This window comes from Arachis hypogaea, chromosome 19, assembly GCF_003086295.3.
Source record: "Arachis hypogaea cultivar Tifrunner chromosome 19, arahy.Tifrunner.gnm2.J5K5, whole genome shotgun sequence".
Lineage (NCBI taxonomy): Eukaryota > Viridiplantae > Streptophyta > Magnoliopsida > Fabales > Fabaceae > Arachis > Arachis hypogaea.
This window is the reverse complement of record NC_092054.1, coordinates 26971342-27043430: the sequence shown is the minus strand read 5'-3', so window position 1 is coordinate 27043430 and position 72089 is coordinate 26971342. Positions and strand designations below refer to the sequence as shown.

The 72089-nt window shown below is 30.5% G+C and overlaps 4 protein-coding genes across 7 annotated transcripts; 1 reads left to right on the top strand and 3 right to left on the bottom strand.

The window, feature by feature from the left end:
• The first annotated feature begins 27484 nt into the window (after positions 1 to 27484).
• Positions 27485 to 29872, top strand: LOC112780132 (putative expansin-A17). The gene is made up of 3 exons (XM_025824472.3): positions 27485 to 27688; positions 28297 to 28618; positions 29279 to 29872. The coding sequence occupies exons 1-3, from the start codon at positions 27553 to 27555 to the stop codon at positions 29586 to 29588; spliced, it is 768 nt and encodes a 255-aa protein (XP_025680257.1). The 5' UTR covers positions 27485 to 27552; the 3' UTR covers positions 29589 to 29872.
• Positions 29873 to 31731: 1859 nt separating this feature from the next.
• LOC112776369 (protein COP1 SUPPRESSOR 2) lies at positions 31732 to 36539 on the bottom strand. Of its 3 annotated transcripts, none has more exons than XM_025820512.3 (7): positions 35956 to 36539; positions 34417 to 34565; positions 34052 to 34267; positions 33651 to 33774; positions 33420 to 33493; positions 32534 to 32691; positions 31732 to 32368 (listed from the first exon to the last, which is right to left on the bottom strand). In XM_025820512.3, exons 2-7 carry the CDS (start codon positions 34533 to 34535, stop codon positions 32199 to 32201), a joined length of 861 nt encoding a protein of 286 aa, XP_025676297.1. In that variant the 5' UTR covers positions 34536 to 34565; positions 35956 to 36539; the 3' UTR covers positions 31732 to 32198. The 3 variants fall into 3 exon arrangements, with proteins under 3 accessions (XP_025676297.1, XP_072083044.1, XP_072083045.1); XM_072226943.1 differs by having other exon boundaries at positions 34417 to 34925; positions 35864 to 36376; XM_072226944.1 differs by having other exon boundaries at positions 34417 to 34925; positions 35848 to 36362.
• A 4276-nt stretch (positions 36540 to 40815) lies between these two features.
• On the bottom strand, positions 40816 to 43593 carry LOC112779523 (germin-like protein subfamily 2 member 4). Its single transcript, XM_025823821.3, has 2 exons — positions 43233 to 43593; positions 40816 to 41531 (listed from the first exon to the last, which is right to left on the bottom strand). Exons 1-2 carry the CDS (start codon positions 43348 to 43350, stop codon positions 40984 to 40986), a joined length of 666 nt encoding a protein of 221 aa, XP_025679606.1. The 5' UTR covers positions 43351 to 43593; the 3' UTR covers positions 40816 to 40983.
• A 6361-nt stretch (positions 43594 to 49954) lies between these two features.
• Positions 49955 to 55919, bottom strand: LOC112779696 (uncharacterized). 2 transcript variants are annotated; one of them, XR_003190825.3, is made up of 3 exons: positions 55454 to 55891; positions 51111 to 53529; positions 49955 to 50315 (listed from the first exon to the last, which is right to left on the bottom strand). XR_003190825.3 is itself a non-coding variant. In XM_025824031.3 (2 exons), the coding sequence occupies exon 2, from the start codon at positions 53487 to 53489 to the stop codon at positions 51177 to 51179; it is 2313 nt and encodes a 770-aa protein (XP_025679816.1). In that variant the 5' UTR covers positions 53490 to 53529; positions 55454 to 55919; the 3' UTR covers positions 50956 to 51176. The 2 variants fall into 2 exon arrangements, 1 of the variants encoding a protein (XP_025679816.1); XM_025824031.3 differs by lacking the exon at positions 49955 to 50315 and having other exon boundaries at positions 50956 to 53529; positions 55454 to 55919.
• Between the last annotated feature and the right edge of the window lie 16170 nt (positions 55920 to 72089).

Here is a 72089-nt window from a genome sequence, read left to right as displayed (position 1 = left end):
CTACCAGTCTCATACTTCTTCTTTTCCGGACAACTATTGGCCATATTCTCGGGCTATCCACAATAATAGCATACCCCAAGTCCTAACCTGCACGGAATTCTAGGATGATACTTTCTGCACCTCTGACAATTCGAATCCTGCTGTGGCTGCTTCCCAAACCTTCTTCCCTGATTAACATTAGCATTCGGCCTTCTATAATTACCCTGGCCCTGAGTCTGCTGCGGAACAAAACCTCCACATTTGAAATTCCTACCTCTCAAAGCAAAGTTCCTCCCTGAAGGCCTCTGAAAAGGCACCCTCAAACTTCCTTTCTCTGCTGCTGCATTTCTCACACAATCTTCAGCCACCCTACTCTTATTCACCAATTCAGAAAACACTCTGATCTCCCTTGGGATAATGAAGCTCAGAATATCACTCTGAAGACCTTCCTCATATTTAATACACTTCCATTTAGCAAAATCTTCAGGCGCACCTTGACAGAAACGAGAAAAGTGACATAACTCCTCAAATTTACTAGTATACTCAGCAAAAGTCATCTGTCCCTACTTTAACTGCATTAACTCAAGTTCCTTGGCATTTCTGGCTGAATTAGGAAAGTATTTCTTATAGAATTCTGTCTGAAAAACCTCCCAAGGAATCGCAGCACCATCAGGCTGCAAGATACGTCGGGTCCCCTGCCACCAATACTGAGCCTCACCTTGCAGCTCATATGTTCCAAACTCAACCCATTGCTCTTCAGGAACCTGTTGGGTCTGCAATGCCCGTTCCATAGCCTGAATCCAATTGTCTGCATAAGTGGGATTTGAGGTTCCCCTGTAGGTCGGAGGGTGAACTTTTAGAAATATAGCAAGTGTCATTGGACCATCCTCATCATTATTGTTCCCGTGATTACCCTGGTTTATCTGATTATCCAGTGCCTCGGCTGTCGCCTGCATAGCTGCAGCCATATTTCCCAGGACAGCCATAAAGTCTACTGGATCAGTCTCTGCGGGGGCAGGAGTAACGGTGCCTATCCTACCTATACCTCGCCTGTGACTGCGTCTGCGAGTCGACATCTGGTCCCTATACACACCAAACAAGTGATATTAAGTTGATCAGTCTCAATATCGCAGGTCTAATGCTTTAAGTTCCAAATGCATGCTCACAAACGTTTATGCCATATATATCATTCATATATCCTAATAGCACATAAACACATATACAGAGAATGCACAGAAGCACAATCAGTCCTTTTTTCAGGCTCTATAGGAGCGAACTGCTCTGATACCATAATGTAACACTGTACCACACTGAGCTTTATGCTTAAGTCGTAAAACAGAGGTGGTGTGGTATTACGACCTCTAAAATAAAATGTGTACATATAATAGCAGAAGGATTATAATATGCTAGGAGCCTTGAAGAATAAAGGAAATAAAAATCGCGAAATAAAAGCGCAACGCTCAAGAAACGAGTTAACTTGCATGATAAGAAGACTATAGCTGTTAAACATAAGATAATAAAAGTAGGAATAGAGTGCCAAAGATATAAACTAACAAGCTCCTAGCTCAGCCCGCGAAGTCAAGACCGGCCGGAGAATATTTACACATATATACATACATATCCAAAATCCAAAGGTACATAAACGCAATCCTGCTTCTCCAAAAACCTCTAAGAGGATAAAAAAGAATAAGTTATGCGGAGAGAAGGCTAAGTACATATATATATATATATAAGTTAGCATACCATCCTTTAGAAATATTACTATGTACAAATCAACACTCCGGGCCCTGGTTCATATAGAAAACCCCTAAGCTGGTGCCCGAACTAGCCTAGTCAACTATGTACACCCTACTCTCTCAGTGAGTCTAACCAAAAGTGAGAGACTAACACAAAAGCTAGGCTATCGCAAAAAACTATCAAAAGGCACAACCGCAGCTCTCAGGCCTCAGCTATCATCGTCAAAGGAGATCACAACCACATCAGAACACTCCTCAGGATCCTCGTCCTCGTCGTCAGAAATCTCTATAACCTCAGGAGGGGCACTGGCACTCGTGCTATTGGTCTGACCAGCACTCGCCGGTCCACTAATAGAGGCGGTGAGCGGCTCCTTAGAAGATGGCTCGGATGAAGATACTGAGATCTGCTCCACTGGGATATCCTCCTCCAGTACAGGCTCTGGAATATGCTCCTCCATGGGCTCAGGCTCAGGGTCCGCCTGATCCGCAGGCTGAGCAGGATGCTGGTGAGGCACCGGCCCGTCATGAAACGGGTGAAATGGAGCATCTGGGTGAAGCCACTGCAGCGGGAACTCATAGGGCATGTCGAGGTTAAACTCTGGAGTGTCAATTGGGTGGCTGAAAGGATGATCACGCACAATGTATATACGAGTCCTAATCTTCGCAGCTACTACATAAAACCTATGATGTACTATATCCTCGTATATATAGGGAGGGTCCATCTCGTAAAATATAACTCCGGTCTCCATCTGAAGGGGAGGAAGAAAAGGGGTAAGAACTGGGGAGTTCTTAGTAGGGTCGAGGGTAGTTAGTTTAATAAGGGTTACCACAGTTCAAGTAATTCTCAATAAAATATACAAGATTCACAGAGAAGTATCTAATTACCACAATTAAGAGTAACAGTAAGGAATGCATAAATACAAGAAGACAATCGCAAATAATTTCACCATATCAAGCAAAATGCAAATGCACAACAAGGATGATGCATGTCTAGTCCTGTCGCAGGTAATGAGCTCATTTTTCGGTTTCGACCCGCACCCGACGCAATCCGACTCGCAAGTCAGATAAGGCATTCCAGCGGCATAACCTCTGCAAGATCTCCACCTTTTGCAGGCGCTGATTCTCCAGCTGAAGTATGCCAAACATGACCTCTGTAAGTACTTGCAGGCGCTGGTTCTCCAGCTGAAGCATGTGCCACTTTCTCCTGGAAGCCATTCCATATACACGGGCATTCCCATATAATTACTCATACATAAAGCCCGCGGCTTAACATGTTCACATCAACACTATAATTATTTACTTTCTGTCACCCTCTTGTGACCTTTTAATTATTTCATAATCACACGTGCCGGTTTGTCTTCTCTTTCCCTTTTAAAACCAAAACTAATCCCCTTTTGATTTTTAACACAAATTCTTTAACATTTTCCAAGATGTTGCCAAACGGAATCATTCAATAAAAACTCAATTACTTTTGAAGTTTCCTAAAACTCCTCCAAATAAAATCCTTGAGTCAAATTCAGAACATCAGCCCCTTTTCATTTTCAAATCAAACTCAAACATAGTACTTTTCTTAAATAATTTAAATCCGACATATAACTATTTTCTGAATAAATAGAAAATCAAATAATACAATTTTTCAAATCCAATCTTTTTCTTCTAAACAAAATTTTAAATAAATTCTTAAGGTTTATAACATAATTTTGGCGGCACCTCCCCTAAAATCCGGACTCTGCCACCCTTCTCGGGTTCCATCCAAACCATTTTCCACACTCTTTTCAAATCATTTTCAATAAATCAAACCGGAAACTTTTAACATTTTCAAATTATCCTACTGTAATCCAGAAATCACAATCATCAGAATAACTCAGTTTCTGGCTGCACTTAAATCCTCCAAACCTCAAACTTATCACAATTATCAATATAAATTTAATCGAAAAGTAATCACGACATCAATTCACTTATCAAATACCAATTTAACCGGTGAAAATTTACCAAAACCCTACCTTCGTATGAAATCAAAATATGCGAAGCTCCGGAGGAACCTTCTGACCGAGCTGCTGAAGGAAAAACGTCTGAAATCCTCTGTGCTTCCTAAAACTCCAGTTGGCCAAACTCAAGAGGTAGGGGAGCTACGTCACTGTCGACTTCTACCGGACAAAAGTAACGCCAACACGTAGAAGAGGAGGATACAAACACTTTATTGGAGTTACGGATTAGGAGAAATCGGGAAGGGAGAATGGTTGAGGGTTACGGTTCTTCGATGGGGGATTTTGGTCTCTCTCTTTTCTTTCTTACATGCAATTCGGTTATGAGTTAAAGAAAGGAGATTAGAGGGTGTTAGCAATATTGAACAAGGATATGTGTCAAGAAGAGGGTTATGTGTCATGTTTTCTTTCTTTCTTAATACATTCGGTCATAATAAAAGGGCATTAATCAAAGGATAAAGGCATTAGATGATAACTCATTATTAAGTTTCTTTGGTCAATAAAAGAAGGAGACGTGTTATGTTTTATATATGTATACATATGTATATAAGCCATGCTAATAAAATCCTAGGTGGATGAATCATGAATTAAAGTACATGGATCCTGTTTATATTTTTTTTTCTTCTATTATCTTAATGGCTCGGCCAAGAGAAAAATAAAATGAACATTGTTAGGTAATGATGCTAATTAAAGACATATGATGAATTAAATAAATAATATATAAGGTTGAATAATATACCATAATAATAATAATATTATACAAGGTCAAATATATATGAGTTACTAACATAAATGACATTAGTAACTTGAAAAATGAAAGATATTTGATGAAGCATTAGCAATTCTAAACTCATCAAGAAATACCAATAATTAGTTTTATCGGTAAAACTCGGACTTGATAATAATAATATTAATATTATTATCTAGGCTTCATGATAATTAGAACAAGTAAAATAAATAAATAACATAATAATAAAATTATATTACTATTTATTTTACTTCGGGTTCGAAGTCGACTCGTCAAGATAAAACTAATCGCTTTAAAATATTATTTTAAGAAAAACTCGCATTAGTGCAAAAATTAGAGTTATTACAGAAAAAGAAAATTAATATAAAATAAAGAAAATAATGTATAGTTTGTTCACATTACATGGTATTCAGATTTGTTATTCAATATCAATCTGTTATCTAGGTTACAATGTAGGAAGCTCATGTTTAATAACTCCGTATAAAAAATTCTATAGGAATATAGAAGAAAAGAAATAACTAAGAAAAATATTATTTTAAATATTATGATACTTTGGATATTATAGCTTCCAAACTGTAGCTTAGGGATAATTATTGTCTAATTACCTTATGTCAGAAAGTAAAGATAGGAAAACAGATGTCGTGTTTTTATCAAAAATGTAAAAAGTACTAAATATAAAAGACAAATATATGAAAATTAACTCTTACTCAATTGATCAGTATTGGTGGAACTATGTGAGTAACGAGTACATGACAGGGTGTAACTTGTGGAAGGTAATAGCTTAGAAAAGCATTAGTCACAAAAAACCAGAGCAAATAATGAAGGAAGCAAAAGGCCAATTACAGTTCTTCAGGTTGGAAAGTGAAGTTGCAAACACGGCTAGTAGGTGTACATGATAACCAATTCATAAAAAGAAGAAAAATTTGTAAAAAAAAAAAAGTCAAGTTAAGATGGACAATTTTTCTGAACTAAATGAAAAATTCATGATACATAATATTCAGCAAATTTATTAACATATCATTCAAATTAAATAAAAATTCAGCAGCAAGATAAGTAAAGATATACATGTAAATTTATAAGACATACTTATAATTTTTTTTCTTTTCAAATTCTAGACAGGTAATGTTTAGAGTACTAAATATCTGTGTTAAAAAAATGTAAGTAATGAAAAATTAGCTATTACATGTGTACAATGTAATATTAGAAAAATTATTAAATGAATCACATAATTAGCAACGTGTATATAAAGATTCAACATTACTGTAATTATAGGTGAACATTCTAAAATGTCGTGATTTTGGTTCATATATCCTACATTTATGAAAATAAAATGATACAGGTGGTAAGGTAATAAAAAGGAAGGAAAAAATTCCAATGAAAGATAACTAAACTTTCTTATATATTGTTGAATGAGTTCATTTGATAAGTCCATTCATGGAAATTAAACTGAAATGAAAAAATGACAATTAGTGATATTGAGAGACTAAAAATTAAATTAGTTGCCTTGATTTTATTTGGACAATTTTAATTTAAAAAATTGAGAAAAAATAGCTAATAGTACATCACACGATAGAAAGATATGATCTGTAGAAGAATTCAAGCAATTAAGAAAGAAAAGCGTTTTAGTGAAAGAAAAAAGTAAAATACATTGCTAAAAAGGGAATTAAATAAACACGCATAACAATACATGATCGCGGTTCAAGAAAATACATAACTTAGAGATAGAAGTGATCATGAGAATGAACTGATCGAGAATATGATGAAAGAAAATTAAAACATAAGTAATTAACTAAATGCATGTCAATATAGTTTATATTGACAATATCTCTATAAACTAAGGACCTTGAGATGCATGTTAGATTCATTATTGGGGTATACAGAAAATCTCAATAAAGTGCCATGTCTGAATCCATTAGACTTTGCAAGATGCTTCAAACCTCTAGTCAGATATAGCTGAATCTTCCTTTTCTTATTCCAGCGTAATCCCAGTTGGTATGAACATCTATTATCGAGAACAACATTCACATTGTCAGGCTTGCTTGGAAAAGCATTCTGTGTGAATCTGGTGGACAGAGACCTGTTAAAAAAAATGTTACTACTAAATTGTGAACCAATTTAAGAAAAAAGATATAAACTCTGAATAAATATAAACTCACCACACCACTATTTTGAATCTGGTTGTATGAAACTTGTTTAATGCACCAAAAAGCATTATTAATTAAGTAGCAGGTGTCTTTTGGTATTAAAATCTAAAGTTTTAGCACGGCGAACATAACCTGACTTTAAGGAGGTGGAAGAACCTAAATCTATGTTGAATGTAGTTCCATTTTTAATAGAGCCAAAGTTAAAACCCAATGCATTACCATAAAGAACAGGTAAAGGATAATCCGTAGAGTTGTTGACATTATTATTAACTGAACCATAACGAAATGAATCCTCATAGTGTTGGAATTGATAAGAGCTGTTTGCATTTGGATTTGTTGTCATTAGCTGGTTGTGAACATTATATTGAGAAAAAGCAGAAAAGCTAGCACCAATATCAACCTTCTGTGTAGGAAAAGAACCATTAGTGTTACTATGTCGAGTTGAAATAATGTGAGAAATGTGAGTATAAGAGTAAGCAGGGTTTGTATTTTGAGGTAACGAATATGGTATATCTTGAAGGATATTTGCAACTGACTCAGTGTTTAAATCTCCAGTAGGGTGGTCTACAATCATCTTACACATATTATTGTCTTTGACCTTTAGCAAGACAAATACATCTTCACCAACATACATTAACTTCAACCAACCACCTTTCTTAAGAGAGTAGCTAGAACTTCAGTAAATTTTCCAAACCAGATAGAATATAACCAGAAGTTTTGCCTTTCCCCAAACGCAGTTCTATTTGATTATCATTGAGATCAACAAATAACATCATCTCCTTGAGATGATCTTTGTAGGTGCGATAAAAAATTGAAGACAACTCATGCATTATCTAATACATAAAAAAGTGTTTAGATACTAATATACAAAATAATTATTGAAAAAGTACAAAATATTGATCAATAGATAAGTTGATGAGCAATCATTTAAGAATATTACCCCAAGAAGATCCACTTGCATGTAGAAAATTCTATCATGGTTAAATTTGGGAGGCATGAAATGAGTAGTATCCATTTCTGATATTGGTAACTAACAAAAATAAGAAGCAAATTTAAACGTATAATGGTATAAAAAACTGACTTTGTGTAAAAGATATGATATTGAAGAGACAGTATTGAATTCGAAGAAGAAAGAAACTATAAACTTAAGAAGGAGGAAGAACCTATTAGTTGTTGAAATATCTCTGGAAAAAAGGCAATGAATTGCAAATGGTGGATGTACTTTATATAGATGTAATAGTCTTTTTGAAAATGGTAATGGCTATAGTAAGTAGTGCATTTTGTAAAATATCAATGTGTCAGGGTAATGTCTTAAAGAATCAAGTCTAGTGAGAATAGTTGTATGTGTATTCATTGCATAATAAATTAGTACGGGAATAAAAAAATAAATAAAAAAGATTAAATTTTTAGTCATTAAATTAGAAGGAGGTATGGTATAAAGAACTGTTTGGTAGATAAGAAAAAAGAGAATATAAATATAATATGAATATAAATATAGATTAATAAGAGGTTATACATTAAGAAGAATATATAGAACTTAGGGGTTTTTAATACACAATTTTAACTGTGATATGTTAGTCCATGTACGAATTGGTTGACATCAGCTGTGAAATAAGTGTAATTAGATTTTATTAATTAATAAAAAAAAGGTATTTACATGACATTTTGTCAAAAAGATGTCAAATAAAAGTACTCATTGTATTAAGATTTAAAAAAGGAGTGAATACAAATTGTAAATAAAGGAATAATGAAATCAATAAAGATAATAAACCTAATTTAAATATATAAAATTGAGTTAATACATAAGAACCAAGCATGAGTTACATATGACATAGAAATTTGTCTACAACTTACTATAATAGAAGGACTATGAATTGTGTGCATAGCACTAACATTCTTATTGGAATAAAAGACACACTCAGACTAACTTAAAACATAACCTTGATGTGATTAAATCACAACAGACATTATTTAGGAATCAAAACGAAACTACAAAAATATAAGCAAGGTTCTTGAAAAGCTATTCTTCATGAAGCTTTGCAACATTATGAACTTCTTCAACGGTAATCTTTCGAGACTTAGTAGAGGACTGGTTCTCAGTATCTGGATAAACATCAATAAGACTTTTGGTACATGAAGTAGCCTCGATGAGTCCCCTTTTTGGAGTCGAAAATGAATCAGTATTATCATCACCAATTATCTCAATGGAAGGCGAACCTGTTTGCTGTATAGAATGCAAAATTGCAGTTAAATTATATAGTTAATTATAGTAGCCTAAAATGGTAAGGAAAAATGAGGAATTAAGAATTTGTAACCTTGGGAGTTTCAGTAGAGTCGGAGAGAATAGTAATAAGTTCAGAATTTTCATGGACCAAATTTTCCTGAAATAAAATTCAAAAATATATATAGAATGAACCAATAATATAGATTTAAAGAAACTTGAAATCTTCGTAAACATGCATTATATATCTTGTGTTTATCAAGAAATTTTGAGATGATTGAATTATCAGCACAAAGTTTAAGAACAACAATTCTGCATGGTTGGAAAGCATTGATATCTTCCATCTTAACTGAAATCTTAAATATGAAATTCTTGTCAACGAAAGCATTGAGCTCCTGAGGATAATGATATTCATCCTTCAAACTTCCCTGATTAAAATGTAACATATGAATTGAATTAATGAGGCAGAAATTGGCATATTAATAACAAAAAAATAAATTAGAAAATAGAGAAAGATTTAAAAAATCAGATACAACCTTGTTGACATGAGACATGCGCATATCAGAAGCAGATACACCAAGGTATTTGCTAGCTTCTTTGTCATATAGTATAAAGGAGGCGGTATCTAATTCATCAGCAACTCTTAAATTTATACTGAAACTGAACATGTTTGAGTTAATAAACAAAAGATTTGGCATTGATGAAGGTTAACAAAAAATAATTATAAATGTAGAACTATATACCTAGGAACATGAGAATTTGGGAATGTGTCACAGGTAACACAATGGAATGAATTCTCAGATTCCTTTAGAGCATGGAAACAATGCTTGCAACTCTTGTACCACCAGCCACTCTTGTAGTCAATAGCAACAACAGTCCCATATGTGACAGGTACCATTCTAGAAAAAAAATGGATTTAAGATCATTTGAAATATATATATATATAAGAGAAATAGAAAAATTAAATCTCAGAGGATTCCTTAACATCACATATGTTCTTGAAACTTGTTTGGTTAATAAGATCATCCTCAAGAGAGTATGATGATCCATCAGATAATTGAGACAACTGGTTTGCAGGTGGAACCCCAACCATTATAACACTGTAACAATTATAAAACAACAAAAAAATCAGCTTTGAATAAATAATAATGATTGAAAAAATATAAATTAATCAACGTTGCCTCTTTCTAAAATCCTTCACCTCTGGAAAGTCAGTGTTGATGTACAAAATGGAATTGCAATTTGTATTAGATACACCCATTGAGCCTAAAATTTGATATAAAAAATATAATAATGTAAATAAGAAAGTAAAAATTTTACATGTTGATTAGCAGATTTGGATAGAACATTTATACTAACCCTTGAAGAGATTGAACTTTGCAAATTGAATTATTATTATATACTCAGAAGTGGGTTGATCCTCAATATGCTTAACTAACATCTTTGCATACTCTTCCCACAGAGTACACCTAGTTTTACCATTACCCCTATTTAAAAAGCATATAACAAAAATTTAATGACGGTGAAAAAGAGTAATGAAATTATAAAATATAAATAACAGAGTTTAACAACATATATAATGGTCGGGAATACTTCATATCATCAAGTTCAACCACAATGTATACACAACTCTTGTCATTCCTTGTAAACTCAATTGTGTCACCCTTCCCAGTAATCAAGCCAATAACATCTAACAAAAAATAGAAAATTACATGTACAAAAGCTGGATAATATAAAAAAAATTGATCTTAAAAGTTCAAATAATTTATACCAATTAAGTGGGACTGAGGGTTGGAATGCTTGAGTATCAGTTCATTAGATACGAAATGGAAACTATGATCAATGAAGCCAGGCTCATGAACAATCCTAAGCTGAGTTTCTCTCTTGAAATATATACGATGAGAATGAGTTGTTGGTTTGTACTTCTGATCATTCAGTGACAATGAGAAGTTGGATATTGTGTATACTTTGCCATCAGATAAGTCACCCTCAAATAGTCTCCTGAGAGGATTCCTTATAGTACGTTAAATACGATCTCCCTAAAAAAGCATAAAGATATAAAGTTAATAACAAATTCTTTGTGATCTACTAAAATATCTTATATGAAAATTAGGAAACTATACAAACCATTTCATCCATCACGGCCAGTTCTATCATCGATTTCTGATACTTAAGCTCAGAATAAGTTAGCAACCAAGACTTAATGAGCCTTACTTTGATTTTATAGACCTGATTTTCAGTTGAGGGGTCTATATCCTTCAAGAGAGTAAACTATGATGCCATTTCAAGTGAGAAAATAATTAAAGAACAGGAAAAAAGAGAGTTAGAAAACTAATCAAGAGTGGGATATAAGTTGGATGTGAGGTATAGGGAGTGCCTAGAAAGCAAAATATATAGAGGTTGGAACGTGACTGCTTAGAAATTGGCAAGAGGACACCATAAATGGACAGTAGTAATCAGACAGGAAGAAGTGATGAACATGTTAGAAAATAGTAGTGCATGAATCAGACAAAGACAAAAATCTGTAGAAGTGGATGAAGAGTAATTGTAAACTATGTTCAATGAAGTCATAATGCATGAGAAAAGTGTATGTTATCTTATATAAAAAAAATAGATCATGTACATTATTAATTAATTTTGAAGTTTAGAAACATCGAAAAAGACAGCGATAGTGAACGAAAGATAGAAAACTGTACTTGTATGCTTATGAAGTACAACTGAAAAATTAAATGTATAAAGTTAAGTTTTGTTGACTACATGACAACATTATAAAAAGAAATTCATGACTTAATAATTTTTTTATTTTTTGTTCAAGTGTACCTGAAATACTTAAAACAAAATTATACTTTGGATGAATACCTGGTCAGAATAAAAAGAACGTTGAAGTATGATACATGATCAATAATTAATTAAGCATTTCATTTGAAAGACCAATATACTGAGTACATAATAAGACTAAATATTAGCTAAGATAAGACTTTTCTGAAAATCATATTTCATATGGGATTCATTGTCTAGAAAGTATGATCAAGTAAGAAAGAAAATTGTTAAATGTCTGAATTATATGAAATGAACCAATAAAAAAATATTAGATGTAACAAAGAAATTTAACAACATCTTTTCTGATACAAATTGTGTGATTTTCAAATAATTAAAACAACTGCTATGAGAAATACATGGGCTTGAATAGGATTGATTACATTAGCTTAAGTAGAATAATAATATTATTCGAAATGGAATGGGAAATTAAAGAAATAGAGCAAAATTTAGTATTCATATACTTCAGATGAAATAAGGATTAATAAAGTCAATCTTGAGGTATGATACAAATATACAATGAGTGTAAAGAATGTTGTCATAAAATTAAAGTAAGTCAAAAGGAAATTTGGCATTAATATAATGAAGATGAAATTACAATATAGCCATAGTTGACATAATAAAACATTACAATTAAGAGAAAATCATAACATAAACTCAGACGGCAACAACTAAACTATGATATTGGCAACAAAATTAAATACTAATAGTTGAAATTGACATGGTGATCTCATCATCAGAAGAAACAGTAAAACAAAGAAGACTTCCAGCCTCAAGTCCATGTTTCAAGGAAAATCTACGCCAGCCTTTTGTAAGAAAAGACTCAGAGGATGTTGAGCTTCTCTAGCGTAATTTCATCACAACATTTGGTCTATCAGGTTGGATGACATTAACATGATCAAATCGAGATGGGAATGCCTGAAATCTTGAAGTCAAAGCTGAATAAAAAATTTATTCAAAAAAATAAAAACTAGAAAAAAATGAATACAATCATAATGATGATAAACAAACAGCAACTTGAATAGAGTAATATGCAATGTTATTATCATAGAGTAGTTTGAAGAATAAGAAGCAGATACAGGCTTCTTCAAAGTGTACACAACAGGAAAAACAGGAGAAGGTGGTTCAACAGTAATATTAACTGATGGTAAAGAGAAAACTACAGAGTAGAAATAGGTTGCTGGATATCAGGCAATAAGTGAGAATATATGGAGAGGGAATGTTGATCATTAGATACATGATAGCAACTGGAAAAACTAACATTCAAAGGATTAGGACAAATTGAAGAAGAAGAAACTTCCTCCAATGACAAAACTTGTTTAAAAGGATCAGAAATATTTGCAGGACCAATAACCATTTCACATGAAATATGGTTGTCCGTAACACTGTCTTGGATGTGATCTGCAATGCAATCAGAATAAACAGGGAGTTCTTTATGTAAAAAATAATGAACAACATGAACAGAAAATGGTGATTCAAGAGGTGATGAGTTATGAAAAGAACTTTGATTAGATTCATTAAGGGAGACATTTATATTTGGAAAGTTTACAGAGTGTAAAACAGAATTAAGAACATCAGTAGACTCGGAAAGATCTATGACATCCTTAACAGAAATAGATGGCTTAATATCACCAGAAAGCTTAATTGGGGAAAATAGGGCTCTTTAAAACGCATATTGTGGTCCTTAACTTCAAGAATAAGAAACTTGTCCTTCCCGGCATAACAAATGCTCAACCAACCACCTTGTTTAAGCCCATACAACATGTAAAAATTGCTGTAACCAGCAACAATTATTGCGGTACGGTGACCCTTCTCAATGATAACTTGGAGCTCATTGCCAGAGAAATCATAAAAGGATAAGTTGGTGGATAATTCATCGTTGAATCTCTTGTAAAAATAGATGGCAATTCACCCATCTCCTGTTGTAAAACAAAAATTATGATTTATTATGTCAGCGTAAACAAACCAAAGATGAAGATGACTTAACAAATAAAAGTTAAAAAAGAACTAAAATAAAGAGATTATTCAATTGATACAGGATTAACTTCCATGAAAAAATAATGGGCCTTGATCATGAAACTTCATTCTGGATAGAAGAGCTAAACGTAAATAATAAGAAAAGGATGTGATGGTGGAGTGAAAAGGAACTAAAATTAACTAAAAATACGCTGATCAGTAAAGAACTATGAGAGGGTATGGTAGTATAAATAGAAAAAATGGCTAAATGGAAATACTTACTCTGTATTGAAAATAAAAATCAAACCAAATATTTAAAAAATTAAAAAATTAAATTACAATAACAAACCAATGAAAGTGTCATACAATCTAGAAAATTAATTATGTTAACAATATAAAGCAAGCAACGATGATTGGACATTGATCAACATGAGCAATCATGACAAACAGAAAATTAATTGCAATGTAAGTGAAAAAACAGTAGCCAATTGGCAAAGCAAAAGTGAGAATATGACAAAAGTTTAAAAATGATAACACTGAGACGTGTATGAAATTTTAAAATTATATGGTTCAGTGTACATGAAGTACTTGGAATGAATATAATGACCGGATAAAAAGTTTATTCACGTGTGATTGGGATCAATACATGAAATAAGTAAATGGTTCATATAACTGTAATAAAATTTATACTCAGACATTCTCCTTACTTTGCAAATATACTCAAGCTTGCATAATTCTCAGCAAAGAAGAAATTGTATCTACTATAAATATCCTTTTAACTAAGATAAATTATGTAGCTACTCTTGTTAGTATTCACCTAATATAGTTATTTATTTTTTATTAAACATGACATTTAAAATCTGGTAGAATTTAAAAGTGAATTATAGTTAATGATAAAGGGATATTTGTAAATACAAAAAAATATAAAAGCAACATATTTAATAAAAAAGTTACATATTTAATAAAAAAAAATTTACAATCTAATAGAAATAAAAAAGGCAAGAGAAAAAAAATAAAAGAGTAAATACAAAAGGAAGGTATATGAATCAACTGAAACATGGCATGTAATGGATGGTATAAGCCAATAAGCCAATGAGAATATATGTATGAATCATTGCATGACATGAGTTGGATGATATACATATCATGAATAGTACATTCATAGTTGAGAGCATTGACACGCTGAAATTCCACTAACTTCAAAACCTTGCTTTATAAGAATGTTACAGGATTAAGCATTATTAACTGTTATTTAATATATGAGCTTGATTTATTGTTAAAATATAGTTACTTTGCAGAATAATTTTTTAAAAAAAAATGTTTGACAAACATAATATACACAGACAAAATCATAAATAATAATAGACAAAAAGTTATAAGCAGTGACGGATTCAAAAAATTGTCAGTGGAGACAATGTATATATAATATGACCATAATTTTTATAATTATATTTTGTTATTGTAAAATATAATTAATTTTCAAATTGTCTAACGAATAAATTTAAACACTAAAATAGTAATTTAAATAGGTTTTAATTTTCTTTCAATTGTCAATACAATCAAATATTTTTCTTTCTATATATGTTATTGAATAATTATTTAAAAATTTATCTTCCATATGATTACGAAATCGACTCTTTATAATATTTATAGCTAAAGAAGTTTCTTCCACTATTGTTGTTGTTATTGGCAAACCTAAAACTATTTTTAAAAAAACACTAATAAAAAAATAATATTCTTTCAAATCTCTCTGTAACAATATTTTTTTTTATTTTAGAAACTAAACCATTTGATTTTAGACAACATTTTTTTTAATTTATTCTTTTTTTTTGTCTTTCTTCAACAATTGATTAGATAAACATATCAAAAATTTAAAATCATTCTTAAATATTCAAATAATTTAGATATTAATTTTTAATTAATATTAAGCAAATTAAATATATTTTTCATGAATAAATTTTTAATCTTTTATAATAAAAAAATATTTAATAGAGTCAAATTTTGGCTCTTCGTTACATTTATTTAATTTTTTTAATTTGTTAAGCACCAAATTAACAAATAAAAAATAATTTTATTTTAACATCATCTGTAGTGTATCAATTTTTAATGACAATAGATTTATCTATTAAAATTGAATTAATATACTTCGAATTGGTGTTTTTATATATTCATTATTGAATAATGTTTATGTTTTGAATTTTTTTTTCCATTCTTATACATTGAGAAGTGTGTGAACTAAGAAAAAAAATTTACTGGAGTCATTTATTTTTTGAATGGGGGCAAATATATTTTTTTATATATTCTACATGAAACTTTATAAAAATTCAATGGGGCACTTGCCCCCACATGCTTAAATGTAAATCCGTCCTATAAGCAACCACACACATATATACATCTCGTATCATTTAACAATATTCAGTCATCTAATCCTTAGCAGCATACAGAACTCAGTTATGACACTTCTAAAAGTAGCTAGTTAATATATATATATATATATATATCCCAGGTCCTGATCTATCAAAAAAGTTTTTAATCTGACACTCGAACTAGCCTAAACTCTATACTTCCCTACGCTCTCTAGGCTACAAAAATGAGGGAAAGACACTCTAGGTCTTCAAGACTTGGACTAAGTTGACGTCATCAAAATGCAAATATCATCTTTTGCACCTGTATTTTAACCCAATTTTACCGTCGGATTAAATCACCAAAACGATGTGTTTCATTAAACTGTGATATCGGTGGAATATACCAACGAAAAATCTCACGATAACATTAGTGCTGGTGAGTTATATTTTCACGTCAATAATTACCATTGGCTTTAGCGACAAAAAATCTGTTCTGACGGTAATTATTTATGGCCACAAATTTTTTCTCCTTTTTGTCGGAAAAACTGATGATAAATCCACTAGTACAGATCAACGCTAAATCCGACGATAATTCTGATGGTACTCAACGTTTTTTTTATGGTGATAATTTCTCAAAATATAAAAAAAAATTTATAATAATTTCTTATATATTATGAAAATAACACTTATATAAAGAGATTACAATATATAAAAAAAACTTATTATTTTTTATCTTAATTTTCACTCACTCAAATTTTACAAAACATGAACCTACAGCCAACTATCTATATAAAGGTAGTGGCGGTTAACATGAAAAAAAATCTTAGCTAAGCTTTATAATAGTTGCACATTTTCAACTTGTACTCTGTCCATAAATTGCAAGTTGTATGCATATGTTGGCAACATGCATACCAGGTAACATAGTAGCACTAGCACTAGCACCTTCCATCAATAAGCACTTATTATTTTGACCTGTAAGTATTGTCTATAATAAGCCCTTATTATTTTTTTTTTTTTTACTCAAGTCAAAATCAGATTTATTTTTGCTTTTCTTAGATAAATAGTAGCGCCTTCTATCAAATTCCAATTTGATAACATGCATAAGCATTATTTTTTTACTTGATGAATTTTTTACTACAAATTAAATTGTAACTTGATAAAGTATGAGTTAAACCTCAAAATGGTCTCTGAAATTAGTGTTGTGCATTAAAATTATCCCTGAAATTTCAATTGCACCAATTATGTCTCTAAGATTAGCAAAAGTGCACCATATTAATCCTTAACCCATTTTCCATTAACGATGTGATGACATGGCTTGTGACGTGGGCTGTTAGTGACACATGTCACTCCATGGTTTGACCACGTATAATGGTATGATGATGTAGTGACCAGTAACACGTGGCATGCTGATGTGGATGGTTGTGCCACGTATTGCAACATTATTCGTTCACATGTCATCCATTGTGTCATCATTGTAAATATACCAAATTAGCCCATCGATTTGCATTAAGTGACTCATTTTAGTCTCTGAAATTGAATGTCGTGCACCAAACTAGTCCCTTCACCAGTTTTTTCTTCTTTTTTTTCTATAAATTCAAAATTCTTAATATCTTTGAATGCATTAATTTCAATTCTATTTTTTCACATGTTATTCAAATAAAAGTGCTTTTATAAAATATTTTTCTCTTGAGGATATCCCTAACTACCGTCTTGGAGTTGATGTGAAGGCATTTCAAGTACTCTCACTAACATCTCCGACCTCTTTCAGTGCTTTTATAAAATATTTTTTCTCTTGCAGATACCCCTAACTGCCGTCTTGAAGTTGACGTGAAGGCATTTTAAGCGCCCTCACTACCATCTCCGACCTCTTTCGTCTAAACTAAAGAGGTCGGAGATGGTAGTGAGGGTGCTTGAAGTGCCTTCAATCTAACCCATTTACACACAACAGAAACGTGTATTTCATAAGAACAAAAAAACGTTTGTTTTAATTATTGATTTCTTGTTAAAAATACGTTTTTTTTTATGAAAATTGTGTCTAATCAATCATATAATTCTTTTTTTATAATAACATACTTATATATTACAAAATTTACCAATGTTAAATTATGATAGAAAAAATTATATAATTAAAACTAAAATCTTGAAAATTTTTAGAAAGTACTCGTATTTAAACGATATGTGAAAAAATATAACTGAAATTAGTGCATCCAAGATATTGAAAATTTTAAATTTTACAAAAATGAAAAAAAAACTGGTGAAGGGACTAGTTTGGTGTACGACATTCAATTTCAGAGATTAAAATGAGTCACTTAATACAAAGTGAGGGATTAATTTGGTGCATCTACAATGATGACACAATGGACAAATAATGTTGCGACACGTGGCACAAACAGATACGTGGCCAAATAGCATTGTGACACGTGGCACAACGATCCACATCAGCATGCCACATGTCACTGGTCACCACATCATCATATCATTACACGTGGCCAAACCATGGAGTGACACGTGCCACTAACAGTTCATGTCATCACGTCGTTAATGAAAAATAGGTCAAAGACTAACATAGTGCATTTTTATCAATCTCAGAGATGTAATTAGTGCAATTAGAATCTCAAAAACAATTTTAGTGCACGACGCCAATCTCAAGAATCATTTTGGAGTTTAACTCGACAAAGTATATCAAAACTCATATTGTATTCTCACAACATTGGCAAGAAGATGATGTTTGTTAAGCTTCCTTGGTCAATGAACATTCTGCGTACCTTGGTGTTTGGCATGTCATTTGAGATCACAAGAGATTTAGTGGCAATATTTGTCCATGAAAATCATAGTAAAAGTCGATTGTGCCGTCAAAAATTGAGAAACCATTTAAAAAATAGATAAACAGGTTAAATCAATTTGATTTTTTAGGCGTTAACCAATTTAAAATAGTAAAATATAAAAAACATTTTAATCAATTTGTATTTGTAACTTTTAAAAGATCGGTGTACTTTTGAAAGTATCTAAGGTAGAGCTTTTTAAAGTTGGCTTGTGCTTTTTAAAATTTAAAAGTCTAATATAATTTCATATGTTAACTAGACCACGGATTTCTTACTCCTAACTTTGTATAGGAGTATGATTCACCGTCAGTAAAATATTTACAAAATAAGCCCCATTTTTTTATTTTTGAAAGAATTAATAATTAAACATTTGCCCTCTGCTTTTTTTGTTTTACACATTTCTCCTGTTTTTTTTTTAATCTGAGTTTCAAAGAGGAGAGTCCAGAGCTCTGCTAGGGCTTTTGCCCTTCTCTCTGCTTCCGATCAACGTCGCCCGTTCCTTATTCTTCCCCCTCCACGGTAGCTCGCTCTCTGATCCTCTCCCTGCGCCGTGGTCATTCTCTGATCCTCTCCATCCGTGGGATTGCTCATTCTCCCTTGTATGGTGCTTGTTCTCTGATCGTCAACGTCGCAACACGCTGCCACCGCCGCTGCTACACTCGGGTCCACCACTTCATTGTTTTCTGTCGCCTCTCTGTTCTTCTTCTTCACCAGCAACTCTGATCTCTGTCTTTCTCCCTCCACCTCTGCCTCTGCGACCTACTCCTTTAAGGTTCCATTTTGTTTTTATTTTTATTGTACTTTATTTTCTTTTCTATGAAATTTTATGTGAATTTGAATGTTCTTCGTTTGCCAGAGTATTGAATGTTGTTTTTATTTCAAAAGAATTTGATAATAAACCAGTGAAAAGTTTTAAAATAGATTAGGAGTCCTTGATTATGCTTGAATGATTGAATTTGATTGTTGTGATTTGGTTGGTAGTAACTCTTTTGATTTCTAATTGAATAAGGTTCCTACTTTTTTCTTGTTTGAAGTTTAACCTCTATTGTGGAAGTAGGGCAATGATTGTGAAAAACTAAAATACAATACATGGTGTCTTGCATGAGGGAACTCATTCGATTAGGAGTAAATTTCAGATATTATATCATTAAGAAGTCAATAATGTTTCCAATTATGCTGATTTATTGGGTAAAATAAAATTAAATAAGGATGACTAAGCGAAGAGATTTGATTGATTTTGCCTCATGATGTATTTTGTAAAACTTGTTAGTTAAAACTTCAGAAATATTTTGATTTTATTGCTAGGTTATTGTTAATTGGAATCAATTTGTTGAAGAACAAATCAATCAAAGAAGATAGATAAAAAACCTTTCATACTAAATTGATGGAGCCCTCTGCCACTTTTATCAGGTCCAACTGCCCGTTGACCTCCCTTTTTCTTATTGCTACTGTATGATATAATCAATTAAAGGAACAAAGAATTTCGATTAGTAGCAAAATCAAAGGCAGATAATTGCCACTTACATGTAATAGTACACTACCAAATTCATACTTATTCCAATTTCCTTTTTTGATATACTCAGTAAGATGAAGCCTTTAGTATAAAATATATGCAGATCAATTAAACAAAAAATGACCAACAATTCTTCCATAAAAGCAAAAATACAATAAACATAAAATCAACAGGTCAAAGTTGAATTGCACTCTCAATCTTATGAACAATAGATTTTTTTTTTGCTAATTTGTAGCTGTAGCACATTTTTGTTTTGTCCCACACTTTTGTATGAGAGCATGTAAATATAAAAAGCACTGAGTAATGATACATCTTCTTAACATGTACTCCTAATAGTCCTTCTAATATTAAATTAAAAAAAAGTATTAAGTGAAAAAGTAAAGGTATTCAATGCCTTGTAAATATATATATACAAAAAAAGCATTCAAGATTTTCTAAATCTATTAGTTAGGGGGAATTATTAATAAGAGTATTAGGGAGATTAATCATTTTCTATAGAATTTCCTATGGCTAATTGCTACTATGTTGAGGACTTAAAATTACATAATTGTATATCTCATTCAGGAAATCTTTTTATCAATATTATTAAACAATATGATATCATATTTAGTGGCTTATAAAACTTTCTATTTTGCATCTATGTTTTAAAATGATTTTGTTGTAATTTATCTTTGTTGTAGTTAGACTGGCTAAGCTAGCTGTTGATAAGGTCATGACTGCACCATGCGAGATATCAATTTTATATCCAAAGTATGGTGGAAATCTGTACTGTTTCACAGCAATAACACCTTGTGCTGTGCTAGACATTCTTTCACCTCCTTATAGAGAAGATGAAGGAATGAAGTGTACTTACTATCATGATTATCCATATTCAACATTCTGTAAGTAACCCTTCGAACTATCACTTATATTCCATGCACCATAGGATATAGCATTGGTACTCGATAGTTGGAATGATCTTAGAAATTCTATAAACTCAATTTGCTCCCTTTCTTGAGTTTTGAAGCCTCTGATTGAGAATGTATAAGTTTAGTTATATTTTTAGTTTTTTTCCCTTAGAAAGTTATTATCTTTTTCAAAATTTGCAAATCATTTATAAATAGATTTTTAGTTTTTTCCCCTTTGAAGCTACTCTATCTCATATCATTTCATATGAATACCAACTCAAATAGATTTTTCAGGGACATCAAGAAATAGATAATTGCTATAGTCGAGAATCTACTTTCTTTCTGGATTCAACCATTAAAACGTGCATTAGGCAGCTTGTGTAGCAGTTGCAACTTGGTGAGCATGTAAATACTTTTGTAAAATTTTGCATTGTGGTATTATTATTTTGTGTCAATCTTTTCTCAAGCTAAATTTGTCCCTTTCGGTTCTGCTTTTGAAGCTAAAAAGGAATAATACATCATTGTGTATTTATCAAACAGGTTATGATCATTTTCCTTTGTGTGAGGCCCAAGCAAACACTTTTTGCAGAGTCCCTCTATATCACAATTAGTGTATTAACCTGAACGAATGAATGATCGGATGGTTAAATTCTTTTCTAGTTTACCTAGAGTTCTTCACTCATAGTCCTTCAACTTTGAGGTGTGATTGCAATCCGAGCTCTCTAGCCAAAAAATTCGTAAGCAACGGCCTTCTATTGTATCATTGATTTCACCAATTAGTTTATGCGTTTATGTTCTTGTACAAGAATTCTGCATGTATACTTAGTAGTGCTTGTAAGTTTTTACTTTTGAGACTTGTTTGTAACTTTGATTTGGAAAATAGTGAAAATTTTTACCTTGCCGTGGGTTTTTTTTTATCTCTCGCATTGGGAGGTTTAGTGTTTATAACAACTACACTCATAAAATGACAAGCACTTAATTTATGATGGGACCAGAATGAGACAACGGTAGTTTAATATTACAGTTTGAGCAACTTGAAAATATTATTATTTTTTGTAAAACACTTGAGCTACTTTTGTCTTATAAATCAGAAGGACGACATCAAAATTTTTATTTTTAGTAATAATGAATGAGTATACAATGAATCCCAAATTATGGTGGAGGGGAAATTATGTAGCAAAAATACACTCATTGCATGTTGTCTAGATTGAGGTAGAAATTAATATAGGCAAACTAGTAAAACCAAAAATAATAAATACATAGCTACATTTACCATTTAACAACTATCATCTCAACCTAGTGGGATGGACAAGATTTTTACTGCTATTATCATTTTCACTTCGATCAGTGATCTCTCTACCTATTCGCTTTCTATCTCTGCTAGAGTCCTTTTGCTCATGATGATAATTGCCATGGGATCGCAACGATTCCCCTCCAGTCCTCCGTTCCTACATGAAAGAATGATAAAATAGTGATAAATGAGAATCAGATTATAGCAATGTTGAATCATCTTGCTTTTGCTCTCTAGTTATGTATAATACAGAGTTCAAGAAAGAGAAAGAACAAACATCACCGAATAGTATCTCGTCGGCCTCAAGCATGTGGATTATGTGTCCGATTTTAGGTCTCTTTGTGGCATCTGGATCAACACATTTAAGAGCAACCAACAGAGCCTTTGAAAATGACTTTTCAGAAAGGTTCGGATCAATGAGTTCCTCTGATTTTCTATTTCCAACCATAGCTTTCAACCACTCAATTAAATTAACCTGCAAATATACCAAATTCTAGTTAGAAAAACAGAAAAAGAGAGAAAATAATCAGCATAGAACAATGTAAGAAGATTAAAACCAAAACTGTATACTATTATTGGTTATAGCCTCTAACCTCTCCTTGGGGTTTACTATAATCAACGGGACTTCTTCTGGTAATTATTTCCATAATAAGTATCCCAAAGCTATACACATCACTCTTCTCAGTCAACATTCCAGTGCATGCATACTCCGGTGCAACATAACTACAGAACAAGAAAAGAGAGAATATGAACTTTGAAGCCTGAAATATTTGAGTATAGAAAGTGAACCTAATTGATAAGGGAAAATGTTTGGTTAACTCATACTAACCCAAATGTCCCCATCATACAAGACACCATGTATTGTATTTTAGTTCTTCACAATCATTGCCCTACTTCCACAAAAAGGTAGGAGCCTTCTTCAATTAGAAATCAAAAGAGTTACTACCAACCAAATCACAACAATCAAATTCAATCATTCAAGTATAATCAAGGACTCCTAATCCATTTTGAAACTTTTCACTGATTTATTATCAAATTCTTTTGAAATAAAAACAACATTCAATACTCTGGCAAACGAAGAACATTCAAATTCACATAAAATTTTCATAAAAAAGAAAATAAAGTACAATAAAAATAAAAACAAAATGGAACCTTAAAGGAGTAGGTTGCAGAGGCAGAGGCAGAGGTGGATGGAGAAGGACAGAGATCAGAGTCACTGGTGAAGAAGAGGAACAGAGAGGCGATAGAAAACAATGAAGTGGTGGACCCGAGTGTAGCGGTGGCGGCGGCAGCGTGTTGCGGCGTCGACGATCAGAGAACAAGCACCATACAGGGGAGAACAAGCAATCCCGCAGATGGAGAGGATCAGAGAACGACCACGGCGCAGGGAAAGGATCAGAAGCGAGCTACCGCGGAGGGGGAGGAATAAGGAACGGGCGACGTTGATGAGATGCAGAGAGAAAGGCAAAAGCCCTAGCAGAGCTCTGGAATCTCCTCTTTGAAACTCAGATTAAAAAAAAAAAACAAGAGGAATGTGTAAAACAAAAAAAGGCAAAGGGCAAATGTTTAATTATTAATTCTTTCAAAAATAAAAAAGGGGTTTATTTTGTAAATATTTTACTGATGGTGAATCGTACTCCTATATAAAGTTAGGAGTAAGAAATCCTTGGCCATGTTAACTAATTTTTAAATTTAATGCTTACATTTATGTTTATTATAGTATTTTTAAAATTTAAAAGCTATTTTACCAAATACAACTGTTGTTACTTGTGTTTATTGAAAACTATTTTTAATTTGATTTACTAAACATAATGCTACAACTTTTAAAAAAACATCTTTTAAAAATTAGTTTTTATAAGTTACTTTTAAAAAGTAAAAGTCTTTTAAAAACTGCAAGCATAAGTATATGGTCTTTTTAATTTACCAAATACAAAATAAAGAGTAGCTTTTAATCATATGGTCTTTTTGATTTACCAAACTCCAAAACACAAAATAAAGAGTTTAAACTTTTAAACATATGGTCTTTTTTATTTACCAAACACAAAATAAGAAATTTGAGCTTTTAAAAAATACAAATACCTCTTCAAAAAATTTTACCAAACCAAGCCTAAGCCTTAACCTAACGAATTCAAATTTATTCAAACCCATCTTTTGAATACCATACCAAGAAATAGATTTCCTCTCAATTTTAAAATTTATTTTAAAGAGTAAAGTATGATCTATCACCATTAATTTTATAGGTAGAATCAAAAAAATATGAAAGAAAAAATATTTAATAATAAAAGATTTAAATTTATCTTCTAAAATAAAAATTTAAAATTTAGAGGATTTAAATTCCCAAAAAACACATTCAGCAAAAAATCGTACCCAAAATCGTACCCGTTAAACATCTTTTTGTACAGCCCATTATACAATTACCATTATAACAACAGGCTATGCTATTTCAGTATCTTTAGAACATTAGAAGATTTTCAGTCCTGAAATTTTTTTATTTATGTTATTCTTTTTTAAAAAAAGTTCTATATATGAAAAATTATGTAGTACCCATTCAACTAGGAACAATGTGTTAGTTACGGGTGAGGTAGTAGTTGGTTTCGCTTGACTATGTCACCAGCCATGTGCTATATTTGTGGAAGTTCCATTAGATGTGGCATAATGTATGCCATCTATTCATGAGTACTTTTATATACATGACTTATGACTTATTAGTGATTATCAATTTGATTATTGCAAACAATCAAATATATAATAATACTCTTCATTTCTTTATAATCAAGGCTAAAGCACTCCACATATTAAGGTATAGCATGTTACAACATACAACTACCACTAAATTAAAGCAAATGGTTTTATACATTTTCATAATTCTCTTGCGTGTACGAATTGTCCTTCTGATTTATCCCTGACAAATATAGTGGCAACTTAAAATTGAATTTTTGCATAGGATTACAATTTTTACTCTTTCTTTTTCTTTTTTTTGGTATAAATTAAATAAGTTTGGTATTTGTTTGGACATTATTAAATCGATAAAATTTTTTTTTATTTTTTAGTATGTTTGGCAAATTTCTAATAATAAAAATAAAAGTACTAGATAAATCAAAAAAATATTTTTTTTTGAGAAATTATAATTTACATTTTTTTAAAAGATTTTTTTTAAAAAAATATTTTTCACATAATAAATAACAAAAAATATTTTTATCTTATTTTACCCAAACATAATTTGATAAATAAAAATATCTTTTTATATGAGTTATCCAAACATAAAATCACTTTTACTTTTATAAAAGATCTTTTAAAAAAATATTATTAAAAAAATCTTTTTCAAAAATGACACCCAAACAAATTCTTGATATTAATCACTCTATCAAAATCAATATCTTCAGACTCTTTAATAGAGTTTTAATATTTTATACTAATTGACTACAAATTTTAAGAGAAGAATTATTTAAGATGAGCTCACCTATGATCCAAGAATGCCAGAATGGGAGAGGTATTCATCACCCATCAGTGAGGTAATAAATGTTTAAATAAATTTTTTGGATTCAATTTCTATATTTTTTCGGTTTTCGTCTATTATAGTTCAAAGAGTTCTTATTTTTATTCTTGTAAATTTTTCAGTTAAGTATTGATGTGATAAGTTTAATTCTGATGTAACAAATTAAAAAAATATATAAATAAAAATAAATATTTTATAGAAGAATAAAAAACTTATTTAAGTAGTTAATAACCCATAACTTTGATATACTTTATTGATCTAATAATAATAGACAGTGCAGCTCATTTTAGAACAGCCTCATTCCATTAATTTGGTTTAAAAAATTGATGTCTTTTTTTTTTTTTCTAGCATTACATATATCACATTATAATATTCTTATCTGTCAGGTTGGTTAGTCAAGCATTCAAATAGAATATATTCTAACAAAATAAATACTCTATTGTTTTAAAATAATTGTCATATTGTTTTTCTTGATATATTAAAAAATTAATATATATTTAAAAATATTTTATATCCCAATATATCATCCTTTAATATATTAAAAAGCTAAAATAATAATTATTTTAAACCGAATTATATTAATACTTAGCTTATACGGAAATGCAGGAAGTGCAAATTGCATTCACATTTCACTTGTAGTTTATTATGTACCACTAACGTACCACGGATCATAAAATTGACGAAGCATGTTCTTCGCTGCATAATGACATTTCGTGAATCACGCATTTCTCCTTCTAGAGAAAGACCAGCATTAATCTTTCATGTTAGAATTTGGAATTTATTTGAGTTTATACTTTATAGTTATATTATATAAAAGTTTTCAAATGTATTGTTTAAGTAATTTTAACCGTTAAATTTAATTAAGATATATTATATATATTTTTTATAATTAAGATATATTATTATATTTTTTATAATTAAAATTAATGGTTAAAATTATTGAAACATGAGTATACTTGGTACACCCGTACACTTAAAATTTTTTTTATATTATATCCGCTAAAAGTGTAAAAGTAGTGTTATGAATTTATAATACCATCAAAACAATATTTAAATTTATACTAAAATTTCGTACGAATTAAATTTATTTTTTTCAGGTTTTAGATTTTTTCTTAATTATAACCTAACAATAAAGCGAATCATGAAAGGGTTTTTCCTTTTTTTAATATAGTGTTATTAGTACATATTTTATATATATAGTAGTGTCATATATCGTACCATCTAAATTTAACAAAGTTTAGTTTTATTGATTATTTTTTAGTCTATTGAAGATGAATATTAATTATAGATTATATGTGCCAACTTCCAAGACGGCAGTGTTGAGATTCAACTACCCAACGTTACATTATTTGGAAGGGTTGAGTATTTTTCACACTTGTCTCACCCCATTGCTTGTTTCCTTAAAATATTCACATATGATACGATATTATGATGTGTCACATAATGGTTCATTTTATAACAAGAGAAATTTTCGGTCAACTCCATATTTTAGTCCATATTTTGAAAATGAGTTAGTTAACTACACTTATAAATAACCCTTAGGAGCTTTCCATAATCTTCAGCAGCAAACTAAGCAACTAACTAATTCTTGCGCCGACACAGAGTGTAAGAGATGGAAAAATTAATCTTCAGTGTTGTAATATTGCTTTTGAGTTTATTAACCACACAGCATAAAGTAGTAGCATCCTCATCGTGGCAACAAGCTCATGCAACATTCTATGGTGGAAGTGATGCCTCAGATACAATGGGTATCAATATAATAATACATCTACATTTTATTTTATTATTTATGTTTTCAGTTTGATTTTTACATTATAATCTAATAAGATTTGGTCTTTAAACTGTGTTTAGAACGAGATACATGTAATTAGGTGCTATTATATGATATGTTTAGTGTTGTAATTGCATGATATTCATCATAACAATTGATTGTTTTGGTGGCAATGACGAAAGATAATTTCGTTGTTGAGACGATTGCATTTGTTTATGGTGTCTCATGGATTAGGAATGTGGGTGATTATATTTATAAAGGCCATAGTATTTTTGTGAGTTATATTGTTTTGGGATTGTAGCGTGCCATAAAACTACTCTGCATGTGGGATCAAGATTCTTAAATGAACTATAAAAAAAACAGAACAAAAATATGACGAGACAAGACACTGAGATAGAGAAATGAAAAATATAGGTATTAGAATCATTTTTTTTAGATGTGCATAACATTAAACAAATAACAACTTTAATATTAGGCAATGCATGAATTAGACTATTAGAGGACATTGGATTAAAGTACAAAATAAGAGCATAAATACCTTATAAAAAGAAATGAGTAATTCAATTTGTGTTGTTTTGTTACTAGGTGGAGCATGTGGGTATGGAAATCTATACACTGATGGTTATGGAGTTAAAACAGCTGCATTGAGTACTGCTTTGTTCAACGATGGCAAGGCATGTGGTGGTTGCTATCAGATAGTTTGTGATGCAACAAAAGTGCCACAATGGTGCCTAAAGGGCACTGCCATCACAATTACTGCCACAAATTTCTGTCCTCCAAACTATGCACTCCCTAATGACAATGGTGGTTGGTGTAATCCTCCAAGGCCCCACTTTGACATGTCTCAACCTGCCTTTGAGAAGATTGCCAAGTACAAGGCTGGAATTGTTCCTATTTTCTACAGAAGGTATATTAACCATTACTATTGAAACAAAATTGTTCCAGAACCCAGATTTTGCATTAATTTTACAATCATATCAAGTGTATGTCAAAAATCAGTCATCAAATCAGCTACATGTATAAAATACATGTTCAATATAATATATACAATAAAAATAAGTTAAATAAAATATATATATTTATATATAAATACATAATGATTAATATGGTCGGTGATTTTCTATGTGCACGAAACATTTTTGTTAATTTTACTATTATAAAGCAGCATACGACGTTGATAGTTAGTTCTTTGATTACCATTGTTATTTTTTCAGCTAAAAAATTGTTATATCTTTTTAGATGTGGTAGTTATTGATGAATTTAATGCAAATTACTAAAGTCGGATAATATTACATATAAAACCTTTATCTTTTTCTTCTATTAGGTTTTTAACTAATATTTTTCTATATATGCTAAGTATTGTTGAGTATCAATGGGTTTAATGTGTTTAACATTATATTTTTATATTTAGGAATATACATTAGCATCTTCTGATATCGATGTATAATATCACCAAATGAGCATTAATATTGTTTATCTTTTATCCTTAAACTTATTCAAAGTAGTCACACTAATGAGCACAGCAAGCTAACTAGTATAGTGCAAATTTTATGCTGCATCTATGCAGAGTTGGGTGCAAAAGAACTGGAGGCATTAGATTCACCATTAATGGAATAGACTACTTTGAGCTAGTGCTAATAAGCAACGTGGGTGGGGCAGGAGATATCTCTAAAGTTTGGATCAAAGGGTCCAAAATGAACAACTGGGAAACCATGTCAAGAAATTGGGGCTCTAACTGGCAAAGCTTGAGCTACCTCAATGGCCAGAGCTTGTCATTCAAAATCCAACTCAGCAATGGAAGGATTCGCACAGCATACAATGTGGCACCATCAAATTGGAACTTTGGCCAGTCTTTCACCAGCAACATTCAGTTCTAAATCTTGTGTAATTATGTAATCCATTTTAAGTGCTAATCTGTTTGTTCAAAGGAATGTTTTAAGGTTAGTGTGTGACTTCACATGGGCAAGCAATTTTAGGTGTTGTGAAGCTCATTGACTTGGCTGATTAATTTTCTTTTGTTTTTATGGTTGCTAAATGAACTTGGGAAACACTTTTATGTTGTCCCAAAGATTGAAGATTGTGAAATATTTTGCTGATTCCATGATTCCATGTATCCCTCTCTGCCATATCTTCTGGACAATGAAATATACTTATTCAAATATTCCATGTTCAATTTTTTCTGCTTTAACCCTACGCTTATTATTTTTTCTATGGTAGTGTGTAACACAAAAGCATGTGTTAGGAGATGTATTTTTCAATAGTATGGAGAAAAGAAACGGGTGCCTCGGGTTTCTTGGTTAGTTGCACAGTGACTCGAAAAATCATTTATGTTGTTTAACTTCTTTTACACTTTGTTTGGATTTGATGAATTTGGACGGAAAGAAAATAGGGAAGGAGAAAATGGATAGGAAATGTGATTTTCCTTCGTTTGGATCAAAGATGAAATTAGATGGAAAATGCAAAAGTGCATGTGGGCCCAACTTAAAGTTTTCTCTTTAATGCTTTGTTTGGATATAGAAAAGAAGATGGGAGGAAAGAAAATAGGAGGAAAGAAAATGAATGAAAAAAAAATAGAAGGAAAAATAGAGTTATTTGTATGTTGTTTGGATTAAGAGAAAATGGATGGAAAGAAAATAAAGAGAAAATTTTCTTTTGTTTGGATAGAAAGAAAAGTGAGAAGAAAGAAAATCATGATAATATAAAATTACATTAATACCCTTATATATATTATATGCAAATTATAAGTTATTAATGACAATGGGTAAATGTGTAATTTTATTCATATTGTCTTTATTTCTCTTCATTTTCTTTTCATTTGTGGAGAGAAAATAATTTAGTGGGTCCCACACTAATATTTTCTTTCCTCCCTATTTTCTCTTCTCATCCAAACAATAAAAAACTTATTTTTCTATTCATTTTCTTTTCTCTCATTTTCTTTCCCTTCAAAATCCCTCAATCCAAACAATGTGTAAAGTAGCGAAGAAAATTAATATTGGAATGGTAACTTAAGTAAAAATACAAATTTGCCCTTTCAATATAATTAAAAATACATTAAAAAAATTTGCCCTTTAAAATACATCAGAAAAAGATAAATTAAAAAAATATATTATTAACAAAAATAATACATTAAAATTCTGAAATACAATTAGAATCACTTTTTTTGTTAAAAAAATAATTTAAATACATTAATATATTATAATTTATATATAAAATAGATAAGGATGTTAATGTAATTTCACATTTTTTCTCTTTTTACTTTTTTTTCCATCCAAACAAAAAATTTCTCTAACTTTCTTTCCATTCATTTTCTCTCCATCCAAACAACATAAAAAAAAATTAACTTTTCTTTTCATTTTCTTTCCTCCCATTTTCTTTCCTTTTATTTTCCATCTTCTATCCAAACAAAGTGTTAAAAAAAACCACAAATTAGATCATCCGATTTATATTTTTTTAAAATAAAAAATGAATAATACTATACATCTAAGTCTTTTTATGAATCAAGTTCAACCAAATTAAACAATAAGATTTAGAATAATGTTATCTATAATTGATTTTTGTTAATATTAAACCAACATAGTTGGACTTAATTAACAAAAAACACTTGGATATATAGCATTATTTATAAAAAAAATTATCATTGAATTTGGACTCCCTGATTTTTGTTTTCAAAAATAAAAAATTTAAAAATACAAATCGGACCCTCCTCCGATTTGTAGCTTGTTTTTCCTCTTCAAACAAATCAGACCGTCCTCCGATTTGTAGCTTGTTTTTCCTCTTCAAACAAATCAGATCGTCGAATTTGATTAATATCAGTTTAAAAAAAATTAACTCCATATCAAACAAAAAACAAAAAAAACAAACTTCCAACAAGGTATTACACACATATTTAATCAATATAAAAAAATTAGCCTTAACCCTAAGAACACCCACCAAATTAACACTGACATAAGTAACATGCCTCATGTCTACTATGAGGATAGAAACAAAAAATAAAGTAGCTCTGAGGTTTGACACAGCAGCTTGATCAATATGCAACTTTTCAAATGAAAAACAAATTGAAAATCAGTATAGTAGATGTACTAATAAGGTGCCTAAACTTCTTAGCACCGTTATCATTTATGTCGATTGCTACAAACTCATTCACCAGTTAATTGTTACAAACAAGCTAGGTATGGACAACCAACCAGAAATGTGAAAAGCCAAATATCACAATTCTTCTTCAAACTCTTAACATGGGCCGCTGTAAGATTTTAGACACATGATGCTGGCAGTAGCTAGGTTATACATTTCGTCACCTCTTGACGATTTTTCTGGATAAAAAAAATATATTGTGAAGCAGCATATAAGAAAACATGAACAGCTGGTGGATCTTCTGTCACCGAGTCAACAAGGAACTAATGCAGATCGATGGCATGGCAGGACTTTTAAATTTCTTGATATTAATGCTGCTATAAAAATATATATGGCACCACTGATATTATCACGTGTTATCTCCGCATTACACGATGGCGTTCTCGTTTCCTGAAGCGCTCTAGCATGAATTCATCTGTTGCAGCTTGCCTCTGTCCTGCTCCTGCAGCTTCATTGCCCGAATCATTTTGTTTGGACCCAGAACTATCAACCTGTGTAGTTCTATCTTTGTACAGCTCTGGGTGTTCTGTAAAGTAGACAACTTTTTTGGTCAGAAACTGAAATAACTCGGCAATACAAAGGAAATCGACTGTCTCTATCAACTAAAGGATTCAAAACAAATTCTTTGACACCAAAATGAAGGCCGAAATGACACCAAATAGTCATGTATTGAGAAACATTGAAATGCTACCTCTTCTGAGTTTTTCAGCATAATCCCTGCCACGCTGGAAATAATCAGCACTGTAGCTTGAGGGAATACTGAATTCTGATTTTGTCCGACCCATGAGCCTTTTCTCCTGCAAAAGCTTTTTGGCAGCCTCTGTTTCTTCAATATTTTTTAACTTATATCTGTAAACACAAGATCGAGCCATTAAGACATACATCACCTATTTTTCTTAATTATTCATAGACTAAACATTAAGACATGCGAGATGGGAGTGGATCCTCTCAATTTCTACTAGGTCAAGTGCGATCTCACCATACAACTTTTAAGTGGAACCAAAAGAAAAAATATGAGAGAAGAAATATATGAGAGAAGAGATTGTATGGTCAGGGATTACACTTGACAAGTCAAGTGCGAATAACAATTGAGAGAATCAATTCCTATGCCTAGTAGCCACTAACAACATATACTAAAAAGGAGAGAAGCTATTGCTTTGTTATGGCCACTCCACACGTAGTGCATTTATTGCCAGTTTCATATTTTCTCACTGATGTGCAGTTTTATCTCTCTTTATCATATAAACAATGATCACAATTCACACATTTGGCAAGTATAATTCAGGCTGCCAAGCACGACTAAAAGACATTTTACAATTAAAAAAGCAAGGAACAAAGATGATCATCTGGAATATGTCATGAGGAAAGGAAGTTCCAATCGCGAAGCCAATGTTATAAAATGTGATGCCAACTATAGGTTCATAAAATCAAATTATTATGCAGATATATCATGCATACTTTCTATCCAAAAACAATTAAATAAATAAATCATGCATACCCACTATTTAGTGAAATGTGTAAAATAACAAAGCCACCAAAAACACTCATGATTGCAATAGATACGAGAAAAAGCATACTCGATTGGAAGCTGAACCTCAGCAATACCAGTAGTCCACTGAGTAGAACTTTCTTCTGAATTTCGCCTTTTAACCTGACAAGAAATAATATTTGCAATTGTTATTGTTATTAAGATATTCGGAGTTCAGACACTAAATGAAAGCGATTTGATAATTGCAGCTGCAATAAACCAAAGCCAAAAAATGGGGACATTGCATATTGCCGAATAAAGGGACGTTGCAGCAACTCACTTTCAGATGCTCAGGGATTTTGTACAGTTCATCTTCTGCACGTTTCAATTCATTCTCAACTTGATCAGCTTCATCAATTTTCCTGCCCCTCTTCTTTGCTAATTCTTGCTCAATATACTTTACCCTATTCAATTAGCCAAATCTCATCAATATCAGAGAAATGTTAAATAACTTACTAACATTTTCTCTTGTATTTGCCTTACATTTGAGCCAACACTAACCAATTATTCACTTTTCTTTACGTTAAAAGTGTAACATTTCCCTTAATATCAAATTGCACTAAAGACCAACCAGCTACCTCCAAATCAAATTTGAAAAACACATCAAACATAATAACAACACAACATGATACATAACACATTAAACACATTGAATAAATAAATAGAAAAATGTACACATACATATTAGGATCTTCAACCATAACAGCAGTCTCTTGAGCAAAGGTATCCTGAAGAACAAGCTCGTCCTTGTCGCCGCCATCTCCGTCATTCTTTTCGGCAGATTTCGCAGCTAAACCGTTTCCAATTTCGGTCTGCACCTGCAAACTAGGGTTTGCAGGAATTCCAGATTTTCTTTCTCTCTGCTTCTGGAGGAGCTTAATCTCTTCCAGCGCCATTCTGTTCCACCATTTTTTTAAAACTTTCATCAGTATAATTGAAACCGCTGAGAGGAGACACTATCAAGAGTTAAACCAATCATAATGGGAAAAAAATATTGTTTTTCTTTTAAACGGAAAAAGTTAAAAAGGAAAAATGGAAAAGATGACCTTCTTTCTCGTTCATCGTCGGATTCATTGTTGTTTTCGGATTGTTGGGGTTCGTCTTCTTCGATTGGAGCACTCCTCTTCCGGTAGTTCTTCTTTCGCTGCTGCTGCTGTTCCTCCATAGTTTCTGTTCTTGAGCGGCACTTAAGGTTCTGAAAACCGGACCGGTTATCAAACCGCTTTAGTTATTGGTTCATTCGTTCAACCGGTTTAACCGTAGTTCAACCGGAAAAACCGTTTTATAATAAACACCTTATAAAAATTCAATGAATAGGGCAACTGGTTCTAAACACTCTTCTACTGCATTTTTTAACTTCAAAAGGGGATCATAAACAACTAGTTCTATGAATAAACAAACTATAACGATATGCAATGCCAAAAATAGGCCAATGATGAAATAATAAAGGGTTTCTCTCTTCAATTCTATGTTCAAGCTTGTAGCTGACCAGAATCAACAGAGTAATAATGTTGAAATAGTCTTCCTTCTTAATTCTTATATACCTTAGAATTTCCTACAAAATGAAAATTGAACACAACACACAGCCTTAAAACAACAACAAAACAACAAAACAACACTCAGAAATCATCACCTCTTCCAAACACAGCCTTAAAACAAAACATAACGACATTCAGAGTTTGAGCATTGATCACAAAAAATTGATTTCTAAAACAAAACAAAAACAGCAGAACAACATTCAAAGTTTGAGCATTGATCACAAAAAATTGATTTCTGAAACAAAAGAAACAATCAACAAAACAATGAAAACAGAATATTTTTCCTTCAGAAAAAGAAAACAATGAAAACATGAAGCATATAATAAATCAATGATCACCAATATCCAGCAATAATCTCAAAGACAACAATAAATACACAACAACAATTTAGCAAATAAACAAGAACAAGACCTAAATAGAAAATCCAACAAAATTAAATTACAACAACCTAACAATTTAGCAAATTAAAACAACAGCAGCCCAACAATTTAGCAAATTATCAACTTAACAAGTTCAAGAACAAAAAATCACAACAAAAACAAAAAAATTAAAAGTAACAGAAGAACAACAGAACAACAACGCAAGAACAATTAGCAAATTAACAAGTTCACAATAACAGTTAAAATTTACAAGAACACTAATGCAAGTGGAATCATCATGCTAATATGTTTTCTGCAAAGATGCTATTTGTGCAGCTAAAATTTCCTAATTACTAAGATCCAGTTATTCTAATTTCACATGCAATCAACTCACTAAGTTTCTAAAAGCTAGAAATTATAAAACCAACCAGAAATATGGTTAAAGCATTTCATCAAACATGTTGAGTGCGGTAAAATCAAAACGAAATAAGATAATTCAAAGCTTAATATCAATGTGATAGAGAAGAGAACATGACTATTGTAACTTTAATTCAGTCTATGAAAAAATCCAAACCACTACCAAATCAAATAGTTACTTATTGTAATAGAAATCAGAAGTTGCAGAGTTTGATGCAGAGTATTGGTGTTGTGTGAGTGTATTGTCTGGTGGCGGGTTTAGGGAACTCACGGCGGCGACAAAAGAGAGCAGTTCGAGGCTAGGTGGAGCGCGCGGGTTGGTCGCAGAGTTTGAAGCAGAGCAACGTGGCTTCGAGACGAACGCGAATGCGAACTCGAACAGTGAACAGCGAGTGAACGCGAACGGTGAACGCCGAGCGAACGTGAACGGCAAACAAACGGCGACGGAAGCGCGGCTGAGCAGACAAAGACGACGGACGCCGAGCTCGAGGGAAGACAAAGCGATCGGTGACAGCGAACAGGGGTTGAAGACTTGGAGCACGAGGGAAGCTAGATAGACGGACGGATGGCGAACTTTAAGTGCGACGGACGGCGGCAGTATGCCACTCCTTGCGGCGGTGGTGTACGCTTACAGTGCTAGGGTTTTTTTGGCTGGGTTTGTGTGATTTCTTTCTGAATGAAAGAAAGAAAGGGAGAAAGGGAGAAAGAAACGAAGGAGCTTCCGTTTTTGGTAAACCGGCTGGGTTCCGGTTTGGTCCGATCGGACGGTTCTCGGCCGGTTCAACAGTTTTTCACCGGTTTTCTGATTAATGGTCCAACTTCAAAGTATTCTCTCATTCTCTTCTTCACCGTTCTTTCTTTTCTTCAAAATCCACATTCCATAATCTAAGGTTTGATGAAACTAATTAGAGATTTAATTAGACGTTGCTTGTCTCAGTTTGTTAATTCTCATAAGAAGACCATTTATTCTGATATTTTACTTGAATTTTGGTACATTTGCCAGTATACATGAACATTACTTTTTAGGAATTGTCTATGGTAAAGAAAGTTGGTTCTGATCTTTAAAGCACCTGATTAAAATATTCGAAATATATGGTTAGAAATGGCACCGTACCGTTGAAAATAATTTTACTATGTTTGGCCCAGAATTTATGTAATTACAAATCGGATTAAAGAGAATGTGAAAAATGAGAACGGTTTAGTTGCAAAAGAAGTTAGTGGTTGGGTTTTATTGGACTTTGTGACCTAAGCATGATATAAGAGGTAATGCTTTTTATATGTAGCTGGACTATTTATAGATTATTTTTTCTTGATAAAATATTTGTAGATTATTTAAGTGGACACATTCGATTAATTAAGTTGATCCGATTTACCGTAAACAAAAAAAATATGTGAAATTGATATATTTATTTGTCTTAATTTAATTATTTTTTACTTAATAATAATTAATAACAATTGTTATCCTGAGAATACTAACAATATAAATGGTAATAGTCACCAAAAAAAATATAAATGGTAATGATAATAGTTAGTATTATTATTACAATCGTAATAAAAAAAGAAATGATCATAATTATCAGAAAAATGTGAATAAGAATAATCGTAGTGAATATTAAAATAATAATAGTAATAATTCCTAATATAATACTAATAATAGTAATTACATTAATATAAATATGAATAGTTGAAGAATACTACTCCTTAGAATAAGAATATTTTTATAATTCAAAGAAAAAAGTCTAAAAGATTAAATTTTTAAAATAATGACTACATTTATTTAGTGAGAACAAAATTTAGTATATAATTAATAATTATTTTATAAAATTATTTAAATAAAAAGATTTTAACAAAAAATAATTGTGTGAAGGAAAAATCGAAGTGAAATAATGATATTTTTTAATGAAAATATTATTTTTAAAGAATAAAAAGTTTGAGGTGAATTCATATTTTTTCTGCTTCAAATTTATTTCTTTGAAAAATAATGATGATGACTTGTCAACTTAGCTTCAACCACTATAAACAATTTAAAAAAAAAGTCAAATTATTAGAAGAGAAAAAATATCAAATTAATAGCAATTATTTTTTTTAATTTGAAGTAAAAAAAAAAGTGAGCCAAATAATATTTTTCTAATTTGAATCGATTATTGCTTAAAAAATGAAGAGTAAAGCTAACCGAATTTTTTTTCTCCGTTTGAACAAATATTATTTTGAAAGAAAAAAAAAATTGTAGTAAATGAATTTTGTTGTAAAATAATTTTTTTTAGAAAAGAAAAAAATAGGTGAATCAAGGTTTATAGTACAAAATATATAAATGTTTAAAAATATTCATAAAATAATATTATAGAAACTAGAAAGTCAATTTTAAGGATGAAAATTTTTATTATTAAAAGAAAAGAAATGATGAAAAGTAAGAAATCATAAACTAAGACACTTAGTTGTCAGAAATATGCTTCTTTTCATTTTAAAATATTTATGAACCAAGAACTAAAATATTCATTAATTATAAATGTTTCCTGGACCTTAAAAGTCCTCAAGATACTTTCACCATGGAAGAAGCCTCCTAGTTTTCACTTATCAGCCAAGTATAAAACCAAGAACAAAATAAAAGGGGGTTTTGGCAGAAACATAAGTTTCTATTTATTCAAGCCTTTTCTTCTTTTTTTTTTGGACTAAAAGCCTTTTCTGTTTAGACATAAACAAACACACCAGCAAAAAATAAAATACACTTAAGAAACAAAAACATGTAACAATGATATTGGCTCGCTAGGACAACCCGTCCAACAAGTCCATGGATTAAGTGGGATAGGTTCCAAGTCCAAAAAATAAAGTGGGTTAGGTTTGGTAATCTCTTTTTTGTCACGGGCTTCGCCTTCCAACTCTCACATCTCTCAATTATGTACATTTTTTTATATTTTTTTTGGGTGACTATGTACTTTTTTTATATGATAATATACATTTCACTCATTTTTTTGAAAAAATTATTTTATTTATTTGTTTTTTTATTTTTTATTAAATTATTCTACTTATTATTGTGCCCGAATATTCTTTTCTATCTAAAGCCATCAACTAAATGCTCTTTTGACATTGATATGGACTTTAATAATCAAACACATTTTCCACCAAATGATTGATGACCTCTAATTATAGCTATCTTTTGCTTACCAGACACCAGTTACCATAATGATGGACCCTCCAAGTTTAAGATATCTTTATCTCACCATACTGATGTAACAACTTACCAACATGAAAGAGAAAGTGCAATGGGAATGTTCTAATCTTTGCTCAGTGTTTACACTACTAATGAACCACATAACCAAGAACAGAACAACACACAAAAGGCGACAGTGAAAGCTTCGTACTCTGTATAGATTGCAAGAGGGTATGAGGTGTGGTAGGAGAAGGTGGTTGAATATTTGGTTTGCAATTATTTGGGTAACTTGGAAAATTAGAAACCAAAAAACTTTTGAACATAAAAAGACTCATGTGGATGAAGCTTGGGAAACCATTTGTTTAATATGTGTAGTGTGTGGGGCAGCCAATAATTATATCCCAACTACATCGATCCATAAGAAAATATCTTGGTGGATTTTGTTGAGTATATACAGAAAAAATAATATGTTAGTGGCTTTTTTGTGTGAGCTGATGAATGTAGGTTTAAGAACGGGAGCTCTAGTGAAAGGCGTTGAAGTTGCTGTCCAATTCCGTTAGAACAGATGGTGTTTATTACCAATGACTCATGCTTTTTAAACTGGACAAAGGGAGATGGAGGCTCAATGTGGAGACTAAATTTTGAAAGGAATAGAATGAAAAACTTCTTGCAGCAGGGACAATTGTAATAGAGTTCTTTGGGTTTAATTTGCTGGATATGTTCATTGGTGCTCTTATAGTTCTTTGTGGCAAAATTTAGTGGCTCCTTGTTAGCAATTTCGAAAGTAGGAGGCTTGGCTTTATACTTGGTGCTCTTATAGCTCTTATAGGAGGCTTGGCTTTATACTTGATGATAATTTAGTTCTTTGCTGGATATGTTCATTTATAAGAGCACAAAATTTGCGGGGATGTTTTATTTAAGGTGAAAACTCAGGTACAATTAATTTCATGTGAAGTTGATAGTTGAAAATTATTAAATGATTTAAAAGATTTGACTAAATTATCATCTAATAACTATTAGCTATGAACTTTACATTAAATTAACAGCATCTGAATTTTCACCTTGACTTTTAGGTATTTATTGGTCGTCACGGTTTGTACTAAGATTTTGAACTTGTTTTTCTCCCACTGTTTGGTGGTCGAGAGTTGCTAGAACTAATCGAAAAAAAAGCGTTAATTGTAATTTACTTCTTCTATGCCATGTGTATTGTAGCTTTTTCGACCTTTAAAAATGTATAGATTGATCCCTTAATCTGTCAAATGTGCATATTGATCCATTAAACCTCTTTTTTAATCAATTATTAGCAAAAATAACCTAAAATTTATCAAAATTTAGATTGTCAAAACACATTTTTTTGGTTAATAATATCGACCGACATGCTATATTTAATTTTTCGAACTCATTATTTACAATTCATTTCACTCCCCATAATAATTATTAGTCTGATGTTGATGTTCAGAGGAGTTTATATAGTTTTCATTCTCCATATAGATTTTCAAAGTTCTCAAATGTTGATATAAATGTATAGTTAGATCTCATACAAGACAACGGCATGCACACCTATTTTTATAATAGGTCACTTATGCAGACCACGTGAACACTAAAAATCAGTTATAAAATTAATCTTTTGTATAAAATATATGTTAAAATATAAAATATATATTAAAAATAAATTAAATATTACATATATTTATACACAAATATATAATTTTTAATTTGGTAAAATAATTATTTTGTGCAAATAACATTTTTTATTGCATATATTTATGAAAGTTTAAAAATTAAAGTTCACATTACCTAAAGTTTAGGAGTGTAAAATACAATTAACTTTGTGCTTTATTTCCAAACAAGTACTACAATTCTGATTTGCTAATGAGTTATAGCTCAAATGGCATAGTCTCCCCTCACTCATTTAAGAGGTTGTGGATTCGAATCTCTTATCTTTGGTAAAAAAAAGTACTACAATTCTGATTTGGAACACAATTATTTGAAAACAAGAGTCAAAATTCAACTTCATCATAAGCAATAACATTGATCTCATAAGTTCATAACCGTGAGAAGAAGTTATAAAATCCAAAATAATCTTCTTTCTCCTCTTATAGTATTAATATGTAATATATCATTCGGCTATACTCAAATTATTTTGAATTTTTAACCCGTCTTAGGAGCAAACTTAGTCTTAATTGTTTCAACCACCGTGGCATCAATCTGAAAAGTCTTTGCAAGAACATCATCAGGCACAGCCGGTTTTGACGAGAAGAGGGCGGAAGCAACAGACAATGCGCCAGGTAGTTGGCTGTTAAATGCAGCGATCACGGACGCAAGCGTGTCCCCATTGTTCTTCTGGTAATGAACCAGCCCAATTGGGAACACAAACACTTCACCTTTCTTTATTTTCTTTGAGATGAGCTTGTTTGATGTGGTGATGAAAGCCACATCTAACTCACCTTCCAAAACAAACACAACCTCGGTGGCGCGTGGGTGCGTGTGCGGAGGGTTAATACCGCCGGGCTTGTAGTCTATTCTTGCAAGAGACACACCCAATGTGTTGAGGCCTGGAATCTTGTCTACATTTGCTGTGGTAACTAGAGACCCCACTGTGTTGTTGATCACACCAGGCTTCCCTATGCCACTAAAGAAGAAATCAGATTCTGTTACATTTGACTCTGCCTTGCATGCAAATCCATTCACCCTCACACCTGCACTTTAAATTAAACAGAAACTCTATGCGGCCATCAATTTTTTATAATTTTGACTATTATTTAGTCATCATAAATATTAAATTTATTATTTATGTGTATAAATTTTAAAAAATATGAATGCAAATTGTATTGATTTATATGTACAAATTATATATTTCTTGTGTGTAAACACTTGTAACTATGAGTGCAAACTATTGCCGTTAAGTGCTAGCCCAAAATTATGTGTACAAACTCTGTAAAATATAAGTGTAAATTATATTAATTTATATATACAAATAAATATGAGTGCAATTTGTATTGATTCTTATGTATAAATACCTGTAAATATGGGTATAAATTATTGCTGATCAAATGATGACTAAAAATAATAAATTTTAATGGTTTTCTAATATTTCATTATTCATACACACTTTGTTGCACTGATACAAATATAATTATTTAGTTTTTATCTTTTTTAAAGAAGAATGTTAGGGGCTAACAACTTTTGTAATTTGTAGCCATCAAATAGCCATCAATGATGGTTTTAATGGTGTGAGATTGGTGTGAGATTTTATCCAATGGCTCACTTTTCTTTGCTGGTTATATGTTGGCCAAAATTTAACAAAGTTGCTTCCCCTAGACTTTTCTTTTTTTAAATAGTTTATTGAAACGTAATCTTCTAAAAAATTGTATATGTTTGATAAATTAAATTAAAAATAATTTTTAATAAATATAAATAATAATAATTTTGTTTGATAAAATAACTTTAAAATTTAAAAACATCATAATTGACATAAACATAGAAGTAAATTTAGATATTTATTAAAAGAATAATGTTAGAGCCTTAGAGGACTAGCATAAATTTTTTTTTTTGGCCAGCAGTAATATTTTAAAAGTATTAGTTAAAAGTATGATATTGGACTATTGGGCTAAACATTTTAGACTACTGACTAAAAATGCTAATCAATATAAACTAAAATTATTGGCTCTTAAATATTTCTCATATTAAAATATGAAGTTATATTAAATTTTTTAATTTTGTTAAGTTAATCAACTTTAAAAAAAAAATTAAAATATTTTTAAAAATATCTCTAATATTTAAAAACTACAAGTATAAATACATAATTTTTTTATTTATCACATATAAAATGAAGTCTTTATACTTTTAAAAAATACCCACACCTCTTTAAAAAAGATTTATCAAACAAAACCTTAATATCTATCACTAAGTGGTATACATAATAATGACAATAATGTCTTGTGTGCTCTTGAGAGTAAATGAATGTTCTTGCTTTACACCATTCATTTTATTCTATCTCAGCAATATGAGTTACGTCTAAAATTAGTTTCTATTTTATTAATTTTCTAACATTTAAATTAAAAATAATAATGGAACCATAATACTGTAGAAGATGGCAATTAATGGATTAGAGTAAGAGAAATGACTTGCTCTCACAATACCTAAGAATTTTCATAATATGACAATTAGTTAGCAGTGTCTGAGGCATATATATATGTTGTGTGACAAAAATGGAAGTATTTATGCATTCACTAGAATAATTCATCATTTTTACATTTGATGATGTATGTTACCTAAATTAACAGCTGCACATTCTTATACACAAATTTTATAGACATAATTTAGTTGCTGCCACAAAGAGAAAATCAAATGGTAGAATAGAGAGAAAGAAGAGAAATGAACTTGGTAATGTGCATTACCTGAATTGGGAAGAGCAACACAAAGGTCTTGTAGTGGTTCAGGATCAGAAGCCAAGGCAAAAGAAATAATGGCACCGGTTAAAATGACCAAGATTAAGAAAACTTTTGTAGTAGACATGATTTTGGAAGATATATAATTGTTAACTGTAATGATGAATGGAAAATTAGAAGTTTGAATTGGATGGTAAAAAATGTGCCATTGTGCTCCTTATATAAGCATAATTATTTGTAATCAAGCAATGGTTATGGGGCAGAGTAGATGGGAACTGATATGATGCTAAAGCATTAGGAACAAATCCTTCAACTTAAATTCAAAGCAATTGTAGAAAAGGAAGAAGAAACAAATAGGTCTCATGGGAATTCAATTTGTATTAGTATTAATTTGCATTTTGTTTTCTTCTTTGTACTCTTTTTTTTTCTTTTTTTTTTTTTTGAGTCTTTACCCTTTACTATAAAAGGGAAAATGGTCATTAAATGGACATCAAAGTGGAGATTAATTTGTTGATTGATGGGAAGTTGGAAACATTATTAACTGTCCAATGAAGAAAGGTATGGTTGGTGGAAGATTGAAGATGATAGATTGATAGGTGGACCATAACATGATACATACATATTCAATGACTGACCAAAGAGGTAGCCAACAATTCCTTTTTTTTTTTAACAAGTTTCTCGAAAATTAAAAAATTTAATAAATTAATAAAATAAAAAAGTAATTATTCTTAAATTCAGATAATGGAACTCATATATGATAAAAATTACAGAACTGATAGTGATTAATTTCTCATTTTATCGTTTTATCAATTTTTTTGCTTTAAAAAATCTAAGTTTTTTTTATTTATTTACTCCACTCCTTTAGAGAATATTTTTTTTGTAATATCTTCTATTTTCTTAAGTTTGGCCAAGTTACTTTTAGTTTGAAATCTCTATACAAGTGCTTGTTAGAGTGTCCTTAATTATTTTGATGATTAAAAAAAAAGAGCTTTGAATTCTTTTAGTATGTTTTTGATTTTTTTTTTCTAGAATTATAGCATTTTTTGGAGAAGATAAGTTATTAGCTTTTCTAAAACACGTTGTATCATAAACAAAATTTAAAAATAAAAGAATATATTTCAGATTGTTACGCAACTCAAATAATTTTCACATTTAAACATAAATAATGTTACTTCTTCAAAGAATTCTTAAAAAAAAAAAAACATTGTTTTAATCTTTTTAGAAATCAAAACATTCAAATGGGTATAAAAAATTATTAAGAACAGGTTAGTGGAAAAGAAATTATTGAATAATTCATTTTATGTTATAAATGAATGAACTTTATTCTTACCGATTTCAGGGAGAAAAAATAGCAAATCATTTAATAAAAAAATCAATTTTTTTCTTGGTTTTGTTGTTTGGAGATCAATAATGACTAATAGAAAGATGAATTAGAAAATCAGATTCTCTTAATTTTTTTTCTCACTAAGGATATAAAATATTATTTTTTATTATATATTTTTATAAGATAGACTAAAAAAATATGGAATAAGGAAGATGGTAGACTTGGTATGGCAATGGTTAGATGGGAGGTGGTGCAGACCCCTAAAAAGTTAGGGGGTTAGGTGTCGGAGATGCCATGGTGTGCAACACAGCCCTTTTCTTTAAATGGTGGTGGCGGTTTTCGAAGGAGGATTGCCCCTTATGAAAGAAGTTGGTATGCTCTTGCAACAACCTCACCCCCAATGTGATGCTGTCATCCCAGGTCCTGCCTACTCGGGAGGGCCATGGAAGGATATATACCCGCTGCAGTTCAAGGATCAACGCCTAAAACAGAAAATGATTAATGGAATGGCTATGGAGATTGGCGACGGGAGAAGAACCCGATTCTGGGAGGATGTATGGCTGCGTGAGGGGACCCTGAAAGATCTTTTTCCAAGGCTCTTCTCAGTTTCAAACCAAAGAGGATCCGTCATAGGGGATTGTGGGTTTTGGGACGGACTAGAGTGGAGATGAAACTTCCAATGCAGGCGAGAGCTATTCCAATGGGAGTTGAATTTAGTGAACCAATTGCATGAAACACTAAGACTGGTCAATCTAGTATATGGGATAGAGGACAAAGTTGTGTGAAAATTTGATAAACAGGGTGTATTTTCTACCAACTCCTTTGTGCAGGTTATGCAGGTGGAAATGCTTCCAGAGAATATGGCGAGTTACAGCTTTACTAGGACAGTTTGGAAGGATTTAGTCCCACCTAGAGTTGAATTGTTCATATGGTTTGTCTTGACTGGGAGGGTCAATACGAAAAAGAGGCTGAGTCGACTGGGAGTGGTTAACCAGGAGGATGTTGTCTGTGTGTTGTGTAATAATAGTGTTGAATCTGGATATCACTTGTTTCTTGGTTGTCGATTTTCTTGGCAGGTGTGGTGTGCATGGCTGTCGTTTGTTGGAAGGTAATGGTCCTGCCCGGGAACGCTAAAGGAGCACTTCCAAAGCTGGACTGAGTTTTCAACTAGTAAACAGGAGCGGAAGATGTGGATGATATGTTTCTGTACCATTATCTGGAATGTCTGGTTGGAAAGGAATAGGCGGATTTTTTCAGAATGCAAGAAAAGGGGTTGACGATATCATCTACCAGTCATCCATGAACTATAAGGAATGGATAGGTGTAGATCCCTTCTGTTGTTGATGGCAATGCCGAAGATGACAGGGGGTATCATTTAATCGTTTATAGCGTACTCTTTTATAATTGTAGTTTTGGTTTGTCTTCTATGCTCCATTTGTTGTGTTGAGCTCTTCCTTTCAAAAAATAAAAAATAAAAAAAATATTAAAAAATAAAAAATTATACTTTACACCTTCAATTAAAAAAAATGAGAAAATCTATTTGTATGAATTATCAAGTTCAATTATTATTTATGAAGTATAAATATTTTTCTGATTTGTTGTACCGTGTATCGAACACATTTCAAACACTCATTTAACACGGATGTTTTTTGTATTCAATCATATCTTAATAAAAAATAAAAAATTCTTCTCCGGATACGCTTGGACACACCTAAATATCATCACGTGTCAGTGTGTCTAGTCTTATTCTCAACATATATTATTGAAATGAGTTTAAAAATAATATATATTCTTAATTGTTACAACAAAAAATATTTTAAATATTTTATATAATTAAAAATAATTAAAAAATTTATTTATATTTTCAGATCAATAAAATACTAAAATATTATTATAATTTATCTAAAAAATACTTTATATTTTATATATATCTCATGTCTCTGTATCTTATAAGAATTTTAAATTCGTGTATCCCGTGTCATGTTGTGTCCATGGCGCAAATTATTTTTTAGGATTAAGTACGATTTTAATCCTAAAGTATAGGTAAAAAATTTTTTTCGTCTCCAATCTTTTTTTGTATACAAATTATTCCTAAAGTTTAAAACCAATATTTAAAATTATTTTTTTTTACTTAAATATTAAAATGTTAGACCAAATTACCCTAACAAAAAAATTACAAAATAAAAAAAAGAAAAAATAAGAGAGAGAAAATGTTTCTCCTCTTGTGAAGGGGGGAAGGAAAGAAGAAGCGGGAAGTGAAGAAGAAGAAATTGTACACGATCCACCTTTATTTCTGTTTCTTTCGTCACCTCCATACGATTTTGGTCGCTAAGGTAAGGACAATTTTAAAACCAAGTTAAACATTAGGGACGATTTTGTATAAAAAAAAAAGTTGAGGACGAAAAAATTTTCGATCTATACCTTAAAAATCAAAATCGTACTTAACCCTTATTTTTTATATCGAAATGAGGATGGTGTTTTTCATGATCACAAATTTAAAGTGTAAAAATCAGATCCACCAAGTTTATAAAAAACAAAAATGAAACTTTTCAATTTTTTAAAGATAAAAGTTGGACCATCCAATTTATGAACTTTAAAATAAAAAATTATAACAAACAAAACAAACCCTTTAATTTAATATTAAAAATTTTCTTATAAAATAATCAGACGGTCCAATTACATAGTCTCATACCAAAAAAAATAACACATACAAAATCAATATAATTGAATTGCACGTTATCTTTATCCAGAGTGAAAATTTTTAGCGAGCGATGCATCATAGATATTACTTTAAAAAAAGATAATGGCTTGTTTGGATGAATTTCTAAAAATATATCTTTGTTCGAGTTATTTTTTTTTTTAAAAATCTTATGGAAAAATAAAAATAATTTTATGTTTAGGTATCTCATGTAAAAAGATATTTTTATTTATCAATTATGTTTGGATATAACAATATAAAAGTACTTTTTTTTTGTTTATTTATTACATAAAAAATATTTTTTTTAAAAAAAAAGATCTTTTAAAAAAAGATGTAAATTACAATTTCTCAAAAAAGATGTTTTTTTATTTTTCTAGTACTTTTATTTTTACTACTAGAAATTTGCCAAACACACTAAAAAATAATTAAAAAAAAGATCTTTTTTCATTGAAAAATATATTTTTTTATCAAAATAATGGCGCCCAAACAAATACAATGACTCATCGATGAAATAAATAAAACCTCTCACTATATATTCAAGTCTTTTTTATAATTAAGTCTAATTAAATTGGTACAAATTCAACAAAACTCACTCACACAACTAGTAAATTCTTTTTTTCTTCATATCTCTTTTTTTTTACGCGTTATTTATACCGCTTTTTTGTGTATGTTTTTTCTAGCGTTATTTCTGTCGTCTGCTCCTTCTTTTATTGGTGTTGTTTTTGCTGCTTTTTTTATTTATTTATTTCTTTGTATCCTCTTCCTCATGCGTTATTATAGTCATTTTGATTTTTTTTTTCTCTTTTTCTTGATTTTATTCCTTTTAAGAAAGTAAAACAAGAAGAATTATGAGAAAATGAAATAAGAAGACGAGGAAGAAAATGACGAAAAAGAAGAAGAAGCAGAATATGTCATAAGGAGAAAGAGGAAGAGTTTTGAATTCTGCAGAAATTATCAGAAAAATAACACCGAAATTTCTTAACAATAACACAGAAATTACTTAATTTTGACACTGAAATTTTGCTACAAAACACAGAAATTTGTTTACTTCTTATTCTTCTTTCTTTCTTTTTTTTTTTGTTGCTCTTAGTTCTTCTTTTAGGTGAATTGTTTCTTATATTAGACTTGAATAAACAGGTCTATATTGTTTTGCAATCTTATTTAGTTGATAAATGTAGGTTCACACTTATTGGATTAAATTCTTGCTAGAAACAAAAATAGCATAGAAATTTATTATATAACGCATCGAAATTAAGTAGAACAAGTACAACAATTCGAAAGAAAATGAACAATGCCATTTACGTATAAGAAAAAGATAACGTATCTGATATATAAAATAACACATAAATTCCTAAAAAATAACACCGAAATGTCTTCACTCTAATATCGAAATCTCTTCACTTTAATACCGAAAATTTCAACTAAATAATGTGATAGAACTAAATTTATTTCATGAAGACTTGAGTTACAGATTTACAAATTTTAATAGAATAAGAGAATAAGTGAAAAAAATCTGTAAATAAAGCAGCGAAATTAAGCAGAACAAACGAAAAATTTCGAAAAATAATGAACAGTATATCTGATATATAAAATAATACATAAATTTTTAAAAAATAACACCTAAATATCTTCATTCTAACACTAAAATTTTCAACTAAATGATGTGATAGAGTTAAGAATTTATCTCATGAAGATTTTATTTGCAGATTTATAAATTTTGATAAAAATAAAAACAAGTGAAAATACTTGTAGATAAGTAGTGAAAGTAAACAGAACAGGTGTAAAAATTAAAAAGAGAATGAACAATGTTATTTACTTATAAGAAGAAGACATCGATGACGACAATATCGATAATAATGATGATAATGATGATGAAGAAGATGGAAGATGTGGAGGAGAAAAAGGAAGAAAAAGAAAAAATTCAAATTAAAAATGAAGAAGAAGAGGTGGTAGTGGTAGTGACAACGACAATCATAGTTAAAAAAAAAAAAGAAAAGAAGAAAAAGAAATAACCACAGCAATAATGATGTATGTAAGAAGCAGCAGCAGCATACAAAGACAAAAAAAAAAGTAAAAAGAGGATGCCGTGTGGAATATGAAACAAGTTAATAACTTGGTTGAACTTGAGTAATTATTTTGTTTGATTGTAGAATTTTTCTCTAAATGAGAATTAGGGTGACTCCTAATGGTTGACATCAACTACTAAATCTGACTATCTGAACAATCAAGCGGTGACACCACCGCTTCAGTTCGATTGTTACTTTCAATGATGTATATCCTGTCTAGTCTGAGATTTTATATATTTTCTAAATTATTGTTGAAAATACAACAAAACAATGAGAATGTATGTTTTAAGAAAAACTGAAAACAATGAAAATGTGACAGGCTGACATGAGAACAATCTAGTATCTTATAATCTTCAAACACGATCTTATACAGTAGGAGGTGAGGTTTGTTGAGAGAAATAATGTATAATTATACCATTGCTTTCTTATATATATAAGTAGCATAATATTATTTATACATTTAAATTCATCACATTTTTAAACACTTAAATTTAATCCTATTCCCCTCTCGAAAAGCAATTTCTAGGTCTTCAGGAAGATGGGGAGACGAGATAGTAACTTTCACAGAGCACCAGGCACGCCCTTTAGCAGCAAGACAATATACTCAATTACTTGAAATTAAATAAACAAAAATACACATGGCTGAAAGAAGAACAATGAACATTGCTTGTAGCAGCAACTTTGGTTCCTAATCAAGAAACATTATGCTTTAGAAAAGCAACACATTAGACCCTCAGCATCAAAGTCTTCGTAATAATGCTGAAGATTTTGTTACATTAACAGTAAAATAACATTGCACATCACAGTATAAAGAAACTTCATGATGCAGAGTTGAAATATTCAAATATGGAATTGATATTCAACCCAATACAGCAGAACGTAGAAAGAACAACAAACTAAACCTTGCTATACGGCAGAATATAGAAAATAGAAACAAGTGCACAATACAACGTGGTTCAATAAATCAGGCGGAACCAAAGATCAACAAGTTTCAAACCATTAACCTGAAAAAAGGTATCAAACAATTAACCAAAGAAGGTCAATGCAATAACAAATTTGAAAACCAGAATTCTGCAGAAATTAGAAAGCAAGATAGAATAACAAAAGAGCATGATTTGTAAGCATACAAGGGAGTGAAAGACCTAAACATTTTCTAAAAAAGGGTGAACTTTCAAGGAACTTGGATACTGAAGATTCTTAAGAGTGGGAGGAATTGAAGAGAAGGCAATGTTGTAATAGTCAAATGGTAGTTGGAGCATTCAATCTTTCCTAAAAGATTTCTCAACACTACGACGATGAAACTTATTCTTGGTTCTCGCAGAACAATATCTAGTTGAACAAAACTCAACATATAACTTTTACTAAACATCACTGATTGAGCATAAAATCCCATTCTAATGAAAATAATTTGCATGCTTGTTAAGTCATACATCTACCAAAATGCATATGCTCTGAACAATCATCAAAGAATGCGATCAACTATTCTCATCATGCGAGTGACTTCCAGCTTTCGACAGAAAGCAGAAAATCATTCTTTTTTTTTTTTTTTTCGAGGTTTCCCCCTCATCAGATGAATTTCAAAGTGTAACAAAACATACATCAATGTTCTTTAATCAAAAGAAAGACTCAGAAGAAGAGGAAAAATTTAACACAAGAAAACAATACTATCATTCACTTCAATAGAAAGTAAAGCTCTTGATATGCAGAATAAAGGCTATAAATGATCCCACAAAAGCATTATAACTGCCATCTATTACATTTCAGTTTTAGAAAAAGTCAGTTAACCCCAGGAAAATCACCTGACAAAATAACAACGTCCACAAACGACAGGTTAGCTATCAAAGGCTTCTCTTGCTTCCAATAAATCAGGGCAATATCTTTTCGCAAGATCGTCCACAAATGACAGGTTGGCTATCAAAGGCTTCTCTTGCTTCCAATAAATCAGGGCAATATCTTTTGGCAAGAATTTCCACCTGCTCAGTGAATGACTTTCTCCCATGCTCTCCAATATATCGAACCATTTGATTCCATCGTTTTCTGCATAACTCACCATCCCTGTGCTCAAGCAAATTGTCCCAGTCTACCTCCTCCATGCTGCAAGCATCCAAGCTAAATAAGGCATCTACCAAGCGGTAGTCATCAGTATCACTCCAAATACCTTTATCAACCATAGGAGATGTTAGTTGAGAATACCACTTTTGGCAAATTCCTCCATTCCATCTAGTTCCCAATTTGTCACTAATTGCCTCCCAACCAATATTATCTCGCAACATACCATGCTTTTTATTCCTAGTGTCTTCTAAAGCCCTTGCACGTAGGTCAACGCTTACCAAATCAAATACTTTTTGATACTCCTCCTGAGACCATGCTCCTCTCTTTCTGGTCATTTTTATTCTACGCCATTGATCCTTTACATGAAGTCGATTTTTACCCATTGCCTCGGCTATTGATTTAAAATCAGATCCATGTCGTTCGACTGTCTTCTTTAAAAACTCGACCTCTTCAGCTGTCCAAGTGTGTTTCTCATCCCTTGTAAACAAAATGTGAGCACGATAATATACACTAATGTAAGGCCTATGGGGCAAGGCTACTCCAATTTCCTTCCAACAATTTTTAAGTTCAGGGTGATGTTTATTATAAAGAACCATATCAAGACCTTCATCCCCCAATTTGTGAGTCTCTATATAGTCGAAAACAGCCTGTTTAATTTTTTCATCTTCTTCATTCGTATACCTTTGCCCCCGTATTAAGCCATCACCACAGACCTCCACCTGATCAGAAAATGTTACTCGTTTGCGTTTGGATGTGGTGCCTTTCCTAGCAAACAAAATGCGTGCACGATTATATACACTAATGTAAGGCCTATGGGGCAAGGCTACTCCAATTTCCTTCCAACAATGTTTAACTTCAGGGTGATATCTAGAATTAAGAACCATATCAAGACCTTCATCCCCCAATTTGTGAGTCTCTATATAGTCGAAAACAGCCTGTTTAATTTTTTCATCTTCTTCATTCGTATACCTTTGCCACCGTATTAAGCCATCACCACAGACCTCCACCTGATCAGAAAATGTTACTCGTTTGAGTTTGGATGTGGTGCCTTCCTTAGTTTTCTTGTTTATCTTCGTCTTCCTTCCTTGATCATTAACTTCATTTCTCTCATTACTTTTGCTTTCTTCACTCTGTTTACCATTCTTCATCTTCTTGCCCAGGTTATCATCATCACCTTCATTGCCGTTGGCACAATGTTGATCATCTTTGCTGCTTTTAAACTCACTTTTATCCTTACTTTTTCGTTTATTGCTCAATTTCTTCTTCCTTTGCCTGCCTTGGTTATTGTCTTCACCTTCATTGGCTTCAGCACAATGTTGATCATCTTCAGTGCTTTCAAACTTACTTTTGCTTTTATTTCTCAGTTTCTTCTTCTTCTTCATCTTCTTGCCTTGATGATCTTCACCTTCATTACTTTTGACCAAAGAAGTATCAGCTACAATACTTTCAGCAAAACAAGTATCACCTTTATTGGTTTTGCAGTCATCTTCTTCAATCCTTTTCACTTTATTAATAATTACCTTCTCTGTCTCTTTGTCTTGCCGGTCACTAGGAACGACAAAATAATCACCCTTTTCTCTCAGTTCCTTCTTATTCTTCTCCGTCTTCTCACCTTGATCATCAACTTCATTGACAAGTGAATGTGCATTAGCATCTCCAGTGCTGATTCTGGCCAAAGGAGGATCACCCTCATGGTCCTTGAAGTCGTAATTCCCAACAACTTTCCCTCTTTTCTTTGGTTTTGAAGAACCTATTTCTTGGATTGCAGTTAATGAATCACTGCAAATTTTTCTCTTCTTCCTCTTGCTTTTTTGGTTGTCATCCATTACCTGCAATATTTTATCATCAACAATCGCATTATGTAACACTTCAGTGTCCTTTATCCTTTTTTTCTTCAACTTCTTACTAATGTTCCCATCCTCTTCTTTATTCCTCGTAAATTTATCATTGGAACAAGCCTGTCTCTCACCATCATCATCAATACAATTTCCCTCAAGAATTTTATCTGAATCGAGTGCTTTATCATTTCGGTGTTTTTTCTTTTTCTTCATGTGCTTATCCTTCTTCCTGTCATTTGGCTCCAAACAGATTTCTTCAGTCTTTGACTTCTTAACTTTCTCATCCATTAGACAAGTACACTTTTATCAGAGGCTACCCAACATAAATCTGGAAAAAAAAAAAAGTAGGCATAAAATTTTCACACTTAAGAAGAATTAAGATAGTCATAGGGAAGAATTAAGATAGTCATAGGATACAGTTACTTAATAAAGCAAATCATACGTTAAGAGCAGAATAGATAAACAATATTACTTTTACTTTAAATGGTGTTATCAACAATAATTCTCAGCCAAGCCCAAGCATATTGATCAAGGAAACTAAAATTAACAGGACTACTATTTTTCTTCTCTCTTTTCCAAGGTTGCAAGAACCGGACCGGTTAATAAACCGGTGAGGTCACTGGTTCAATGGTTTACTGGTTCAACCGATTTAATTAAATATTAAACAAAATTATTAAAAAACCTATAATTGAATATATAAATTCAATAATTTCTAGCTTAAAAAAATTCAAAATTTCACAATTTCACATCATAAATTATCTATAATTTAATATTAGAAGTTCACAAACAACTTCAAACATCAAAGTTCATAACGAAAAACAACCAAAACGCACATAATTACAAACACAATTACTAAACCAGCAAAAATCAATAACCTCAACAAACAATTACTAAACCAGCAAAAATCAATAACCTCAGCAAACAATTACTAAACCAGCAAACAATCAATAGCCTATTGCATTATTTAATTGGTTATGTTGGGATAAAAAAGTGCAACTACAAAAAGAAAACAAGAGGACTTGTCAATGTTAATTGCATACAAGCTTCTGTCCTGTTAGTAGATTTTGGTGACGGTCAATACAAAATGGAGCCTCACCTTAAATCTAAGAACTCCATAATCTTTATTCACCTTTCTTCACTTAGAATAATACAGTAGCCGCTATAATCAGTTAGCATTAGAGTATTCTTTTTTAAGTTAAAACATTCCGCCAATAATTAGAGAATTTTCAATTAAATTAAAGGCTGCACAGTTTTCTTGTATTAACAGAAAAAATTAAAGCACTAGCCATAATACCAGAAATAAAATTGAACTCGGCACAAACTAATTAACATGTTAAAGTTACAGGTTTCAGCATTTTAAGTTCATACGTTATCACTTTCAAACTAATGTTATGCAGTAAATCATGAACAGAAAATCAGAAATAACCAAGGTTACGAGAACCAGACCGGTCAATGAACCGGTAAAGTAACTGGTTCACTAGTTCAATGGTCCAATCGAGGTTCAACCGGTTTAATTAAATATTAAATAAAATTATTTAAAATTCTATTAAAAATTCTATATATAATTTTAAATATTTAAATTTAATAATTTTTAATCTAATAAAATTTAAAATTTTATAATTTCACATAATAACTATAACTTTATTGAATTTGAATGAAACAAATTTTGTTATTTCATTCACTGTTAACTGTTAACTGTTAACTATTAAGATATGAAAGCATAGGGATTATCAGTGTATAATAATAAACTAGCATATTAGTATATAAAAGCATATAATCCCTTTGACATTGTTGGACATCATTAAAATTAACACAAAATCAGAAAATCAGCAACAATATTATTATGAGTTTATGAAAGAATATAACAAATCAAGAATAATTGGAAATTAACAAAATATCAGTAATTCAGAATCATTAACCTAACCCAGCAACTCAATCTATTAACAACAAATTAACAGTACAAAACAAACATAAAGTCAAAAACAAATTCAAGAAGCATGCTTAATGCTTACCAGAGGAAGGGTCAAAGAGACAGATCAGAAAACCAGCAACAATATTGTGATGGCAGAATATAACAACTCAAAATAATCAGAAATTAACAAAATCTCAACTCAGAATAATAAAAAATTAACAAAATCTTAGCAAACCCAAAATCAGTGGACTAACCCAACAACTCAATCAGTATTATTAATAACAGATCAACAGTACAAAACAAGCAAAATCAAATTCAAGATGCAGTGTTTAATGCTGACCAGAGGAAGGGACAGAGAGACAGAGAGCGAGCTCGACAGCGACGGCGAGGAGAAGAGAGAACTCGACGGAGGAGAAGAGAGAGCTTGACGGCGAGGGCAAGGAGAAGAGAAAGCTTGACGGCGAGGGCAAGGAGAAGAGAGAGCTCGACAACGACGATGACAGAATCTTCAACCTTGCTTCCGACGACCAGACGACGCCGACGACGCTGACGAACAGAGAGAGAGAGAAAAAGAGCTCGGCGATGACAACGACGCGGTGCTGCGGAGCTGTGGGGACTGCGGTGGTCAAAACAGTCGCTGTGGTGGCTGAGGGCTGCGGTGGCTAAGGGCTGCGCGATTGGGGGCTAGGGTTCTCTCAATTTCAAGATTTGGTTTTCAGTTTCAGTTTTAGAGAAGGAGGAGTGTGTGTGCTATGACTGAGCTAGGGTGATTTAGGGTTTTTTTTGTTGGGTTTTTTTTTTCTTTTATAGGCAAAACGGCGCCGTGTCGAGAGTTTTAACGAACCGGAAACCCTTCAAAAAACCAGGCCGGTCTACCTGTTCATCGGTTAATCGCCGGTTCGACCGGTTCTGTGACCGGTTTTTTATCAGGCGATTTATAGACTTACTCGGACCGGCTAGGTGACTGGTTTCCGGTTAACCCAGTTGAACTGGCTGGTCCGGTTCAGTTTTCAGAACCATGAAAATAACAAATAAACAAAGTTCTGAGAACTGGACCGGTTATCGAACCGCTCTAGTCACTGGTTTACTGGTCCAACCAGTCTAATCGGTCCAATCGGTGGTTTAACTGAAAAAACCGTTTTAGAATAAAATAATAAATAAATTATAAATAAACATCAAAAAATATAATTATAATCTAATATAAATCTTAAAATATCTTCAAAATTTAAAACACTACATAAAATATCATCAACCAAATCCATATAATCTTATCAAAATACAAACTCATATATTAAATAGTAAAAAAACATATCTAAATATTAAATCACAACATCATGATTTATCAATCATCAAAATCTGTAAGAACTTGTTGCAAATTTGCTTCGGTGGATTAGGATTAGGATGAGCAGCATTATTCGAAATAGGAGGATTGACAAACAAGTTATTATTCACAGATGCATTATTATTAGCAGTTGCTTCTTGATTAATACTATTATCCATAACTGAAATTAATAAAAGTTTTATTAATTAAAACAAAATTAAAGACCAGCCACAGCACAATGAAAAATAAAAAAAATTATCAACATGACCATATTTAAATTCTGCCACCAACATTCAACAACAAACAAAGCCAGCAAAACCAGCAATAATTAGGAGCCAGCAACTACAAATCAAAGCAAAACCAGCAACTACAAAATAAAGAAGTATCCATAACCAGATACGAAATTAAAGACCAGCCACAGCACATTGAAAAATCAAAAAATTATCAACATGACCATATCTAAATTCTGCCACCAACATTCAGCAACAAACAAAGCCAGCAAAACCATCAATGATTAGGAGCCAGCAACTACAAATCAAAGCAAAACTAGCAACTACAAATCAAAGCCATTAGCAAATGTGAACAAAAAAATTAGGAGCCATCAGCAACCAGTAAAAGTGTAAAACACTAGCCAACGAGCAATTAGAAAACACTAAATAGAGTAACAATAAATTTAAAAATAGAGAAAACACTAAAACACTAACCTGGGTAATTAGTTAATTACAGATCCATCAACAAATACATTCAGAACCAAACTTCAAACCAAGACCGAAGAAGAAGAATTGAAGAAAAACGGAACAAAAATTGAAGAAGAAGGCAGAAGAAGAAGATCGAAGAACAACAACTTCAGAGCTTCAAAGTTCAAACCAAGAACAAGACAAAATTTGCAATCAGAACCATATAATCAGAACCATACATACAGAACCATACAATTAGAACCAAACTTGAAACAGTTGAAACCAAGACCGAAGCAGACTTGAAGAAAAATGGAACAAAAATTGAAGAAGAAGACCAAACATTCAGTGAAGATGAAGAAGAGAAGCCACTAACCTGGGTCCGTGCCGAGAAGCCAGCGAAGAAGAAGAGCCGAAGATGACCTGCCGAGTTACTGGGTTCCGGACACGGGAAAGAGAAAGAAGCAACGGTGTTGAGGACGTGGGACGGCGGCGGCGCTGAGGACCTGGGTTAGGCGGCGACGATGGAGGGTTAGGCGGAGGGCTACGCGGCTAGGATTTCTTTGATTCAGACTCAGGGTTCTCCAAAACATGGATGAATGAATGATTAGGGGAAGAGGGGAGGTTGGGTCACGAGTGGATCACTAGATCCGTTTCCTTTATTTTTTACAAATTAAAAAATGGCGTCGTTTTATCCGAATTGGCCGGTTACTAGTCCGGTTCAATCGTCTGGTTACCGGTCTGGTTCAACTAGTCAGTTTTTGGCCGATTTGACGGTTTTTTAGCGATTTTTCTTTAAACGGTTATAGAAAGAGGACCGGACCGCTTGCATCGTCGGTTTCTGATTGAACCGATTTGACCGGTCAGTCTGGTCTGGTTTTCAAAACCATGCAAATAAATAAATCAATAACCCCAGCAAACAATTACTAAACTAACAAACAATAACCTCAGAAGATTGAGGGATGCGGTGGCTGTGGGATGCGGTGCCTACAGGCTGCGGTGGCTGTGCCGATTGGGGGCTGCAAAGTGGGAAACTGCGAACAAAGGAGGCGAGGCTTACCGGTGGCAAGGAGGAAGGCGAGCGACGGCGATAACAGAGGAGGTGACACCGGCGAAAACAGAGAAGGCGAGCTCGGCGATGACAAGGACGCAGTGGCAGCGAGCTGCGGTGGCTACTCGATTAGTGGCTTGACTGGCTTCTATGGTTCTCACTTCTCAGAGAAGAGAGGAGAGATGAGTTTGTGAAGAGTGAAGACTGAACGAGAGTAGATTTAGGGTTTGTTTAGCCTTTCTTCTTCTTTTTTTCCTTAATGAACAAAACGACGCCGTTTGGAGGGTTTATTTTCGAACTGAAAACTCTCCAAAAAATCGGATAGTCTGCGGTTCACCGATTAACCACTGGTTCGACCAATTTTTTACCAATTTTTTGCTAGGCAATTTATAGGTTTAACCGGACCAGTTAGATGATCGGTTCTCGATTAATCCAATTGAATTGATCGGTTCGATTTGGTTTTTAGAACTATGCTCTTTTCCAATGCTCAGAGTATTACAGCAATGTTGCCCGCAGGGGCGGAGCTACATATAGAGAAAGGGGGGCAATAGTCCCCTAATTTTATTTTAATTTTATTTTATTGTGTAAATATTTTTGGCCCTTCTAATATTTCATCTAGTTTCGCCCATGAATATTGATCCCTAAAATAGCGTTTTTGGACTTGCTATCAACAAGGATATAATAAATTTTGGCAGCTTCTTATAATAATATTTTCTTCTTTTAAATTGTTTGGTTCATTTATGTCTTCGCTCTTGCCCTACCCTTGCTTTAAACAATGTTAACAAAAGGCATATCCTATTATTATGGATCAACAAATATGCAGCAACCACCATAGGTACAAGCCAGTAGGACTGTTCATGAACCGGGTGAAAACTGGGTTTGTTCTGGCTCAGACCCAACCGTAAATATTAATCGGATTAATTTTTTGAGAACAAAATCCGGCCCTATACCTGATAAAATCTTTTTATTTTCGGGTCATAACTATATCAGGTCTAAACGAGTATGAAAACCGGGCCACAACTATAAGACCTGACAATTTTCTTCGTATAATGACAATTCTGAATTATGTTATCAAGGTCCAGATTTAGTATAACAGCTGATCAAAGGAAAGCAGGCAATTTCAAGGGAAATAGCCTATAAAGATGCAAGCACATATTACAAGTTGTTAGAAATTTTAAATGTTGTATGTCCAAGATACAAAAAGGATCAAAAGATAAATCAATAGCATTACATTATGTCTAATGAAGATGGATCAGTGAACCTAAATGACAAGCAAAACAGAAGCAGACCAAGGCCTTCCTCCTTCCATTTGTCTTTTAGTTACACTCAAACGACAAGCAAAACAGAACAAATTAAGACTCTAGAATGTTAATTAGTTCATTATTACTAACAAGGTTTAATCACAAACAAGAAAATTAAGGTTCTATTTGGGCAGAACAAAGCACAAAGATTAAAGAGCTACCGTTTAATTTAATCAGTTCATCACACGCCGTATTTTCATCTCATAAAGAGGCAAAACCAGAACTAATCTAATAAAATAGATCGATAAACAAACAAATTAAAAAAAAATCAACTAATCCATATTGTTAATAGATCAAGTCATCAATAATCAATCAATAATCAACGAATAAGAAATAGAGGCAGCTACCAAGAATAGGTGAGTAGAGAGCACAGCAGCAGCAGCTGCCGCAGTGAAAGGATGGGAGTAACGCTGGAGAAAGTAGTCGCCGTCGTTTGAATGTTTGAGATAGAGATTCGAATGCGTAGAGGGAGGGAGGGAGTGTGTGTGACAAAGTGAGAGGCTGGGGACTTTGGGAGAAGATTAGGGAGTTTGAGTAGTGGGCTTTGGGGTGCGGTAGTGGGTAAGCACGGCGAAGAAGAAGATGGAAAGAGGGCAGAGGCACTGAGGCTGTGAGGAAGAGTGGCTGCGGCCTGCGTAGTGGTGGTGGTGGTGGTGGTGGGTGAGCAGTGAGCAGTGAGGAGCGAGCAGCACGAATCAGTGAAGATGGCAGAGGGCAGAGGAGGGTGGTGGTAGCGGGTGACGAAGTGAGCAGCATGCAACCAAGCACGAAGAAGAACAATTGGGGTGCCTGTGGTTGAAGGATTAATTTTTATGCTTATCAATATCATTGTTAGGAATATGATTTTTTGGAATAGTATTATTAAGTATATAGTATTCTTAAGTTTGATTTGTAAAAATAAAATTTATGAAATATTAATAATATGTCTAAAAATATTTTAGTTTCTGTTTGGTTTATATTTAATATATTTAAAAATTGTGAATATTTTATCTAAACTGTCCTTATAATTTTTAATTAAAATATTAATAATTAAATTTAATAAATATATATAATAAAATATAAATATAATAAAATAAATATTTTTATTTAAATTTTTTAAATTCTAATTTTTTAAATAAATATAAATATAATAAAATATTATTTTTATTTTATTTTTAAATTTATTAAAATATCTTTAATATCAAATATGTTTAATTAATATTATTGTTGATTTTAATTTTTTTTAATTTATTAAAATATCTCTAATATTAAATATATTTAATATGTCAAAATTATCCTTATTCAAATTAAAAGGTTCATGACTAAACTTAATAAATACATGAAAAAATTTACATATAAATATATTTCAAGATAAATTCAATATAATAATTTTTAGATAAAAATATTTATTTTTATTTTCAAAAATACCCCTAATATTGAATTTTTTTAATTTTTTTAAAAAGTTAAATATAAAACTAATCAAATATTATTATTTTTCTTTTAAATTTATGAAATATACCTCTAATAATAAATTTACTAAAACATTATTACAATTAAAATATTCCTAATAACAAATATTTTTAATTAAAATTAACATGATCACAATTAAATTTACTAAAATACTCCTAATAATAAATATGTTTAATTAAAATTATTATCAATTCTAATTTTTTTAATTTACTAAAAGACCCCTAATAACAAATATTTTTAATTAAAATTAATATTATCACAATTAAATTTACTAAAATATCCCTAATAACAAATATTACAATTAAAATTAGCACAAATACTTATCTAAATTTAAAAAAATCATGTAATTCATGATTTGTCTCTTAATTCATAATTGAACTTATACAAAACAAATCTCTACCTTTTTAAACACATGTATTAAAAACAATATCAAATCAAATATCTACTTAATATACTAAAACTGGGTTTTCCCCTAGCTAATAAGAGTGACGTGTCACTTTCTCGTGAGTCCGTTTTCCCTCCAAAACGAATAAAATTTTTCATCTATTCTAAATTATTTATTATAATTATATTATTATATTATATTTAATATTTAATGAATAATATATAATTATACTAATTTAAGAACATATCTTCATTATAATTATATCAAATCAATATTTAATGCACTATTAAACTACTTATCAATTATAATGCCTAATTACTGTACATAATAACAAATTGCCTTAATAGTAATTAATTTACATATTTATTTTTGTTTTACTAAGGTCTATAAATAGTGTTTTTCTATCATACATACTAGGGGTGTGCATGGCCCGGCCCGGCCCGAAGACCCGGCCCGGTTCCGAACACTTTAGGGGCTAATTTGATGTGATTTCATCGGGTCTAGGGTCGGGTATGGGTCTCAAAAGTAGACCCGGTCATTATTTCGGGTCGGGTCCGGGCCATAGCTCGGGTCACCCGAAATCGGCCCGGTGGCCCGGTCATCATACACAATTAATATTTTGTGTTATTAGTGATGGATGATGGTTATTATTATGTGAAATTTAAGTATTGTAAACCTTCATATTTTGTGTTATTAGTCATTATATATAAGACTATAAGTTAATGTTTTATATTTAAAATGCATAAGACTTTAGACTAATGCATAATCTTGTGTTATTTGTATTGATTTAAATATTTGGTATTATTAGGCAATATTAGTATTGATTATGGTTATACTTTAATTTTAGAGAAGAGTTAGTTCTTATTATATTTTTCTAAGTGAATTTTACCATGTCAAATAATAGTTGGAGTCTTGGAAATTTGGATATTTTTACATGCTAACTTACAAGAAGGTATCAAGGTAATATAATGTTAACGGCCCGGTATTTACCCGGTATAATCGTGGCCCAAAAGTGTATAGGTTTCATCGGGTCTAAGGTCGGGTTCGGGTCTAACAAATAGGCCCGGTATATATTTCGGGTCGGGTCTGGATCACATCAAACCCGGTTTCACCCGGCCCATGCACACCTCTAATACATACATCTAAATTTGAGAGTCAGCTCATAATTTTATATTTAGTATTTTTTTTACTACTTCATAGAATAAGAATGTATTCTTCATTTTTTATTGAAGTTGATCCTTTTAAGGTACAATTTATAATTTTTTATAATATTTTTCATATACTCATTCTATTATATTATTCTTTTAATAATTTATTAATTGTTGTTACTCTAAGTTGTTCTTATCGTCTAATGTTCCAGTTCAATTGTCTTTTACCACAATCGTTTACAATGCATCACATCTATAAAATACCTCATCGAGTTGTCTTCACTAATTCGGATTCCAACTACATGGATGTAAGCGTTCAAAGAAGGGGCAATAATCTCTACTTTACCGAATAATTGTTGGATCTACTCACCTATTATGACCAACCTAATAGAATGTGGTTAAAGGAGGATGAGTAAATTATTATAATTTTAATTATTCGATTAAAATTGTAATATCAGTTGTGATATTTTAATTATTAATGCATTATTAAACTACTTATCAATAATTTTAATTATCTAACATTTGTAATTTATTTTTATAATTAAAATAATTAAAATTAAGTAGATCGTTAATAAACTACTTATCAATAATTTTAATTATCTAACATTTATAATTTACTCATCCTCCTTTTTTATCAAATTATTATAATTGTTTGGTTGCATAATTTCTCATTAGATTCACCATCCTAAATTGGTCAATTTGGTTCAAATTCAGATTTTATTTTTCTTTTTGTTTTTTTTTTAATTGCTCTTATTGCAGCAAGTGTCCTCAGATTTTTATTGTGAGCTGCAAGATGAATGTCCCAAACTCTCAATACTTTTGTCATCCTTTTCGTTGTGTTTTTAACTCTATTGAGGTACTATTAATTTTAAATTTGTACGAATTTTAAATGTTGATACTTACGATATTATTTCAGTTGGTTGTCGTTACGAGAATGACTTTATACTATACATGACTAAAGACTAGAATAGATTCAATATTGTTTAAGTAATTTTGGTTTTAATATTAGTATTTGATTAAATTATAATTAAAGAATTTTAAATTATTGCCTCAATTTATATATTATGATTATTTTTCGTGGATGTACTATTTTTAAATAATTTAATAATTAATAAAATAAAATAGTGTCAAGTATATTATTTAAGTTTATTTTTATTCTTTATTTTTTTATTGGTATTTTCATTATATTTGACAAAAAAACCTCTACCTAAATATATAGTTTTCGTTGTCCTAAGCACAATTTAGTTGCCAATAAAAACCGATTTTATCTATAAAAAATAATGAAACATATATCGTTTGATATTATATTAATATAGTAAGTAGACATTATGATATAATAATATCTTTAATTACATTATAATTGTCTCATAAATAATATATGATTATATTATTTTAAAAAAAATTTTCATTATAATTATATCAAATCAATATTTAATTATGATAAAATATGTTAATTATAATTATATCATAAAATTATAATAATTACGATAGTTATGTTATATATTTTAATCATTTATGTAAGTAAATAAACTAGAAAACAATCAAATCAAATCATGACGGTAAATAAATAATATAGAATATTATTATATATTTAATTGCATTATAATTAGCTCATGAATAATATATGATTATATTATTTTAGAAAAATATTTTTATTATAATTATATCAAATCAATATTTAATATATTATTTAAATCTAACTTTTATATAACAATAATATTATATATATTTATATATCACTTTTTTAAACTCATTCTTACAAATATATATTGGCATATAATTAATATAGATAACATATATACTTAATAAATATCTTTATTAAATTAATTATAACGATTAATACAAGATAATCTCATAAGTATAATCTAATTATAGCAAGAATTTTTATAAAAATAATTGACTACTAATTTGAATATAATTGATATAGTTAAATTGATACAACTTATAAGATTGAGAATATGTAGTAATTATAGCAATTATTATATCAATTATAATAATCATTCACTTGACTTCATATACAGCAATTTTTGAATTATAATTGTCACATAATTACTGTTGAATATTATTTAATTTTAGATGTTTTATAGGCAATATTCATTATCACATGAATTCTCATTCGTATGTAATAATTTTATTAGTATATATTCACAGTTTTAATCAATATATAATAATAATATTATTATTATATGGACATCAAATTAATTAGTTAACAAATTGAATTTAGTTTATGGAGTTTTATTTTCTACTCAAATTTTTAATCATTGGTGATTTTATTTTTTATATTTACAGTAAATTTTGACTATAAAAAGAAAAAATTAGTATTGATTGTTTCCTATTTTATTTATTTACAGTCATAATTAAATTTGATATAATTATAGTAAGTCTCTATAATTATAGTAATATAAAACTGCTTCATATATAACAATAATATTATACATATTTATATATCTCCACTTTTATCTCTTTTTTCGAAATTTTGACATATTATTAATATAGATAAAATATAATATTAAACTGCTTTATTATACATATATATATAAAGTTATAAAATAACCCGTATAATTTATAGGTATGGTATAATACGTATATAAAAAAAAAATTCCATACTTTTTGTTAACCACTGTTTTGTTATACGAAATTGATTGAAATTATATAATTTCTATTTATATAATTTTTTTCTATTAGTAACAATTAGTATCTGCATTAAAAATTCATACAGTTTGTAATTAGTTTATATATATATATATATATATATATATATATATATATATATATATGCTAAAATTGGGTTTTCTTTCAACTAACGAAAATGAGGTGTCGATTCCTCGTGAATCTATTTTCCTGCCAAAAATAATACACTATTTTCTCTTCTAAGTTTATTTTATAAAAATATATTTATTATAATTATATTATAATTAGCATTTAAGAAATAATACATAATTATACTAATTTAAGAAAATATCTTTATTATAGTTATATGAAATCAATATTTAATACATTATTAAACTACTTATCAATTATCAATCGAAAATATTTTTGATCATTTTAATTATATTGATAATAATAATGATAATAATAATATAATATGATAATTATATGATAATGGCATCGGCCATTAATAACCAATTTATATTTCTCTAAATAAATTTATTTTATAAAAATATTTTTATTATAATTATATTACAATATTATAATAAATATTTAATAAATAATGTATAATTACACTAATTTAAGAAAATATCTTTATTATCTATCTATTCTATTATATAAAAATAGAATTTTTGCATTTAATGATGGAACTGATGTGGCATGCTCTTGAGGTGTTTTCAAATCTATTTCATTTAATTCGTCAAAGCAAATCAATTATAATTAATTAATTATATCAATTAATTAATTTGATTAGCCATTCAAATCTCACAATTTATTATAATTTATATAAATTAATTAATTATAATTATATCAATTGATATAGTTCTAATCCGCATTTAAGTATAATAATTTTATTAGAAGATAGTTGATGCACATATTAATAGTGACTTATTTAATTTGATATCAATTAGTGGATAATAATAATAATAATAATAATAATAATAATAATAATAATAATAATAATAATAATAATAATAATAATAATAATAATAATAATAATAAGAAGGTCTACATAGTACATGCATTATATTTTAAAAAAGGTAAAATATATTTAAAAAAAGAATAAGATATCAATAATTAATTGTGATTAATATCAACATCAATAATTAATTCTTATAATTATTTTTGTACGACTAAAAGTTACGTATAGTGTTTTTTTTATGTAGAATAAAAAAAGTTTGTGATTCATAATATTTTCATAAAGTTTTATTGTATGGATACAAGATTAATTAGATAACAAATTGAATTTTAATTAATATATTTTATTTTCTGTTCATATTTTTTCATTAATTATCTTACTTTTTATATTTACAGTAAATATTGAATGCAAAAAGAAAAAAATAATATTAAATGTTATCTATTTTATTTATTTAGAGTCATAATTAAATTTGACATAATTATAGCAAGTATCTAGAATTAATAATAACATGATACTACAATTTTAAGTTGTATAATATAATAAAAAAATGTATCAATTTATGTATGCTTCCTATTAGAACCGTCAAAATGGGCTAAACTCATCGGACCAACCCGTTTACCCATTTAAATGGGCGGACTTTGCCTCTAAAATTAAACCCGTTTAAATTTCGGGCTAGCCTGTGTGCTAAATGGGTGGCCCGTTTATTTTTTTTTTACATTTTTTTAAAAAAAAATTAGTACTTTTAGTTGATATTTCTCTCGATTCGACCTGAAAATCAGACCTATCAACTAAAAAAAATATTATTTTTAAAGATTTTTGACCTAAAAGTGGTATTTTTTGTCAAAATATTTTTCAAAAAATAAAATTAAATGATAAACGGGCTGGCCCATTTAACCCATTAGACTGACCATAAACGGTCCGGGCTAGAAATTAAAATTCTGGCCTGCGAATAAAGTGGGCTTAAACGGGTTAGCCCATTTAACCCATTGGCTTAATGGGCTGGGCCTAAATAGACCGGACTAGCCCGTTTGACAGCCCTACTTCCTATATAGCAATGATATTATATATATTTATATATCTCCTCTTTTAGCTCTTTTCTAAAAATATTGGCATATAATTAATGTAGATAACATATATATTGAGTAAGTATCTCTATTGAATTAATCATAAAGGTTAATAAAATATAATGAAATAAATTTCACCTAATTGTAGTAAGTATTTCCATTGAAGATATTTGCTAATTATTACCGTGTATAATTAGTGTATATATATATAGAGAGAGAGAAGGAGTAATAGTGAATTGTTACAATTATTTAATTTATCATTTAGAAAATTCGTACTTCGGACATAAATTTTCTTCTGTTTATTATTTTTCATACCTAAGGGCTACTAATTACGATTCTATCAACAGTGTTACCTATGGTACGGTAGATTATGTAATGAAAAGGTTTGAAAAATAAAGGCAAGAATTATAAGGTTATGGAAAGTCCCATACAAATTTGACAAGAACAAGACGACTTACGTAGAAATGGTTCTCATAGATGATAAGATAAGTTGATTATTTTTCATGATTCTTTCAAGTGATGCTAGGTCCAGCTTATAAATATTTTTTGTTTATATTTTAAATTTATTTGACAAGTAAACCCTCGCACGAATCAAAGAAAGTACGATTTTATAGATTTATAAGTGTTAATAGTCTTTATATTTAATTTGTTTAATAGTGTGATAATATAGCTAATATATTTGTTGGTGGATTTAACTATTATTACTATATTATTTATGATCACATTCAGTATATATGTGTGATTTATTGAAGAAAGTACATTATTAAAATCGATTAATAACTATTTTAGAATTAATCCAATTAATACTGAATTAAAAAAAGAACAAACAATGCATAACATGTTACTTTTTTATTAATCAAATTATTATAATTCAAATTAATTTTAAAAGAATAATTTAAAATTATAATTTCAATCTTCTCACGTGCCATGGTGATTATACTTGTACATAACAAAAATCTAGTTTTCCTTCATTTCATTTCTTTTAAAATTATACTGTACAACAATATCAAATTTCACTAAAGCATTCCTTCTTCTTAAAAAAAGCCCTAAAAGAATAAAAAATAGGGAAATTGCAAAAAACAAATAAAAAAGAATAGATAAACAAAATAATTACAATCCCTCCCCACTTCACTCAATTTACACTCCTCCACAAAGGTAAACCTATCTTGGTCCTCACTATCTCCACTTATACTATGGAATCATTTTTTTCTCTTATCTTTTTTATATTTTTGGCCTGAAATCAAACTAATGTTGTGACTGGTAATGCACCAAGAAAGCTTTGGGAAAGGCAAAAATTTTAAAGAAATTAAATACAAAAAAAGGGATCAATTTCTCTCTCATACTTGAGTTAATAGATAACAATCTATTCTTCTTTCAGAATTTCAAGTTTAATCTTAAAATATAAGACAAACATTAGGTTAATATTGAAACAATAATAACATTGAAGTGATCACATTTTACAATTGAGAAATTATTCATTGTTTTTCATATTTTTTTCTTGCAAGTGATGTTATTTAATTTATTCTATTGCTCATTTACCCTTATAAATTTAGTTCTTGTACTGTAATTAACCTACTAGAATAGAGTAATGTTTTATATTGATCAGTTTTATTAAATGATAATAGTGTTTTATGAAGTCCATTATTAAATAACACAAAACGGGTATTTAAGCATACTTGACATAAAAATTCATGATGCACTTTGTTTTTAATCTTTCAACTTTTGTATTATGAAATAATTTTTTTATCAATGATAAACTTTGATGGATACAACAATAAATTTGATCACAACTGAAGAAAAAAATAATGGAAAAGAAATTGCATAATGAAACGAAAATCTAATAGATATATTTTGTGCTTTGGGTATAAAAAATATTGAAGCTGGTAGCAAATTAGGCACACATTTTGATACCAAACGCTAAAAATAATTGATAGTTGAATTCACAAAAACTACGAAAAAAGAATATAATAGAAAACAATTAAGAAATAAATGGGATCAATTAAGAGTAGATTGGAAAAACTGAAAGCAAGATTGCGAAGATCGAACTGATTATTAAATCAGTTGAGTGATTGGTTCAATAGTCCAATCGGAATCGAATTAATTTATTTAAATATACAATAAAATTATAAAAAATTTAATATATAATTTTAAATATATAAATTTAATTATTTTTAAACTAATATAATTTTAAATTTTACAATTTTACGTAATAATTTTTCATAATTTATCATTAAAAATTTACAAAATAAAATTTTTTAATTAACTCCAAAGTTCTAATAAAGAAATCAACAATAATACATTAATACTCATTATAGTAACAACAAAAAATCAAAATCAATAAAATTTCAACAATATCTTCTATAAATCAACTTATACATAGAGATTAATTTTACATTAATGAATAGCAATGAACTTAAACCTAAAAAATAGAAATTTATACAAAAACTCAAACCATCAACAACAAATAATTTAAAATCACAACAAATTTTAACAAAGACTTCAAATTAAGTATTCAGCAATAAAAAATTCATAATCCAAAAATAAAGAATCCAAAAACAGAGAAACTAAACAAAGAATCTAAATTCAATATTCAACAACCCAACTCAAAATACAATCCCAACTCAGAATCTAATACACAAACTCAGCTCAGAATCTTAGAAATTGCAACTGAAGAAGTTGTGAAAGGATAGTGATAGAGTGAACTTGAATAGAGAGTGAGCTCAGAAGAAGATCAGTTCGCGAGGGCAAGGCTCCGAGAAGAGATTCCACGAAGAGAGGGGACGCGCTTGAAGAAGATCGAGCAACCATTCGGTACCGACCAAAACAGAGCCGACTAGCAATAACCATTTGAGGCCGAACAACTATTTGCCATAGCGACACCAAGACCTCTGATCAGTTCATCGCACAACGTAAAAGATAGGAGGTTGAGGAGAAGAGGGCTGACTTCCGAAGGCAACGGCGACACCTTCTAGACGAGGAGAAGAGTTTGGTGACAACGGGGATGATGGACGCTCCGGCGCTGCGGCTGGCTATTGCTATTGAAGTTTCTAAGGTAAGATAGGTTTAGAGTTATTATTGGGTTGAGAGAGAGAGGGGAATCTATTATTTTTCTAGGGTTGAACCAAAAATCGTAAAAAAAAATCCAGTTCAAATGGTTCATCAATTAATCGTTGGTTTGACCAATTTTTTTACTGATTTTTTTGTCAAATGGTTTTTTACTTCAATCGAATTGGCTAGAGAATTGATTTGATTAACTCGGTTGAACCGATCAGTTCAATTCAATTCTCATAACCGTGACTGTAAGTAATTGAAAAGGAATGAGACTAAAGTTGGATGAAATTCTGCTAAGAAAACAATTGATGCAAGTGAGTAATGGTGAGCTAAAAAATTAGCAATTAGTATCCTTAGTGTTAGTAAGTATTAATATTTTATATAGGTTATTTTAAAGGCTAAAAAATTTAGAAAAGAAAGAATTGATCTAGATTTTGAGGCTACATGGGATAGGATATTTCAAGAAATAGTTGTAACAGGAGAAGATGTTTGGACTCCATTTTTTAGGTTAGTTCCTTCTCCAATTAAAAAAGATACACAACTTGAAGATAGTGAAGATTCTAATAAAGAGCTTGAGTTTAGAGTTGCAAACATTAAAATAAAAAGAAGAAAAAACTTGACTAATGCTAATACTAACAAGAAAGTAAAGAAAGTTAGAGGTGCTCACAAACTGTCACACCAAATTGATAAACTTTGTGAAGATGTGGAACGTGGGAGCTCCAATAAGAATGATACTTTGGGACCTAGTATAACTCAATCAATAGAAGAATTGGATGCTATACTGGGTATAGATCTATTTGAAAAAATTTATATGTTTGCAACTCGACTTTTCTTGGACAAGAATAAGGAGAATAATTTGTTTACAAAGCTTTTTTAAAATTGTATTATATCTATTTTATAGACAATGAATTGTTCATTTTATTACATTCATTTGCTTGGATTTTTTATTGTTCTTTTTTATTGCGAATAAAAATTAAAATATTTTTATTTCTTGATATATTATTCTATTTTTTTAATCCTGTTATTCTTTCTTTTAATATTATTATTATATAATGTATTGAAATATGAAAATTGATTATGATCAAGAGGCAAAATTTGATTGAGTTTTAACTTCCATAGCATGCTTGGTCTTACAATATTATGATAAATATATTTGTAAATACTATGCATGACTTCTACACAAATAAAAAACAAATGACTTAAAGAGATATTACAAGGAAATGATAGTCGTTGTTGCAGCATGTTTAGGATGGAAAAAGATACTTTCAAAAGACTATGCGATGATTTGAAAATAAACTATAGTTTATATGTCTTAAGGAGAATAAGTGCGGTAGAAATGTTAGTAATGTTCCAATTCGTATTAGGAGATGAAAATTCAAATAAGTTAACTAAAAAGTGATTTCAATATTCTGGTAAAACAATAAGTTAAAAAATTGAAAAAGTACTACAAGCTATGTGCAAAATGTAAGAAGCGGAGTTTTCACGAATAAAATAATTTAAATGCCCAAATTAAGTTCCGAAAAGTTAGAATGAGAATTTGGAGATTTAAATATGATTTTTGGACTCAGTAGGTCTTTCCGAGTCAGAAAATGTGTTTTCTGCAAAAAACCGTGAAAAACTGTGAACCGGCAGTTAAACTGGTGAAACCGGTTTAAGTCTGTCCGGTTCTGTACGAGAAAAAGTGAAAACAGTCAAAAACCTTAGAAAAATATTAGAAATGAAAAACCGGGCGTTAGTGTTAAAGGTTTGGCCCAAAGTTGGACCGAATGAGCTAAAAATGCTAACGAGTTGGACCGGACTTAAGGTCCAACATATATAAGCTCGTTAAATGAGCTTTTCAGCTCATTTCTTCCCCAAATGAAGAGAGGGCGCAGCTGCCATGAGAGGATAGGGAGAAGAAAGAATACTATTCACCTCCTCTTTCAAAACTCCGTAACTTTTGATCCGGAGCTCCGATTGACGAG

Coding starts and splice junctions, on each gene's coding strand:
- LOC112776369 (XM_025820512.3), bottom strand. CDS start 34,535: ATGGAGGAACAGCAGCAGCAGCGAAAGAAGAACTACCGGAAGAGGAGT. Junction 33,494..33,650: donor AAATCCCTGAGCATCTGAAA/GTGAGTTGCTGC, acceptor ATTTCTTGTCAG/GTTAAAAGGCGAAATTCAGA. Junction 32,692..33,419: donor GAGGTTCAGCTTCCAATCGA/GTATGCTTTTTC, acceptor TTGTGTTTACAG/ATATAAGTTAAAAAATATTG.
- LOC112780132 (XM_025824472.3), top strand. CDS start 27,553: ATGGAAAAATTAATCTTCAGTGTTGTAATATTGCTTTTGAGTTTATTA. Junction 27,689..28,296: donor TGATGCCTCAGATACAATGG/GTATCAATATAA, acceptor TTTTGTTACTAG/GTGGAGCATGTGGGTATGGA. Junction 28,619..29,278: donor GTTCCTATTTTCTACAGAAG/GTATATTAACCA, acceptor GCATCTATGCAG/AGTTGGGTGCAAAAGAACTG.
- LOC112779696 (XM_025824031.3), bottom strand. CDS start 53,489: ATGGATGAGAAAGTTAAGAAGTCAAAGACTGAAGAAATCTGTTTGGAG.
- LOC112779523 (XM_025823821.3), bottom strand. CDS start 43,350: ATGTCTACTACAAAAGTTTTCTTAATCTTGGTCATTTTAACCGGTGCC. Junction 41,532..43,232: donor TGTTGCTCTTCCCAATTCAG/GTAATGCACATT, acceptor TTTAAAGTGCAG/GTGTGAGGGTGAATGGATTT.